The 64,317-nt window shown below is 40.8% G+C and overlaps 3 protein-coding genes across 3 annotated transcripts in view; 1 reads left to right on the top strand and 2 right to left on the bottom strand.

The window, feature by feature from the left end:
- Positions 1–9,612: 9,612 nt before the first annotated feature.
- On the top strand, positions 9,613–12,643 carry LOC134874607 (kelch-like protein 10). Its single transcript, XM_063898677.1, has 5 exons — positions 9,613–9,743; positions 10,091–10,574; positions 10,719–11,327; positions 11,945–12,094; positions 12,272–12,643. Exons 1-5 carry the CDS (start codon positions 9,613–9,615, stop codon positions 12,641–12,643), a joined length of 1,746 nt encoding a protein of 581 aa, XP_063754747.1.
- Positions 12,644–24,160: 11,517 nt separating this feature from the next.
- On the bottom strand, positions 24,161–35,261 carry LOC134874542 (transcriptional repressor scratch 1-like). The gene is made up of 2 exons (XM_063898582.1): positions 34,250–35,261; positions 24,161–28,043 (listed from the first exon to the last, which is right to left on the bottom strand). The coding sequence occupies exons 1-2, from the start codon at positions 34,368–34,370 to the stop codon at positions 27,268–27,270; spliced, it is 897 nt and encodes a 298-aa protein (XP_063754652.1). The 5' UTR covers positions 34,371–35,261; the 3' UTR covers positions 24,161–27,267.
- A 27,211-nt stretch (positions 35,262–62,472) lies between these two features.
- Positions 62,473–64,317, bottom strand: part of LOC134874520 (CD59 glycoprotein-like) — a 2,130-nt gene continuing 285 nt past the window's right edge. Inside the window, exons 2-3 of the mRNA XM_063898553.1 lie at positions 63,804–63,911; positions 62,473–62,765 (exon numbers count right to left, since the gene is read on the bottom strand). Of these exons, the coding sequence (XP_063754623.1) occupies positions 62,605–62,765; positions 63,804–63,911 (269 nt within the window). The 3' untranslated portion in view covers positions 62,473–62,604. The remainder of the gene's footprint in view (positions 62,766–63,803; positions 63,912–64,317) is intronic.

Genomic DNA, 64,317 nt, shown 5'->3' with positions numbered 1-64,317 from the left:
AACATAATGCTCTTTGGCTGCTTATCTGACCTGTTTGTTTAATTTTAAAAACTGAAACGGTTTTATTTGTAACATGACGATACAAGATGTGTTTTAGGATAAGGACTCACTGATGTGTTGAGCAAATGTAATGCTTAACAGTATAAGGAATCGTAGCTGGGATTGCTCAATTGCAAATTTGCTATCTTATAAAGAGCAGGACAAAGCCAGTGCTTTATCTAATAACTTTCAGGATCACACTGTGCATGTACTAGTTGTAGACAGGGCTTTTTTACAATATGTAAACCTGAATACTGAGATAACTTGTTTAGGATTTGTTTCTTGGCATATTAAGTAACTCTAGGTATCCTTTGTAAGAGCATATAAACACACAGTTTAGTTTCCGATCTGAGGCTCCTTTCCTGCTGAGTCATCATAAATCGAAACTCTGCCTCCGAAGAAAGCAGTGGCAGCAGTGGCCTCAGAGCCTTTTCTTCTGAGAAGATCAATATCATTGTAATGAACAGTACCCAAACTCACATAGGTGTTTTTCATTATTTCTGTGCCCGTGTTGCTTTTGGAAGTGTAACAGAGTCTACCAGAGAGCTAATTTAGCTGCTCTGATGGGATGAAAAACCCCTACAAAGAAACATCTGCAATGTTCTTTACTGATTTGAGTGTGGGATTGTGCAAGGTTAAAAGGAAGAGAGAGGCAGCAGTGTGTGTGAGATAGAGAGTGTGTGTTATGTGCAGAATCAGCAAAGTGTGTATGTGCAGGTGTGTTCTCACAGGTGTGTGTGTGTGTGTGTGGGGGGGGAGAGTTGGTGTAGCCTGTGTGTGTGTCAGAGGAGGCTCCAGGGGATGTGGCAGCAGTTTCCATGCTTCCCTCTGTCGCTTCCTAAAAAATCAATTCCAGCTGCTGCAGAGGTTCTTTCTCCTCCTCGTGTCCTTTCTCTTTCGGCCTCTCACACTCTCTTCTCTCTCCTTTAATCCACATCCATCATTTTCTTCTTGAAGACAGTCCGAGAACCAATAAAATATAAAGAGTGCCCGTTAGTGTTCTTGCCATTGATTGTGTTTACTGCGATCATGTGTATTGAACATGGCACTGACAAAAATCCTTGCCTAAGGAAAAATACCTGTGGACCACATGGTTTTTTATCCTAAAGCTAGCAAGTCTATGAAAGTACATTACTTCTACAGTTCAGACTTTTAAATGCTTTTGTAAACAGGAAAAGAAACTACTGAACTTCTGAAATGTTTGATCCACAATTAATCATTGCATTCCTTTAAAATTGTCAGAAGGATTGACGTCAATGTAACGGGACCAGAGATATCCTCTTTCTTACTCCAAACTTTCTTCTACTATGCCAAAACCTGGTATCTACATTACCCACAATGCAACTTTACAGATAAAGTTTGCAAACTCTTTTTTTTTTAACTTTCTGTTGCTGTGGTTTATAATTTTGCTGGGTAACAGTTACTAATAAAATATTTGATTTAAAATGGACAAAAACTACACCATAACAACCATACAAATATGTGACAACATGCTTGTTTCTATTTTAGTCTGACTTTGTTGCAGACAGACTAAGAGTCAAGTCCTACTGCAGGCTGTTTCTTGATCAAAGGTCAGAGGTCACACGCGCGTTCTTGTTATTCTGTGTCCAAGTGTTTGTGACAGGCAGAAGAGGTCGGACCGTGGAGGAAATATTGGCAGAGAGTTTGCAGCACGACACATACAAACAAGGAGTCTGTAGTAGTTTATTCATTTCATTTAAACACAGCAGTGCAGCAAGGTGATAAGAAAAAAAAGTCAGCGGGGGATCATTTATGAATCAGTAGGATGTAGTAACGGCGGTTAGACATGACATGGATGATAAACCAATAGATGTTTTACTATTCGAATAAATTGTAACTGACAAGTGTAATTTATTTTTTCTACATGCATTTATTAAGCTATTTTAGAGGCAATTTTGTTAGGATAACGATTCTGAACCCAAGAGCAGACAAGAGACGGTGTTGAATTGATGCAAGGGGGTTTATTGAGTGAGGTGGAGGAGCAGGTAGAGGACGCGGAAACCGGGGGGAGGGTGAGGCAGGCGAGCTGGAGTGCGTGATCCGGATAACACACTGTAGGCAGAGGGAAACAGAGTTAGGTTGTGGTCAAAGGCAACAAGAGACGAGAGTTCGGTAGCGAGGTAACAAGGTAACAAGGTAACAAGGTAACAAGGTAACAAGGAAAACTGGAGCCGGGTACGTATCATTACCACTGTAGAGCGAAGTACGATCTGGCACCGACAGCAGGGAATCCAAGGGTTTATGAAGGGGAGTTGATTGGAGATGACGACCAGGTGAGCATGATTGCAGATGACGGCCAGGTGTGAAGTGAGACCGACAGGGGGAGTGGCAAACCCAGGAGGAGGAAAAACACAGCAGACTGCTGTGACCACAACAGTACCCTCCCCTCAATGGACGCCTCCAGGCGGCCTAGGCCTCTCTGGGTGAGCCCGATGAAAATCCCGGATGAGGGAGGGGTCGAGGATGAGGCCCCGCGAAACCCAGCTCCTTTCCTCTGGCCCATAACCCTCCCAATCCACGAGGTACTGATACCCCCTGCCCCGACGACGAATGTCCAGCAACTGCCGGACGGTGTAATCTGGGTGGTTGTCAGTCAAACGGGGAGGTGGGGGGGGAACGTCCGGGGGGGAGAGGGGACTGGTGGAGACTGGCTTTAAACGAGAGACATGGAAGGTGGGGTGGACGTGCATGGCTGGAGGCAGCTTGAGTGTGACCGCTGAGGGATTGATGACGGAAATAATAGGGAAAGGGCCAACAAAACGAGGGGTTAATTTCTTGGAGCCAGTTCGTAAGGGGAGATCCCTAGAGGACAACCACACCTGTTGACCCACCCGATAGGCAGGAGCGGGAGCCCGGTGGCGATCAGCAATGCGCCGGTTCTGCTCTGCGGAGCGCAGCAGAGCGGTGCGTGCGTCCCTCCACGTCCTGCGACAACGGCGGAGATGGTGCTGGACCGAGGGGACGGAGATGTAATCCTCCTGAGCAGGAAACAAGGGTGGCTGGTATCCCAGGGAGCATTCGAACGGGGACATGCCGGTGGCAGCACAGGACATGGAATTGTGGGCATACTCGATCCAAGAGAGATGGTCACTCCAAGCCGAGGGGTTGCGCGCAGCCACACAACGCAGCGCGGTTCCGAGGTCCTGATTGGCTCTCTCAGCCTGCCCATTAGTCTGCGGCTGGTACCCTGATGACAGGCTGACAGAGGCCCCCAGCGCTCGGCAGAAGGCCTTCCACACTTGGGAAACGAACTGGGGACCACGGTCGGAGACGAGGTCAGCGGGAATCCCGTGGAGGCGAACGACATGCTGCACAAGCAGCTGGGCAGTCTCTGTGGCAGTGGGGAGCTTAGGAAGCGCAATGAAGTGAACCGCCTTCGAAAATCTGTCCACAACGGTGAGTATTACAGTGTGGCCCTTAGAGGGGGGAAGACCAGTCACAAAATCCAGGCCAATGTGGGACCAGGGCCGACCAGGAACAGGGAGAGGGCGTAACAGACCAGCAGGAGGTTGATGGGAGGACTTGGCCCGAGCACACACCGTGCAGGCAAGCACGAATGCCCGGGTGTCAGCGTCCATCGCTGGCCACCAAAAGTGCCTCTTCAGGAGGGACAGGGTGCGGCCCACGCCAGGGTGACAGGCAAAGCGCGATGTGTGGCCCCACACCAGAACTTGAGAGCGAACCGAACTGGGGACAAAGAAACGGTTAGGAGGGCCGTTGCCCGGATCTGGTTCGGTGACTTGGGCCTTCCGGATGAGGGACTCTATCTCCCAGGTGACAGCAGCAACCTTGAGGCAGGAAGGAGAGAGGATAGTGTCAGGGGAGGCCGGTGTGTTCATAGTGTTAAACTGACGGGAGAGGGCGTCAGGTTTGACGTTACGGGATCCGGGACGGTAGGTGAGGGAGAAATTAAACCGCCCAAAAAACAGGGACCACCGGGCTTGGCGGGAATTCAAGCGCTTAGCTGTCTGGATGTATGACAAATTCTTGTGGTCGGTCCAAACCACGAACGGCTGTTCTGCCCCCTCAAGCCAGTGCCGCCATTCCTCCAATGCCAGTTTCACAGCCAGCAGCTCGCGGTTACCAACATCATAGTTACGTTCAGCAGGTACCAGCCGGCGAGAGAAAAAGGCGCAGGGGTGAATCTTCTCATCAGAAGCTGAGCGCTGGGACAGGACCGCCCCCACCCCCGTGTCAGACGCATCGACCTCCACGATGAACTGCCTGGAGGGGTCAGGTTGGATAAGAATGGGGGCAGACGAGAAAAGTCTTTTAAGACCAGAGAAGGCAGTCTCCGCCTCAGGCGTCCAGGCAAATGGGCGGGCAGGAGAGGTGAGACGGGTGAGAGGTGCTGCAACCCTACTGTAATCACGGATGAACCTCCGGTAGAAATTGGCAAATCCCAGGAACTGCTGCAGTTTCTTGCGGGAATCGGGAATGGGCCAGTCTGTCACTGCACTGACCTTCTCGGGACAGGTCCTCACTTGCCCGCTCTCAATGATGAACCCAAGGAAGGATACAGAGGTGACACTGAACTCACACTTCTCGGCCTTCACATATAATTTGTTCTCCAACAGCCGCTGAAGAACTTGCCTGACATGCTGGAAGTGTTCCTCCTGGTTGCGAGAGAAAATAAGGATGTCGTCTAAATAGACAAAAACTGAGCGGTTGAGAAAATCCCGGAGGACATCGTTTACCAGGTTCTGGAACACGGCAGGGGCGTTAGTGAGGCCGAAGGGCATGACCAGGTACTCAAAGTGGCCGAGGGGGGTGTTAAAAGCAGTCTTCCACTCATCGCCCTCCCGGATACGCACCAGGTGGTAGGCATTGCGTAGATCCAACTTGGAGAAGACTGTAGCACCCTGCAGCGGCTCAAATGCGGAACTGATGAGGGGCAAGGCATACTTGTTTTTGACTGTAATGTTATTGAGTCCCCTGAAATCAATACATGGACGAAGAGACTTGTCCTTCTTGGCAACAAAAAAAAATCCTGCACCAACAGGAGAAGAGGAGGGTCTCATGAGGCCAGCCGAAAGAGAATCCTTAATATACTTCTCCATGGCCTCCCTCTCAGGACGGGACAAGTTATACAGGCGACTACTGGGCAAAGGGGCGCCGGGGAGGAGATCAATGGCACAGTCATAGGGGCGATGGGGAGGCAGGGTGAGTGCACGACACTTACTAAACACCTCTCCCAGGTCATGATAGATGGGGGGGACCAAGGAGAGGTCGGGGGTTTCCTGGGGCAAGGGGACACCTCCCTCTGTTGGAAACAGGGCAGACTGTAAGCAGGTGGAGTGACAAAAAGTGCTCCAACTCACCACCTTGCCAGAAGACCAATCAAATTGGGGATTGTGCCGCTTGAGCCAGGGGTGGCCCAGAACCAGGGGAATAAGGGGAGACCGGATGACGTGAAACTGAAGCATCTCGTGGTGATTACCAGAAACAATTAACTCCAGGGGCTTAGTACAGTGAGTAACAAGGGCCAGGTGGCGGCCATCTAAGGCATTAGCGTTTAATGGAGAGGGTAATTGTTCCAACTGAATGCCAACCTGAGACACGAAGCCGGCGTCGATGAAGTTCTCATCCGCTCCCGAATCCACAAGGGCCGATACCGGAAAGGGATGACCGAGGGACAGCAGAGTGGCATCCAGCGGTGAGCGTGCATAGTGAGGAACGGGGACGGAGGGGGCGTGGCTCAGCAGGGCCCCGAGTCTCACTGCCGAGCCCTGTCTTTTGGTCGTGACGGACAGGTGGAGATGAGATGCCCGGGCAGCGCACAGTACAGACACACTCCGGTCTTGATCCGATGAAGCCGCTCCGCTTGGGTAAGACGAGTGCGCCCCAGCTGCATGGGCTCCTCTTCAGTGACTGCATGTGTCACGGGGGCAGAGAGAGCAGCTCTCGGGAAGTGAGGAGAATAGGAAGCAGCGAGTGCCGGGGGTACGGAACTGCCTGTCCTCTCCCTACGCCGCTCGCGTAGACGATTATCCAGCCGGATGGAAAGGGAGATCAGTTCATCGAGAGTGTTAGACTCCTCCCTAGTAGCCAGCTCATCCTTAATTGACTCGCTGAGAGCGGAAAGAAAAAGCCCACATAGTGACCTGTCGTTCCAGCCCGACCTGGCTGCATGGGTCCGGAACTCGACGGAGAACTCAGCTACACTGCGGGAGCTCTGACGAAGGGAAATAAGCCGCTTGGCGGCGTCCCCTCCCTCAACTGGATGGTCAAAAACCTTCCTCATTTCGGCTACAAAAAGCTCAAAATTATCGTTGACTGGGGAATCACTGTCCCATAATGCTGAAGCCCACTCTAATGCGTTACCCTTAAGTGACCCCATAATGTAGGCGATCTTAGCCTTTTCAGTGGGATAGGTGAGGGGCTGCTGACTGAAAACTAGTGAACACTGGATCAAAAAGGCTCCGCACATACCCATGTCCCCAGCGTAGCGCTCAGGCGCAGGAATGAGAGGCTCACGAGCTCGTGGCAGGTGTGTCGGGAGAGTGGGGGCCGGCGGAGGTGAAGCTGACGGTGGAGGCGCTGTGGTAAGGGGGGCTAGTAAGTCCAATTGCGCACCCATCTGAGTGACTCGGGTAGCGAGATTCCTAAAGGCTTCCATAGCTTCCCGGAGGGCTTGGCTGTGCACAGCAACCTGAGTGCCTTGGGCGGCGAGAGCTCCGCGGATGCTGTCCATGTCCGCTGGGTCCATCTTGGCCAGATCGTTCTGTTAGGATAACGATTCTGAACCCAAGAGCAGACAAGAGACGGTGTTGAATTGATGCAAGGGGGTTTATTGAGTGAGGTGGAGGAGCAGGTAGAGGACGCGGAAACCGGGGGGAGGGTGAGGCAGGCGAGCTGGAGTGCGTGATCCGGATAACACACTGTAGGCAGAGGGAAACAGAGTTAGGTTGTGGTCAAAGGCAACAAGAGACGAGAGTTCGGTAGCGAGGTAACAAGGTAACAAGGTAACAAGGTAACAAGGTAACAAGGAAAACTGGAGCCGGGTACGTATCATTACCACTGTAGAGCGAAGTACGATCTGGCACCGACAGCAGGGAATCCAAGGGTTTATGAAGGGGAGTTGATTGGAGATGACGACCAGGTGAGCATGATTGCAGATGACGGCCAGGTGTGAAGTGAGACCGACAGGGGGAGTGGCAAACCCAGGAGGAGGAAAAACACAGCAGACTGCTGTGACCACAACAAATTTAGATCCCAATGAAGTCTATATTCTTTCAAAGGAGAGATACACACATTCACTCACGCTCACAGTGATGTCTATTGGCAACATACATCTTCATTAGTGTCCAGTCATATCTCTGTTCTTATCACACCATGTGACTCCAGTTTCTTTGTTTCTCCCTCATGCATGTTAAAATCTCTGAGTATTAACACTGTCATATTCTGGCATAATGACTGATACATGCTCAGAGGATTGTTTAATTATATTTCCAGTTAATCATTGTTATGCTTTCTTAACCTCACACAGGAAACATTTTCAGAGGAGAGAGAAATGGAGAGACCCGATTGACAAATAAGACTCAATTTCCATTTTATTGCAATAAGTGAAATTTATGGCAACAATTTTTCTTGACTGATGCTGAGTTTGAAGGCTTATAGCTCAGACACTAAATGAAAGATGATCTATGTGAATATTACCTTTCAAATGAACTGAAAAACAAACCAAAAAATCATTTTCATAAGTAAAAAATCATTTGTGTTAATATAATGTTTAAATTATTTTATTATTTTTTTTAATAAATTCAATTCATTTGTATTTGCCATAGTCTACTGCCAAACCCTGTTTTTCTCAGCCTAATACAATTCTTCTTATAGAATCCAATAATCAAATTCAAACACTGCAAACATTTAAACACAAACAATACCTCAGTGCCCACATAGCTTCAGGTCACATCTCTGTTGAGTGAGATAACTAGCCCAAATACATCAAATATTTGCTAAGAAATTTCAATTACAGTAAAACCACAAATACATGACGAAGAATAGTTCACAGGACATCCAAAGTAAATAGGATTTTAACCTAGGAACCATGGAGCTGTGTCCATAAAGGTTGTTGTAAATAAATCTCATAATGTGCCGGTCACACACACAGCTGTTTTTCTTGATCTTTCAGCCATTCAAATCACAAACAGGCTTCAGTACAGTTGTTGATTCCTTAATTGGTAGATGAGTTTAGAAGGTAATTGTTATTAATGAAGAACACAATCTGTCCAATTTGTTCATTTATGGTTCTAGTTTGTTGCTTTTGGGGCTTTGAAAACTTATTTCCCTACAAATATTCAGCTCACGCTGTTTTGACATCTCACTCCTGAGTTGTTTTGCCTTCAAGACAGATTACCCGTTCATTGATTTGAATACAAGCAGAAAGAAGCAGTTTGCTAAAATGTGTTTGATTACAGTCATTCTTATCCACTGCCTCTTTGTCTTTATGATCACCTCCTCTGATACTGTTTAATCAGAAGCCGCTGTATTTAGCAGCCATTTATCACTTCAATGCTCTCTCCTACTGTTCACTGCCGCACACAGTTCTTATTTATCACAGTATAAAGTTGTGAACTGAGCTCAGATTTCTCTTGGATGGGGTCTTTACTCAGTCAACCAGAGGCTAACTAGCTAATTAAATCTCAGGCTACCTGCTGTGTTTGCCCTTGAGGAAGCAACGCTATAGTACCAGGGAGTGAGAGAAGATTTTGGGCTATCAATGTGCATTTGACTCTGTATGTCAATGTGTTCAAAAAGCCTCCCTAAATGAACGAAGGTACAGCACTACAAGCTAAAAATCTCGATATCAACATATCAACACTTCTCGGAAAGTTTTAGAGAAACATAATCATGAATTTAAATCTAGAGTATGAAGCAGATCTGTTGTAGTAGATACAGCAGCCTTATATTGTACAGGTGTACCTAATAAAGAGGCCATGGTGAGTAAACAAGGATAATCGCTGAGACATTTCTTTAGTTGGTGGACCTGTGTAAGACAAACTCGGTGATGATTTACATAAAACCAAGTGAATTTTATTTATAAAGCTCAATATCACACATTTAAGGCTCTATCATCTGTACATCATAAGCGTTTTCCATAGTTATTTGATTCCTTCAAGATAAAAATGGTGATTGTTGTTTATATTTCTATGGCAAAATCAGACAACTGTAACAGTATTATTAAGCACAAATGTGAAACATATCCACACAATTTTATCTAGCACACTGTTGAATCTACTATATACTGTAAAACACACAAGCTTATAACAACAAATAATGAATATATTCATGCTTTTATGTACATCTAATGGTCTGCTGGTTAAGTTCATTGCTTTTGACATTGTATGAGTCAAAATGATGGAATGGAGGTATTGAGTTCCAGAATGGAAACCTTGTTCTAGAGATCTAGAACCCCAACACAGAGGGTGTGTTCTCATTCCCTCTCCTGACTGAACTGACTCATTCAATCTCAGGAGACAAGCACATTAACAACCAAAAGACTCTGCAGAACCTCTTGTAAAAAACAATATCGAAATCACTAACCAAGGCATGGCTATGTCAAGCTCAGTGTTTAATGACCTCCGCCAAGAGGGAGAATTTTGCGATGCAATCATCAGAGTCAAGGATGTTGAATTTCAAATTCACAAGGTCATCCTCTGTAAATGCAGCAAGTACTTCCTGTAAGTAAAAAATAATAGCAAATTGATGACAATTTATGATCTATGTGTAAGGGACACACTGATCCTATCATGTTATGTGTGACTCATGGATACAGGGAGCATTTCTGATTAACCAAATTTGACCCAGGAGAGATTTTAAATATCTGATTGACCAATACCAATCCTGAGTAATAGATCTGTTTTTCCCAAAAATATCTCCAGATTGTACCATACAGTGCCCTTGCTTAATAAGTGCTTCGGTTTAAGGCTATGTGTGCACTAAATCCTTTATCAGTTGAATTTACTGCTGCAATAAGTTTTAATGTTTTGTATTAACAAAAACTGTTTCAATCCCCTCCTCCCAACAGAGCTTTCTTCAGACGCTGGTCAACTCCAGGTCAACAAGTTTTCAATATATCTGGCCTGTCTGCGGACATGATGGCGCTTATCATTGAGTTTGCATATACTGGCTGTGTTTCTGTGACTGATGACAATGTGCAGGAGCTCCTACTCGCAGCGGATCAGCTTGATGTCGCAGGCATTGTGCAAAACTGCTGCAACTTCCTGGAGGAGCGACTCTCCATAAAGAACTGCATTGGCATCTATCAGTTAACCACATCCATTTGCTGCTCTGGACTGAAACACAACTCCTTCTGCTATATCCTTGATCACTTTGAGGAGGTTGTTTTCTCCCAAGAGTTCCAGCAGCTTTCTGTGGAAAATTTCACTGCGATCATTGGTAGAGACGAACTCAACGTGAGAAAAGAGTGCACTGTGTATGAGGCCATCCTTCTCTGGATTGCCCATTCCCCGGAAGAGCGCAAAGGACACATCGCTGCACTCCTGTCCAAGGTATGATACATTTCTTTCACTGCATGTTGCTTAAATTAACATCTTCAGCAACAGTGTTAGTCTTAGTTAATATTTATAGAATGGAAACTGAGGCCCGGTCTATTAAGTTCAAATAAAGATTCTGTCCTTTTTTCCCCTGAGCAGGTCCGGCTGGCTTTAATGAGTGAGGAATATTTAAAGAGCAATGTGAGGTCTAATCAGCTGGTGAAAAAAAACATTGAGTGCAAGCTCATGGCTAGAAAAGCCCTTAATATCATCACTCGCAGGCCAAACTATGGTTCTCTCCTCTGCAACCAACTCGCCCGTCCTCGCCTGCCTAATGCTGTCCTGCTGGCCATCGGAGGCTGGAGTGGTGGAGATCCAACTAACGGCATTGAGGCCTACGACATCCGCACAGACAGCTGGGTCAATGTGTCAAACGGTCACGAGCGTCCCCGGGCCTATCACGGCACTGCCTTTCTCAACGGGGATATCTACTGTGTTGGTGGGTTTGACAGGATAGAGCATTTCAACAGCGTTCGCAGGTATGACCCAAACATACGCATCTGGCGCGAGGTGGCATCAATGTACTACCGCCGCTGCTATGTGAGCGTCACCGTGCTGAACGGATGCATCTATGCCATGGGAGGTTATGATGGACATACACGACTCAACACTGCCGAGCGCTATATGCCCGAGAACAACCAGTGGAGTCTGATTGCACCCATGAGCGAGCAAAGGAGCGATGCAAGCTGCACAACACTCTATGACAAGGTTGGTGAAGTCGAAGAGCAGCTGGGATTAACATAACAGACATAAAGTTATATTGCCTGTTTGAAACAAGAGTGAGATGATTATTGTAAAGAAAACCTAACTCTAAGATATCAGCAAAGGTCCACACTTAGCCTACTGCTTGACCTTTTGCAGTTTTATTGAGGTAAGCTAAATAATTTGCTAGAGGAAATTGAGTAAAGGTCTTAAACAACCTGAAGAATATATGATTTAATGAGCATGGAAGTGTTAAAAGGTGTGCAGTAGTAAATATTGACGTTCATTGTATGAGATTGTTGAAAGCACATAGGTCAACAGGTTGAACATTTATGCATAAACAAGTTATTATGTGTATGGAGTTAGTTATATTGAAATATACATCTCCCTAAAATAGCATCTTAACAGCATACTGGTATGTTAATATAACGTATTAAACACTGATTTAAATTGGATTTCCCAAACACCTACAATATTATTGTTAATCTTTGGCACAAGGTCCCAATTAATTTACAACATATTTTTTCGAAAAGCATTTCAAACAACATACACACAAGCAAATAAATAACAGTTGCAGCCAACAAAAGTCAAAATGTACCTGAAACACCTTCTGTTTTCACCAGGTTTACATTTGTGGAGGTTTCAATGGAAACGAGTGCCTGCAAACAGCTGAATGTTACTGCCCAGAGACCAACCAGTGGACAGCGATCGCACTCATGAACAACCGCCGCAGTGGCGTTGGGATCATTGCACATTCCAACCATATCTTTGCAGTAAGTACATTGGACACTGATGATGCACACATGAAGTGTTTTGGTGATCATTCAGTATTTTTAGACTGTAAACTAAAACTTTGAGGGCAGGTGTTTTCCTCCCTTGAGTGTGTTGAGAGCCTGGCTACACATCCATTTAAAAACCTGACCGTGATTACTCTTCTTTTCCTCCCAAAGGTTGGTGGCTTTGATGGCACCGCTCGTCTGCGCAGTGCTGAGGCTTACGACCCCCAGAGAAACACCTGGCACGAATTGTCCTCCATGTTGTCCCCTAGAAGCAATTTTGGAATTGACGTGCTTGAAGGTCGTATCTTTGTTGTCGGGGGCTTCAACGGCTTCAACACCACCTATGATGTTGAAAACTACAACACGACAACGAATGAGTGGTCTAAAGCCTGTGACATGGAGATTTTCCGCAGCGCATTGAGCTGCTGTGTGGTGTCCGGGCTCCCCAACATGGCACAGTATGCTTTGCCTCGTGACGACCTGCTGCTCTTACATCTTGACGGCGAGTCTGTCGAGGTTTTAGAGTCGGAAGAGTCTGTCTGAGTTCCTTGCTTCACCATGAAATAAATTTGCTTGAGCATTATACTGCCACTATTCCATTTACTGTAATTCCTGTAAATGTTCTGCACTCTCCTTGTGCCTAAATGTCCCCCGATAGCATCAAGGACCGGATCAATGCCTTCAGAAGGCACATTTCTTAAAGTGTAATAGCATTCATTTCCTGAGGTAACCAAACTTAAACATGAAACAGTTGACTGTTATCTGGAAAATGTGCATGCAAGATTTTTTAACTTCTATGTAGCGCCACCAAAGAGGATTTTATAGTGCAATTTAACATGTATGTGCAATAATACAATTATGATATTATATCAGGTATTTGTTTTTCAAGGACAACAATGAAATGAATTTTGTACAGCTTTCAGAGGAATTGCCCCCATTAAAGGGAGCACTAATGGGTCATTTTGGCCTTCTTCACAGCCCCTCAAACATTGAGACAAATACATAGTATTGCATTACTGACTGACAGAGCGAGAAATCAAAGTGGACTTTAAAAGAAATAGGTAAGAAAAAAGAGCTGAGGTGGACAGTGAAAGAAAAACGTGAGCGATTCAGTCAGAAGAATATAAGTTGGTGCTGTTACATGACTTTCTGGCAGATGTCAAGGACTGGATGTTCCACAATCTCCTCCAACTAAATGTGGACAAAACTGGGATTATTCAGGGGGAAGAAAAGCTTGAATGACTTCAGTCTGTCCTTCTCTGTTTTGCCGCATACACCCCCCTGCCCTCTCTCTCCCTCCCCTAATCTCTCTCTTCCTCTCCTTCTCTCCCTTTCCTTCTCTCCTCTGTATTCTCTCTTTTTTGTCTTTCTCTCTCTATCTCACAGATAAAGCATTGCTTGCCAGTTTTTGGACAGAGTCACCTTGACTGTGTTGTCTTTGTGTTTTTTGGACATTCGCATAGGAAAAGAGATCTTCATGCTTTATGTGTTTTATATAATAGGAGGGGAACAACACTTTTTTCCCCCATTCATTCACTTAAAGAATGACTGGAGCTCACTACGCGGCAGATTTCGGGCCTTTAAACATATTTTTTAAAAGAGCAGGTGACACAGCGTAGTCACTCCTTTGTAGCTTATAAAAGAAACACAAATACATGTTTTTCTTTATGAAAGTGTCTTTGCTTTTCTGATCAGTATTGGATTTCATACTAAAATAACATTAACTCATGAAGGCAAATCAAGAGGGGAGGTGTAATCATCACAGTGTCATCATGACTTGAAAATATCAACCCTGTTGCAAAAAGTGAAGGAACGAGACACACTTTATAATGTTTATTAGGTGCAACTTTCTAATGTCTAGCAAAATCTATAAATGTGGATCCACCTTATGTCTCTTTTCAGTCGTATCCTCTTCTCTTTGTGGTGGTAGCGGGCCTGCCTTTTGCAATTTCAGAAATAAGAAGGATAATACTTCTCTGTCTCTCTGCTTATTGGCCTTAACTCCTTTCACCTGTTTTTATTCATGGACCGTTTTTGGCTTAACATCTGTAAAGAGACTTGTCTCAATGCATGTAGAAGACAGGCATACTGTAGATACAGAAAAGAAAAAAATGGTACACTGGGAGGTAAATAATTCTCAGGTATGAAAGCAATTTCTTAAGAGGTGACGTGAACGTTGTTATCTTCTGCATGCCCTGAGTGAAAAATAGCAATTGTTCATGTATGGGATCATTAAGTAGACAATATTTCCCAAATGAATCTTCATCTTTTCTTGGTTATGAGAATACCCTACATTGAGAGTGTTACTAGACTCTGAAGGTGGATTACAGAGCATTTTTTAGACAAAAAATATTCATATCAATTGGCAAACATGATGCTGCAAACATCAAATTCTTATGACCCATTTTCACGCTACAGTGCTTGTATAAGAGGGGTCATTTGTGTGTTCGTGTGCCCTGAGAATATGATGCAAAAGTATTATACAAATACAGGTCGACAATCCCAACTCTTCCACCGCCCACACACACTTTGAGGAGGAGCCCTGACATGCACAAAGCACTTGGGTTTTAAAAAAATTATTAGCTAAAGTTGCTTGGCTGATGGTCGATGTTCTAAAAGCCCTGTGCAATACAACTTTAATAGCACTGGCAACAGGGTATACACACACACACACACACACACACACACACACACACACACACACACACACACACACACACACACACACACACACACACACACACACACACACACACACACACACACGACGAGAGAGACACGACACTCACGCTCAGCCATTTCTCCTCCCTTATTTGCAATGTCTGGTTCCTCTGTCTCCTCCACTTTCTGTCTCTGTTTCTCCCTCCTCTGTCTGCCTGATCTGTAGCCAAGGGCTAAAAGTTAAATACAGTTTTTTGCTCATAAAACGAATGAAAAACACAGTCAGTTATTGTTTTGTGTGAGCAACTGTCAACGAACTGACAAACGACACAGAATTAGTGCTGCACCGGAACAGTGAGGTCATGCCAGCAACAGTGTGTATTTTATGCTTGCTTACGAGTAGATGTATGTTTGAGTGTGAGTCCTTCATACTGTGTGATCATTATTTATTAATCCAAACATACTGTAGCATGCTATGTTTTGTGTGTGAATATGTGTGTGGTACAAAGACGGTGTGTGTGTGTGTGTGTGTGTGTGTGTGTGTGTGTGTGTGTGTGTGTGTGTGTGTGTGTGTGTGTGTGTGTGTGTGTGTGTGTGTGTGTGTGTGTGTGTGTGTGTGTGTGTGCATGCACTGCCTTAGGGCTTTGTTCTGTACTGGTGCAATAAAAGACACATTAGAGAAAGAGAGAGATTACAGAAAGAAAAAAAACCATTATCACCCATAAATGGTGTTTTTTTTCTCTCACTAAAAAAAACAATAAATCCGTGTGGGTGTGAGAAGCAACAGAGCAGAGTTTCACATGATACATCTGCCTTGAAATACAACGATTTACTGTACAGCAACATTCATTTTGTAAGGAAACTGACAGCAACTTGGAACGTACTGGGGCAAAAAAACATTTAACAACCTCAAATGTAGTGTTCACTGTCCTGCAAGAGCTGTGACACACTGTCGCTCGCATCAGACATGAAAAGAAAATATTTTTAAAAAGTGTGTAAAGAAGGATCTGGAGGATTAAGAAAGAGGGAAGGCGAGGAGGATGGTGGCTTAGAGATAAGGGAGGGAGGAAATAGTGGAAGATAGAAAGAGAGGGTTTGTGGTGTGTGTATTGAATAGAGGGTGGAATCAATTTCATGCTTAACACCTGTCTCACCCTCGCAGTGTGTGTGTGTGTGTGTGTGTGTGTTTCAGTGTTTGAGCAGGGATGAACAGAGAATAGTTTCCCAATTGGAAAGGATTCAATTTATACCTGATCTATCCTCAGCCTCCCTCTCTTTCTTAGACACACACACACACACACACACACACACACACACACACACACACACACACACACACACACACACACACACACACACACACACACACACACACACACACACACACACACACACACACACACACACAATATAAGACAGCTCTACGCTCCCTCTTGACCTCTATATGACCTCTGTCTGTTTCCTTTTACCTGCGTGTCAGTCATACAACATCACACTGCACTGCTTTAGCTCACAGTAACCGCCTAAACCCTTCACTATCTCGTAGTTATACTGAAAGAAAAGCTCCCCCCTCCCAAGTGTATCGTGAAATATTACACTCCGAGCTAAGATGATTTACTGAGGAGTTTCCCAATAAAGCCAGACTGAGGATGAACATCACAGGCAGAAAGAGAGAAGGAGAATTCTAGTTGTGAACACTTTGCGGATTAATTCCATAATTTCTTAGGGCAAGCTCAGTATCCATCACTTTAAAGAAGTCATATAGGGCAAGTACCTTGAGCAGGCAGATTTTGAATAAACCCATAGTTTAGAAAAACAAAATGGTTCAGATGTAAACCGAAACTTATTTATCGATAAGTCACCTTGTATAGCTCAAACTAGATACTTCCTTCTCATGTGCATTAGTGTCTCTTATCACTACACTATCTTAAAAATGTTGGTTTTATACTGTAGGATTAACCAAGGGTTGTAAAAGAAATACAGCTCCATGGTTTATACTGTACATTCATTACACAAAGAGTTATGTTTGATCTTTGTGATGCACGCTGCAGGGGATTTTTACTTCCAATTGTTTGGTCAATGGTAAAATGAGAAGCAAGGTTGACTCGACACCATAAACCCAGAACTGTAATACATCCAGGCAGATTACAGGCTTTGATCTGCTGTAGTTGTAGTTTGTGTTTTTTCTGTGGAATGAGAAATCTTTGCTTACATTTTAGATTTAGATTTCTGTTTAACGTCAAAATATGGTCAATTTGGCTCGTTTAAAATCAGATTCGCTGACTGTTCATACCTTTCTCCATTTTCTTGATTTTTCTTTATTGAAATTGATTAACAGAGATTATCATGTGATGTACAAAGTTTATTATGTGATATGTCTGCCTATGTGTTGTACTGTTTTACTGAGCTTTAAAAAAAATGATGTACTGAAAACAAATTCTACCGATTCTTGTCATGTGGCCATTGAATCGTGGAGTGAACTCTAAAGCCCCCTGAGACTGTGGTTTTGGCCTGTCTAAATCAAACCGGCTTGAGGTCAGTTAACATATCTTGCTCCATCGGACTTTGTCACAGCAATGTCAGCACGTGCAAATCTCATAGTCGACACAACCGATGGCCCCCTCTATGAAAAAAGAGAACAAGTTGAAAACATCCTTTCACAATCAGTTAATATGCAACTTCAGAAAAGCATCTTGCACAGCTGAACTCACTGTGTATAATATGTACATTGTGTGTCTGGTAAGAGAGGTGGCTGCAGGATTTCCTCATCCTCCAACTCTCAGCAGACTTGCACCCAGGGAAAAGCTCCTCTATTCAGGCCGTCTGTGCAACAGCCTCCCCTGACAACCCCGGAGGTCAAACCACTGTCACTCACAGTGATGCAGCAGGAAAGACGTAGAGAAAGAGAAAAGGGGGAAGGAGCGAGAGAGAGTAAAGTGAATATACAGAGGGGAGATAAGTAGAGAAAGAGGGAGAGCAAAAAGAAAGGGCACACACAGAAAGGGAAGTGGTAGGGGAAGAGACGAGAATCCAAATGAATCTTCTTCACCCAATGGACAGACTGTCAAGCTGTGTGTGTGTGCATGTGTGTGTGTCTGCGTGTGTTCTGTCTTACCTACTAATTGAAATGCGATGAGGTGTGAAACACCCCTTTAAAAGACCTATCACCGTGTGTGAAGCTAAATTTGTGTTCGGGGGTTATACGTGCATGTGTGTGTGCAATGCATATCAACTCCTTTAGACTATAGATACAATAAAGTATGTGTGTGTTCGGGTGTGTGTGTCTTGGTGTGCTAAATGCAAAGGTGTGAGTGTAATACGTAAGTAGGGATGTACCTGTTTGCATGCAACCTGTTTGTAGCAATTAAATGTATGCATGATGAGGGCAATAAACAAACGTGTTAAATAAAACAAAGTCAATGTACATGTTTGTCCACTTGCACATGAAAAAAGAGGAATTAGACGGCTTGGTAGTCCTATGAATGTCAGTGTGTATGCTTGCGCACGTGTGTGTGTGTGTGTGTGTGTGTGTGTGGTGTGTGTGTGTGTGGTGTGTGTGTGTGTGTGTGTGTGTGTGTGTGTGTCTGTGTGTGTGTGTGTGTGTGTGTGTGTGTGTGTGTGTGTGTGTGTGTGTGTGTGTGTGTGTGTGTGTGTGTGTGTGTGTGTGTGTGTGGTGTGCATTTGTGTGTGTGTGTGTGTGTGTGTGTGTGCATTTCTGCATATAATTTCATTTTGCTGTCTCAGTGTCTTGTTAAGGAGCCATTTAGAGCTCAGGTTGAGTTTCGTCAGCGGCTACTGACACTTTTCTCCTCACTGCCTCTCTGACTTCCACCATCTTTTCTCCATCTCTGTCTCATTATCTCTGTCTCTTCTCCTCTCATCCTTTATTCTCTCTGTCTTTTCTCTCCTCTCTGCACTACACTATCTTACCTGCTTCATTGGCAATCTGTAAAAAGTGTCTTATCTTATAAAGCTAAATTACTCTGTTTATGATATTTAATACTGCAAAATAAAAATAGTAAGGACATTTTTTATTATTTTTATTATGCAGTCTGTATGGGATTTTACTTAACATACAGGGAATGTTTCTGCGATTTATCAAAACAGTTTTTGATGTTTTAATTGATGATGTTCATTTGCAGCACAGTCCTAAAGGAGCATGTGTATTGTGAGTGTGTTCTCACAAAAACACTACACTCAGACAATTAAATTAGTGTTTGAGTGCATGTACAGTGTGTGTGAATTAGACTGCATTGAATAACATTGAATTTCATCTGCATGGTGTTGAGTTTATGTCAATACTTGCTTGCCTTAGAGCTGAAGGTGTTTGCATATAGATATTCCATTGTGTGTGTGGTGTGTATGTGTGTGTGTGTGTGTGTGTGTGTGTGTGTGTGTGTGTGTGTGTGTGTGTGTGTGTGTGTGTGTGTGTGTGTGTGTGTGTGTGTGTGTGTGTGTGTGTGTGTGTGTGTGTGTGTGTGTGTGTGTGTGTGTGTGTGTGTGTGTGTGTTCCTTCTATATGTTCCCTATCAGATTGGTGAACCGTGATATTACACTTGAAGCTTATATACATATTCATTCATTTTTTTCAGACACTGAAAGTCACTTGCCCTCTATGGCCCTATTAAAACGACACTGTGATATTATCAGGCATAAATATCCATATTTTTAAAACGTCTACATAAAGATTGTTTTTCAGAGGTAAACATGCCAAAGGGCTAGAAGGTGTCACAGCAGCTGTGCCTGCACAAACAACAAGAAGTGTGTTTTTATTCTTCATTTTGTTCATTTCAACCTCCGCAGTTTCATCATTTCAGACTATAATCATCAAAGGTGCAAATAGATACCTGTAGTAATTAATTCATACAAATACATCTTGGCCCGCAAAGTCTTTCTAATGTAGGTCAATATTAAAACAAAACATATATATATATATATATAGTTTAAACCAACCTCAAAATTACCCAAGGTGACGTTTCAAGCATCTCCACTGAATCTCGTCAGTATAGGAAACAGGGGGCTCAATGTGTTCTCCTGTTTGGATGATCCCTTCATCCACCCTTATCTATTGTGGATTTTTAATTAAGTCATCCAACCTCCTGCTTTGCATATGTATACACAACACATATATATATATATATATATATATTTATATGTACATACTGTATGTATAACTATAACATATAAGGTGATCATTTGAGTTGTTGTTAAACACATGTTTTTTTTAAATCATGATGTTACAACAAACTACTTTGAGATTGGGAAAGGGTTTAAGAATCCACTAGGAAATCCTCATTTGTAATAGAACATACCAATTGTTTTAACCAATTTGTAAGACTCATTACAAACTGTACCCAATGCTTCCCAATCGCAGACCGGGTAAATCACCCAGGACAAACCCCTTTCTCACTCCTTTACACGTAAGCATGTAATATCAGATATGAATAAAAATGAGACAAATCACCTGAGAGCACCTAAAACTCATTTCACTGTGGGGTGAGCTTCTCGTTTTTAACCACAGGGGATCTAACTGATATGAAGTCTCATCTAGTCAGTTACAGTACATTCAAAGATTGCTTTGGGACGAGATACTTACTTGTAAAAATGAAGGGAAGTACATTTTCCAAACACAAAATAAAACAATGATTCATCTTGAACATGCCCCTTCATTTTGAGTTGTCCTATTTAAGAAATATATATATATATTCCTCGAGATAACGTGGGACCGACATAGTTGGATGTCTTTCACTAATGGTGCTCACTGTGTAGGTTGGAGTTTCACTGCCCTTCTGCTTTATACATTATTTAAGGTGAGAACTACATAGGGGCAATGTATGAACTATTTATTCTCGTCATCTGCTGAAGGCTAGAAGGTCAGACATCATGGGAAATAGGAATTAGCATATTAAAATGCTTTGAAGTAATTAATAATATATTCTCTATGTGGCTTTTCTTCTCATTATCTCCCATTTTCTTGTTCTGGTAAGGGTTATGGTTAGACTGTTAGGGTTATTTTATTTAGAAATTCAATCATTCTGTTTGCTTATTTTCTGTCGAGAAGGTATAATGCTTGCTCACTACAACAACTAAGTGAATCATGTTATCACTCACCAGAAAAAAGTAAGACCTTTACCAAAATGATTACGATTTATTTTGAGAAAGACACATTTATCTGTGCCTCATTTCACATTTTGAGATTTCAATCAAAACCACTAACCCACTGATCGCGTAAACTGAAGAAAAAGTGAAATTGTCACAAGCGTCAATATGGTTCATCCTATGTGGAACACAAATGTCTGTACAAAATGTCAAGGAAATCTATCAAAAGGTTGTGGAAATATTTAGACAAACAGCTTTTCATTCATGCTTTCATTTGAGCTACACCCCTAGCTAGTGATATACTGTATGTTTCAGACACATTCAAAGCTAATGCAATGTATTCATGATGTTACAGTACAAAGATGTAGTGAACTTGTCCACTGTAGATTTCTACAAGTACGGGTAGAGCATCTACACCTCTGTAATCGCAACATTTCTAATTTCTGGAATTTATTCCCCCTTTGGCTAAACCTCCTTCTATTGCAGGGGATTTATACAAGCTGCTGTAACGCAATGAAGAGTATTAGACCAAGTCAAATAATGCTAGTACCGATTTTATAGATGTTTGTATAAAACACACACTCACACCCACATACAGACACACACACCCACACATTCACACACACACACACACACATACACACACATTTTCTCTGACAGTAGCTATTATAGCTAGGAAGCCTTTTTTCAGGTCCAGTGAATATTAGAATTAGTATCATTAGTAGACCAGAGGCAATATAAGAAAATCAATATCTTTAGTAGGAGGAGAAAATCAATCACCTTTTAATAGAAGGTCATTCGTCTTTAGAGGTGAAGTCCTGTCAGATGGTAGCTAATCCTATGCAATGGGTTCCTATAAATGTGGCCAATAGTGCTCTAAGTTACTGTGTCATGGAAACCCTCTTAAATACTAATCATTGGTGAGAGCATGTGATGGTAGTCATGAAACATTTAGCAGCTACTAAAGTTGGTAACCTGTGTTTTATGGATTTAAGACTAAGAGATAAACATCTATTATTTAAATAATTTATGTATGTCGTCTTACATGCTAAAGTAACATCATTCCACCTTGTCTCCTATAATGTTCCCTTACAACTAACTACATTAATAGTAACATACTTTCTCCCAAAATTACAGTTGCAGGTTTTGGTTAACTTAGTTAATTGTAACAAAATGCAACAAAACTTCTTGGTTATATGTAGCATAAAATAGATTTAAGAATACATATAATTCCAACTTTTAGTTTCACACTGAAAACAAACACAGGTCTCCTCTGTGAAAGTGGAGACAGTCTTTGATTAGCTAAATATTTCAAATAATATGGTTATATATTCTTCAGGAGATCAGGCTGCATTGTAAACATTATACTTATTAATCATGTTAGCATGCTTAAGTTGGCATTAGCTCAAATAATCGCTCTTTAAAAGTAGAGCCTTACAGAGCAACTAGCATGACTGTAGACCACAGACCCAAACAGCATACAGTGAAAGAGCAATAATTATAACAACACTGATACAAGAATACAAGATACAAGAACCTGTAAATAAACAAACCTGTAAAAAGGCTAAAACTAAAATGCTGCTGACTAAAATGTTTTTCTATGGAATAATTGGAAACAGTTTTGTAAGCAAATGTCTAGATAAAATAAAATAAAGTACAATACATCAAGACACATCATACCTTAGAAAGGCTGCAGTCTCTGGTGTTCTTCTTTTACTTTTACAACATGATTGATTAAAACCACACTTTCACTTCAATAAAACAGCACACACTTAATTAAATCGAAAGTCCTCTTTAATCAATTTGTGCACACAGGGTGGCAGGAGCTTGGGACATTGTGTAGTGTATTCTAATTTTCCATGCTTTGACATTATTTTTGTTCACAAGCTGCACATTCAAGCACTCTTTTTATGGTTATATTCCTTATTATGGAAGGTTTTTATGTCACTCTAGATTTTTTGTCATTCACTTACTTGAGGTTTTGTATTACTACGTAAATTATAACACATCATTGTTTGGCCCATTCAGATAGAAGAGCAGCCGTTATTATCATCACTGGGAGTGTCATGTCATTACATTTATCACATTGTTAAAACAGAATACTGCATTTGGTTCTATTAATATTGTATCCAAAATGGTTCTTATTCATATATTTAGAACCTTAATACCTTTTTTAAGCAAATGAAAAAGAACAAATTCAAAGGTTTAAATGAAAAAAACAAATATTCACTTTCACTTACAGTACAGGGCGAACACATGCTCACAATGTCTCGCAAGGTTAAAGACAAGCCTTATCATCAGGTTCCCTGCAATTAAAATCATTCACACACACACACACACACACACACACACACACACACACACACACACACACACACACACACACACACACACACACACACACACACACACACACGCACACACACACACACAGACAGTCAATTGGTGATTTTGACCTCTGCACAGTCGCCACCGGGTAAAACGAAGGTGAGCTACCGTTGTAAATAATAACTTACAGTTTTGGTGCTTGAGGCAAATTATCTTAATGAATATTTAAAAATCATCAATTACCATTTACTGAGGAATAAAAGCAAATGTTAATTTGCCCATGCTATTTATTAGCATGGTGATTTATCAATATGCTAATGATTAATTAACACTTTAGAGCGTGCTGCATTGAAAGGCTCTTTTGTAAGCTTACCAGAAGCAGTAAAGATCATTTTTAAGGGCCTGTGTATAACAGCCACTAACACAAATAGTCAAATGCTTTTTTAAAGGGTCACTCTATTGATTGTTCACATAAAGGTCAGTTTACTCATCATTAACATCTCTACCGTGATAAGCCTGTGAAAACCGCTGTATGATGTCTTATGAGAGCCTGGAGGAGAGTCATCAAGTCAAGAGATAGTTGCATTTTCAGGATATTTTAAATTACATCTCTCGTCTAGCACAATACATGCTGCCAATGCTAGCTAGCGGAGTATTAGCTAGCCAGCTAGGTAACATAGCTTTGTTCCACACAACTTTAACGTTATCGTAACTGATGTGTTTTATCCAGTGACTCCTAATCTTTCGTTTTCCGATGGGAAGGGAAAGACCTAGTATGACTCTTAATGATAAGGTTATGACGTCCATTGCACATTTGGGAGGGACTTTGACTCTCTATTTTACAAGTTGATGTGTTTTACCTTTAATAATTGGGTACATTGTAATAGTGAAAACTTGAGAAATGTTCAATGAAGAAGAAGAAAATGTCAACAAAACTTTTTTAAACTAGTTTTTATTTAGGAAGTGAAACAAAATGCCCAGTGTTGTCTTTGTGCTTTACATTGTTTAAAACTGCCACTGGAGGTCCAAAAAAAACCTCAGAGGAAGAACTCAAAACAAAGAAGGAAGCTCCAGAGAATTTCAATATCCTCATCATCATCATCATCCTCATCACCATCATCATCCTCATCATCATCATCATCATCATCATCATCATCATCATCATCATCATCATCTGCATCACTGTCACTCTATACAGATCTGTAGAAATAATTTGACTCCAAAGTCACATCAGTGCTTATTTACAAGGCCTCTTGCCACAGTCGAGTTTTCATTCACTCTTAAAAAAGGTGTGGTGAAGACGCTCTCACACAAATATGTTAAAAAATGACACAATGTGTATTAAAGAAGTTCATTTACACCATGTGTCACTTTTAGGCATATTCTCATCTGTAACTTAAGGACAACACAGCGTGTGATATTTCAGCATCTTTGTTGTTGTTGATACCTTTGATTCATCGTTGTAGAAAAAGGAGAAAGAGGTTGTTATTTCTACATACAAGGCATTGTCTACCTGAATCTAAATTCTTTCATTGTGCTACTATCTTTGAACAAAAAAAGTTGTAAGATATAATTCGTAACAGGAAGTGCTTTTATATAAGAATAGGTAAACTAGCTTGTGGCTATAGTAGGCTACAGTAGTTCATAGTAGAATCTAAGTGTTTGCCGATGCACTCTGGTGCTGAAATATTGACAAAATGTCTTATTTTCTTCCTCAACAATCATTTTAATTTCATTGGGGATTGCCACGACAACCTCACAACAGCCAGAGATGATGGAAAGAGAAACAACCTGACACTTTGCAGGCAATTCAGTCTTATTTGCTCCTCATGTGTCCTCATGTAGAGTTTGTGAATTAATATCTTATGTAGAGGCAAGGAGCAAGACTGATCTTTTGATAGGATTCAATCTGAGAAGAGAGTTTAATGGACCAACTCATAGAAGGAAATTAATTATGTATTTGTGATTAAATTTGGCTTATAGACCACGGAGGACCAAATAGCCCCATGTTCAGCACCAAAGCTGCTGTAAAGTTGTTTTCCACCTATTCAAAACTCAAACCAAGAACATAGAAAGTACCACAACTCTCAGTCGTCCTTGTTCTGGGTTTGTGTTTTCATCCATGTTTCAGCACCAGAGGACTACGGTATTACTTTCTACTTTCTACAATATTTTAGAATAATAATACGAGGCAGGCAGTGCATAAACCATGTACAAAAAGACCCGTCCCGACCCAACCCAGAGCCCTCCAACCGAAGGAGTCGTACCATCTGTGTGAATCCCTGGAAGCACCAACAGCTCCTAATGCTTACACAGACATGTCAACAAGGTAATGATGCTGAGATAGAATTATTGTTTTAGATAATATTACATACTAATCAGTAGAGATTGGAAAACCTACTCTCTTGTTAATTTGATCTGTTCGAAACACTTCACCATTAGAGAAATCACTGGGGGAAGCCTCAAGGAATCACAACAGTGTCACAATCCCTCCAAATACAGAGCTTTCAACCCAACCCTCCATATTTAACACTAACTTGGTTTGCTAACTCCCTGAAATTTCATTTCTCATAACTACATAGAATAGTGGTACTTGAAAAAATCAAGATGTTACAAGCAGTTATGACTCACGTCTCTTCAAAAATATCATGCATTATTGCTCTATTGGATATGAATGAAATATTGCCCAAGACAGAAATATGCTCAATTTGCCTGTTATCTAAGAGGTTTGGCAAAATGTCCCAAAGATTCATAAAATTGGCATAGATTCCATTATTAGGCTATTGTTATTTTTTGCATGCAGTAGTTTTTATAATTAAAGTGGCGGACAAAAGTAAAAAGGTATTCGGTAATTAGAAAGTGTCAAATGCTTTGGCATATTTGTAACAAAGGAAAAATATAACAAAGGTGCAAAATCAATATATTTACAAAAACAAAAATAAATTAGGCAATAAATAGACACTTAAAAAAGACCCAAAGATGAACACTGTGTGGCCGACTGGCAACAAAAACACTTTTTCACAACACTTGAGAAAAGGTTGAACCTTTTTGAGGGAAAATTATGACATTTCAAATGTCTTGATCCTCATCTGACATTGACATGTAAAAATAAATAACATATTTAGGTTGTATGAAAACATTGTTTGTTACTATTCCCGTATACTTTCCACAGGTTACTGTCAAGTAAAGCACAAATGCCAGAAAGATAACTTAAAAATATGTTGTATATCTGTCCATCCACTTAAGACATTGGTTTAAAGAAAATCACCATAAAGATTGTTTTCCCACTCCAAAGGTGTACCTTTCCATGCCATGTTAGGGAAGATTTGTAAAAGATCAGAGTTCAGTGTAAATGTGTCAGTGGCCAACACAGTATACAGTAGGCAAAGCATGTCACTAGTGTAAATTAAAAGCTTCACAAGTATTTTGCTAACTTGCAGAAAACAAATGCAGTGTGCTTTCTTTGTTTTTAGATGCTTTATCTCTTTATAAGTTCAGTTCAAAGTCAGTTTTTCAAAAGCAGGATAACATCTTTATCCTTAGATTATGAGTGCTTTTGTTTTAATTGTCTTTAAAAAATAGTAAATTTGAAAGTTTTTGAATCTCTTTGCAAGAAAACTGAAGATGTGATTCATGCTATACGTGATAGTCCTGTCACAGAAAGACAGCGATGGGAGGGGAATTGTGCTTCAGTGTTGATTCGTAATGGGTTGAAAAAAAGAAGTGGTACGAGGATAGATATGGACATAAATAGATCTAGGTGTCTTCAAAAGTGATGAGCTTGATGTACTGTGCTTCATTTATCCAACAGATACTCAAAACAGCCTCAAAAGTGGACGTATCTCATCAAAGCATGTGGCGATCTGAATTAAGCATCGAAAAACTTGTTACCTCACTTCCAAAAAAGGAGACAGGAGGTATTGAAGGGTTTTGATAAAAATGGACATGTCCTCCATCTGTTCTTGTCTTTTGCCTCATGATCCTTGCAGAGAAGACTCTTTTTGGACAAGAACACAAAGTAGAGTGTGAGGCCAGCAAAATCTGATATAAATCAACAAAAGTCAACCTTTGTGAATCAATCATTCACTCAGTGAGCTCATAGGGGAGAAAGCCCCTTTGAAGCACGCAGACTCATAGTGCTTGTTCAGGTAACTCTTTAGTGCAAACGTCTTGTCACACCGTTTACACTTGTAGTGCTTGAAGGCCGAGTGCGTCTGCATGTGAGCGCGCAGGTTTGACCGGTCAGCGAACGCTTTGCCACAGTGTGCACACCCAAATGGCTTCTCACCCGTGTGTGAGCGCATGTGGCCCTGCAGCAGCCACGGCCGGCTGAACGCTTTGCTGCACACGTCGCACTTGTGCTTGAGGTCATGGGTCAGCAGGTGCATGGCCATGGCTGGCATGGACACGTAGACTTTCCCACATGTGGGGCACTTCTTGGCCATCTTGCTGTCTATGCTTCTGTGCGTCTGCTTGTGGCGGCTCAGGTTGGAGGATGTGGCGTAGGTTTTGCCACACTCGCTGCAGGAGTGCCTCTGAATGGCTCCTTTGGGGTTTCCTGTGGATTTCCTCCGTGATCGTCCGTCCATGATGAAAAACGCATCCACTGTGAACCCCTCGCTCTCCGCTGAGTCCCCGTTGATGTATCCACCTGCTGATGAGGAAACTTCTGATCGTGGGCTGTCCGGCTGGTCCGAGTCGCCGTGGACATCACCATGGATACCAGAATAGGTGTCCTCGATGTGGCTATAGATGATTGACGGATGGACAGGGGAGGCGACTTTGGTGATGACAGGTGAGTCACTTCCCGCCATAACATCATATGGGGAAGGACTAAGGTAATCGCTGACATAGCCTGAAGAGAGAGAGAAAGAGGTAAGTCATCTGACCGGGACAGGCATTGATTGGAAATTAGAAACTGAAAGCTACATGATCGCTGCGAGAGTAATACCTAAACCAATAAGGGAAGATGTTTGCAATTCACAAACAAAACTTTCCACAACAAATTTGTAGGCTGCTCTTTTTTTAAAACGTTGTTACTATTTCAGTTGAATATTGAACCCACAAGGTTTAGAAATCACTTGCACTTCACAAGATATTATTGTGTTTTGTAGCAGGATTTCTTTTGTGAGGTGCTTTTGAGGCCTGATAGCACTGAGCTGTCAAACACAACCTGTAATCAAATAGTTAACTAAACAGGAACAGCATGTTTAAATATCTTTACAGGGATCTTGCATACTTGTGCGTGGATGACTTTCATCCACATATCCCCAGCGTATCCACTGCTACTTATACTACCTATACCTGTACAAAAATAGTTCTTATATTGTTCAAATAAAAGCCACAAATCATTCAAAGGTCATTCATTATTCAGAGAGCTGCTTCACATGTTGTTTCCTGATATTATAAGTGATTAAAGCCTGCTGTCTCTGGTTTCTAAATATCAATTGAACCACCAAAGGATCACATTACCAACATGTGCATTATGCTTTAAGATTTGTATTTTCCCATTAACACTTGCATCCATACAAGACAAGGTCAACACAGGGGACACAACACAGTCCTTAAGATGCACCAACACTGTAAGAGAGTTTTGTCTCAAGCACAACCCTTTTCTATAAAGCAGAGAAGATGGGAGAAAGCAGGAGAAGTTGAGGTATTTATAGTGGTAGTAAAGTGCTTTTATATCTTTGCCAGCAAAGAGGACACTGTTCTTCTCAGTGGGATTTTTATTGTATTTCTCCTAAAGTGTTCAGTGAGCATACTCTCCTCAACAACTGCACCTTTCCTGTCAGGTCTAAGGTGGCACAGTCTCAACACTGAGCTGTCAAAATGTTGACTTTTCACAGAGACATTCGTCTTATCACGGGAGTCTAGTGATTTGCTCAAGGGCACCGTGACACTGATAACTGTGTATTGACCGTAACCTTACAGCCTCCTTGAGTATTGTATTCTTTAGCAACATGAATATTTATGACAAAGTTGATCAATTATTTGTTTCCATGTTATGATGTCAGCTGCGTCATTACTTCTATTATTGGTTTTCTACACTCAACAGGCAGAAGACCAACAGACACAAGGAGAGACTGGCAGCTTATACCCCCACAGCCATGACTCCTGTGGATCTATGTCGATCAATAGCTCTCCATTTCAATTAGCACTCTGTGAGCATTTAGACACAGGCAGCAGAGGAGATACTATTGCTGGTAATATAATTTCATGATGCAGTTCTGAGAAAAGCTCAGAAGTCGGTCGATAATATGATGAGAACAAAAGATGGATGGATAGAGGGGGAGAGAGGAAAATACAGTGAGATGAGGGATGGCAAAGAAAAAGAGAAAGAAATGGGGCAGGAAAAATGAGTTGTGGCAAAGTGAGAGTGAGAGAAGTGTTACGCCAGATATGGTGGTTAGGTGGTTTGGCAATCTGTTTACAGCTCTCATGATGATTTAACATTTTGAATTAAATTAAGACGGAGTAATACAGGAAAGAAATAGATAGATGGGGGCAAGATAGAGAGGGTTATTAAGAGTTAGAGAGAGAAAAGATCATGAATATTCAATCATTGCACTCTGGAACAAAGTACTGTGTGTTTGTGTGCATGGTTGTTGTTTTATAGAGCATGACTAACCTAGAAATATGACCAAGTGTTCATATTTAACCCATATTAGGTTAACAGCTGAAAGTCTTGGAGATTTTGCAGAACTTCAAATAAGTGGGAGCTTTCCCGAAGAGCAAAATACTTGTACAGTCTGTATTGTTTAAAAATAAAAAGCCCATATTCGTCAGGTTTAAATACCTACTTGAAAAATGTATTGGAGTCTGTCATTAATGTGTTGTCTCAATGTTATTGCTTTTTGGCTGACAGATTGAAATATCGCATACAAAAAACTATGTACTTAGTGTACAATAAAAAAGAGCGAACTTCTGGTAAAAATGTCCTATACACTGAGATAAAATAACTTATATCCAAAGTTATTCTCCTCCTGGATTCAGTGTGTGTCACCTTTTTTGTTACTGTTTGTTTACTTTTCTGTGAAGGTAATAGCACCAGACTGAGTTGAGTCTATGTGACTGACAGCTAGCAAATAAAAACAAACCCAGGTTTAGGATGCAATATTCTTGAAGATGCAAACTCAGAGTGTGGAGGTTGTTTCTCTCACAGTAGCTTTCTCTATGATCTCTGCCAATTAAACATGACCGTTCCCTGGTATCCTCTTTTTAGAAAGTGTTTTGCTAGCCGTAATTGCTGAACGTCTCAACGTCTGGGTACTGTCTCTGCTTGTTCATCTTTGTCTCTCTGATACTGTCTCCGTCTCCGTCTCGCTGTGTCAACTCTGTATTCATTTCAAAGCACTTTAGCAGCATTACAGCTGATAGCTGTTCTAAATGCTTATTAAAGATTAAAATACTCTGCCAGCCGAAGCCATCCTTCTTTTATGTGTCTTTGAAATGCAGAGAATTAGAAAGAGAGAAAAAAGATGGAGAGAGAGCAAAGATGAGAGTGACAGAGAGAGAGAGAGAGAGAGAGAGAGAGAGAGAGAGAGAGAGAGAGAGAGAGAGAGAGAGAGAGAGAGAGGCAAGCTGCAAGCTACAATTTAATTTTTGATCTAAACCAGCAGTAACTGACACACACTTGTGCACTTTGGACACTTGTAGGTCACTCTTTTGTGTGTGTGTGTGTGTGTGTGTGTGTGTGTGTGTGTGTGTGTGTGTGTGTGTGTGTGTGTGTGTGTGTGTGTGTGTGTGTGTGTGTGTGTGTGTAATGCTGTGCACTCAGCTGTGCAAGCTGCCTCGGAAATGTGCCAAGTTAACAGAAACACAGCAGCGTGTGTATGTTCATCTTCATGTGTGTTTGTGTGTGTGTGTGTGTGTGTGTGTGTGTGTGTGTGTGTGTGTGTGTGTGTGTGTGTGTGTGTGTGTGTGTGTGTGTGTGTGTGTGTGTGTGTGTGTGTGTGTGCAACAAGCTGCAGTTGCTTCAGTCAAACTCCTGTTATATTTATAACAAGGGCTAGCAGCCTCAGTCTTTACATGCTTGTCACACTGCTGCTGCTGCTGCTGCTGCTGCTGCTGCTGCTGCTGCTGCTGCTGCTGCTGCTGCTGCTGCATGTTTCTCTGTTCATTCTGTCTTTAGAGCACCTGGGATCTCTTCATCTCACAAGTGACCTTGGTACAATGTGAAAAGTGCCAGGTTGTACTAACAGTGGTGCACTCCTCTCCCTGTGCTGGGTGACAGCCACAATTTCTCCTCCACCACTTTATAGTGGCACTGAAATATTCTCACCACTAGGGGGCAGAAACAAGCTGACAGACACACAAAACAGGCAAATGATTTGCTCATTAAGGCTAAATGGCCAACCAGTGACATAGCAATTATTTATTTACGCATTGAGCAGACACAAGGCAACACAATTACTGCATTCTAGCCATGGTTTAATTAGCCACCAAATTATAAGTCCAATAATCAATAAACTTTTTGCTCTATTTTGGTCTCCACTATATCAATGTTTTCCCCCACCAGATAGCCTTATAGAGCTCCTGCGGTCACGTGACTTTTGGTTGGGAGCCACCATTTTGGCAGTCAACATGACCACCGGTGCCAGTGTTTTCTTACCGAGCGAGTATACTTCTCATTTTAATTCAAGTGAAATTCGGCTTTATAGTACAAAATTAGAGAGATTAAATATAAGCGACCCATATAATTCACCCGGTGTGCTTTTCAAGAGCATAACCTCCTGCTCTGAAGACGATGTACCCGACTTGCGCTACGCAGACATCCACAGCTATCTTGTAAGCTTTCCATCAGTGTACTCAGGAGACTCCCTCAGAGCGTACAAAAGCTTGGAGGCTTACAAATGGTGTCAGTCCGGCTTCGTAAACAACATTCAACTGTGGAGTTTGATCTACCCACCTTTGACGGATGGCTTCTGCAGATATCTTTGCCTGCTCTACTTTGTGCAGTTTAGCCTTCTGCCTTCTGTTAAAAACCTCCAGTCTCGTTTTATGTCTCCTCTTCTCTGGAGATGGAAGGTAATCGAAAATTGAGGGGATAAAATCCGGACTCAACGGATTATCACTCTTTCTCCCTACAAAATAAGAAGGAATATTTCAACACGGGTTTGTTTACCACTAGCTTGCTACAAGCTAACTTGCTAACTGGCTAGGCTGCGCCAGAGCCACACTTGTTGAGTTAAAAAGGGACATCACAGTGTCCGTTAGCTATAATAACTGGGTGCTACTTCTTAAATTAAACTAATTAAATTTAATTAAACTGACCAGAAACTTTTTGTAGCATTGTACTGTATTCCTTCACCCACCTGATATGAAGTGATCACTGCATAAGCGAAAGCCAACGGCCGGGGGGTCCCATCTTTCAGTCTTTTTCTGAAGGCTCCTGGCTCTTTTAATCGCTCCAATCCACTTCTCCCTCCTCTCCGCGTCTTTAGGAATGCGATAATACGATACACCTTTCTTTTTCCCACGCCTATTTGTGCAACCTGGTGCACAGCAGTTATCCACCATCCTTGACAGTCTGCCAGTGCCTGTCAATTTACTGCCGCGATGACTGCCAAAATGGCTGCCCCTGTCGTATCTCGTCACGTGACCAGCATATATGACATCATCTGCAGGAGCTCTATAACACGTTTTTATTTCTGATCTAACTTTTTGAAAACAGCTACCTGATGCAGTTGAACTAAAAAAGACTAAATGCTCCATATCTGTGCACAGTTTGGCCCTCTTTCTCTCTGGATTTATGACAACAAGCAACTCATTTTTACAGTCACTTTTAGTCACTATCTACTTTAGTAAATGTTATTGCAGTTCATCATGAAAAAGGCTGCTTTCCCAAAGCTCCTGTTGCATCACAATAAAACATATGTTTTGTATTCAGAACTATACAACACATGGGAATCAATGTAGCTTTGCAATGTTGTTGAAATCTTGGAAAGAGACTTACAGCAGCTGTAAACACCCTGATTTAAATAACACACTAGGCAACAGAACAACAGAAAATCCAACTGCACGGTGATATAATGTAAGAACATAATTATTTAATTTATTTACAAAAACAACTGCTTTTTTGCTGCCTATTGCATATTAGCGCTGAAATGCCTTTGCACTCGCAAAAATTGCTGAGTTGGATGTGTGTTCCCTGTAATGTGTGTAAACTAATGAGATGAAAACCCATGTGTAAATGTTGTGTGTTGCATCAAGATTTATTTTAGAATATAGTGTGAGAAAGCCCAAATGTAAAATTGTTACAGCTAAATTGAAAGACTAATGACGGTTCTTTTGTTGTTTTATAAGATGGAGCCCCTGCTGCTACAGCATTATTGATGGAGTTTACCCAGCAAAGCCAAAAATTCACCTTGGAAATCACTTAAATTCTAAAAATGGTTTATGCCCTATTTAAACATGTTTCCAATTTTCAAGAAAGCGTGTGCCATCTTTATATAATAGTTTGGAAATGTCGCTTTTGTAGAACCTTTGGTTTGTTTAACCACTGAGTCATCAATAATCCACCCTGAAGAGGAACATTTGAGAAACCCCTGATCTCTCCTTTGACCTCTGAGCTGAGCGTTTCAAAGACTCAATGTGCATTTAATACATTATATTATTTAAACTATGTTTGTCTCTTTCACATCTCTCAGCATGTGGTGGTTTAATCTCAGTAAGTGGACGATATTTATTTCTCTATTTCTGCCATCTCTCTGACTCTGCTTCTCCACATAATACTGTTTCATGGAAATAATGTTGGCAGGAAAATTCACATTTTCAATGCCTGTGATTGGTACATTCTTGGGTTGCGACCACCGTTTGACCCTGTAATTCCTTTTCGCTCATCCTTTAGAAACAGTCATGACTATGCTTTAAAATCTCATGATGAAGAAATGCTGTGGATAATGTAGCATCTACTGTGTGTGTGTGTGTGTGTGTGTGTGTGTGTGTGTGTGTGTGTGTGTGTGTGTGTGTGTGTGTGTGTGTGTGTGTGTGTGTGTGTGTGTGTGTGTGTGTGTGTGTGTGTGTGTGTGTGTGTGTGTGTGTGTGTGTGTGACTAACCTTTGTCATGATGATGGAATCGCAGACTGAGGGCTTCTCTTCTGTGACTATATGAGCTCTCCAGCTGTGCAGCTGAAAAATCGTCCAATTTGACTTTCTTCACCAGGAAAGAGCGAGGCATGATGGGACAGTAGTTGTTCCTTTACTTATGCAATAAAAACACACTTTCCTTCTGACTTCACTTCAAACTCGATTAAAACCTATATCTGAAACTCGTATCCCCTTGGTTTTAATAATAGTAAACTGGTTTCAGCTACTAAAGGTGCATTCAGTCCCTCCAATCAAGAAAGAAGACATGGCTTTTAAAGATCACACAAACCAATCGCTCCTCATGTTTTCCAGCATACCTAAAATCTCAGATTCGTCAAATTCAGAGAGCGGTTTGTTTAGTGCTCCTAGTCTGTTTTGCACTCCACTGGAAGACCTGTAGAGTTCTGAGAGGTTAAAAATATTTGTATCAGCTCCAGTTTTGGCTATGCTGTTTCTTTTTTAATTTGATTTATTCCGTTTCTTCAAAATATAAAGACTTGACAGCTTCTCAGAGCAGTTCTTCGCCTGCTCCTGGTCGGGCTCGTGGTTTCAGCACCGGACAGCTCTCCTTCGGCGCTGGACTCCTTTTTTCTTCCCGTGCCACAGCCACTGTCCGTTCAGCACCAGAGACAGAAAAGAGAGAATAAGAAGTTTCCGAATGTTTGAATCAGCTCAGCAAGAAGCGAAACACAATCCGCTGGAAATTCCAGAGCAGGTGAGTCAACTCAGTCTGGATGTGTCTCTCAACCCCTGCCCGTGTGTGAGTTTTAGATTTTAGGTAGGAGATAAACGAAGGTTAAAGGTTTTTTCAAAAAGACAAGCGTTGAGTCCACAAAATGTCTCGACTTCTCAGTGTACAAATTGAGCCAAAATGTCATTGCAGTTCCTCCAAATTATTGCTCAGAAATGTTGTTTTAATACTACAGTTGGAAGACAGAATCTCTCTTTCCCTCTCTCCTCCTCTCCACCTCTGTCTATCTTCTTTCTCCTTGGCGCGTGCGGAGCTGCGGCTCTTTCTGGTGCACGAGATCAGCTGTTGCAGTTTTATAGGCAGCGAGAGATGGGGGGGGGGGGGGGGGGGGGGAGAGAGAGAGAGAGAGAGAGAGAGGGAGAGAGAGAGAGAGAGTAAGCAAGAGAGATGGAAGTGCTTAATTTTATTCATCAGAAGAAGAAAAAAGGAAAAGAGCATCTTGTGGGACCAGCAGCGGCGCGCGGTGATGGCCTGGGAGGGATTTAATGATGCGGTTTCAAGTGCACGCTTCCTCGTTTTTTCATGGCAATGAAACGTTGCTTCTAACAAATCCCAGTAAAAAGTGTGTAGTGGTAAATAATGCACTAGATGTAAACAGGTAGGCGACTTCATACACGTTTAAGAAAAAAACAGCAAAATAGGTAATCCTCATTACTTATATGTTTTTAATATCCTTCTCCATATACATTTTTGCACTTATGTTGTGCTTAATCATGTTAGGTTGACTAATAATTAAATACAACTGTGAAATCAATTGGTCATGCAGTTCAACAGTCAGTCCACTAGCACACAGGTTTTGATGAACATACTTTAAACATTTTTTTAGTTTTTAGAGGAAGATATACATCATTTTTGTTTTTGTTTTTGACAAAAGCATCATTTTAGGTATAAACACAAAACAATCCAGTCTATATTTGCACTGTCACACATTTGAGCTGCATTAATATTTGATTAAATCATAACATGTTTCAGTGTAATTCAGTTCACATTTAACATGAAACTGTTGGTTTACAGAACAATAATCAACCTACTGCATAATGATTTTAGACATCCATGGCCTGAGAACCATCAACTCAACCTAAAAACCAACTTCTTGTGGTACTGAACACAGGTCAATACTTTTACACTGCAGTCAACCAATTGAGTTCCCTTTATGCAAATGAGCTCCCCCCTTGGGCCAATCAGATCTTCTGTGCTTTAATCCAGACTCAGCATTAGCCAATCAGTTTAGTTAATGTGACTGAGGTGTAGCTGTTTTACTGAATGGTCTTTCACAGAGAAGGAGAGAGAGGGAGACAATGTCAGAGTCTCATGTAGGACTTTGTGTTACACAATGTTCATTTGTGTGTCAGAGAAAACAGACATGCTGCAGAGCGATGATGCACTGTTTTGGTGTCACTTAAAAGAACTGACTTCTCCCTCTAGCCAGTAGACAGTGAGACACTCATACACACACACTCATGCAAAACCCTACCCCCATTCATACACATGCAGGCGGGCACGATGATGGTGTGTGATGTAATGTCGTGACGTGTATGTTTATGTAAGTTCTTTTCAGTGAGGTCCTTGGAGTTAACCTATTTTTGTACTTCATTGATAAATGTTTAAGCAAGCCGGTACAAGTATATGTGTGTGTGTGTGTGTGTGTGTGTGTGTGTGTGTGTGTGTGTGTGTGTGTGTGTGTGTGTGTGTGTGTGTGTGTGTGTGTGTGTGTGTGTGTGTGTGTGTGTGTGTGTGTGTGTGTGTGTGTGTGTGTGTGTGTGTGTGTGTGTGTGTGTGTGTGTGTGTGTGTGTGTGTGTGTGTTTGGTTAAGTGCATTGCTTCTGGACTTCCTGTCTCTTTGCTCGTCACTTATCATTGCTGCTTTATTTATGTGTTGATGCACTGTATTGAAGGGGTTTCTTGTCTTGTCTCAAAGGACAGTATAATATTAGATACAGACACTAACAGTATGTGTTTGATGATGAAGTCTGAGGCTCTAAAAAGGCTCCTGATGTCAAGGGAGTCTGCTAAATGGGAGCAATACACCACATTTCTGTTGATTTTAGATTTTTTATTGAACCAGCCCTATTTTGATACCATGTTTCCCCCTTTGAGAGTGATTGTTTGCAACACCAAGCCTGTTCTACCAAGTAAACTCAGTGATCATGCAAAGTACTTATTTTCACTGAAACCATGACTAGCTGGTTAATATATTGTATTTAGTAAAGTCATTTTGTAATGAAAACCACAAAAAAGTATTCCCTGAGTACTTGTTGAGTAAAATGACCCATAGAGTTAAATGTATAAAATGTATCTAATTTTTGACTGCACTGAAAGCGACAAATGCAGCAAAGAGCAACCAGGTGGAGATTGAAAGGTATCTGTCAGGTGGGTTTAGTGTGATTCTCTCACTGATTGTCTTTCTGACACACCAGGAAATACCAATTCTACCTGGTCTATTTCTATGATGGTGAAATTGTCCACTCGTTATTTTTCCTGCTAGCCTGCTATACTGCTGAGCTCAGCGTAATCTATGTGTGTGTGTGTGTGTGTGTGTGTGTGTGTGTGTGTGTGTGTGTGTGTGTGTGTGTGTGTGTGTGTGTGTGTGTGTGTGTGTGTGTGTGTGTGTGTGTGTGTGTGTGTTAGATTGAGTGGGGACATGTGGAGACTGGAGTCTCATTAACATAATAATAGACTTGGATGCATGTAGACAGGCAGGCGGTGTGTGAGCATGTGTGTGTGTGTGTGTGTGTGTGTGTGTGTGTGTGTGTGTGTGTGTGTGTGTGTGTGTGTGTGTGTGTGTGTGTGTGTGTGTGTGTGTGTGTGTGTGTGTGTGTGTGTGTGTGTGTGTGTGTGAGTCCTGTCAGGGAACACAATTCAAGGGTTCTTGTTGACTTTTCATTCCTCTGCCTTATAAAGAGCTTTTTAAATGACAGGGTTTTAAATAAAACCACATTCAAATAGAAGGGTTTTTACATATAAAGCCATATCCAGATGAAAGGGTTTGTAAACAAAGAACTGACAGAGCGGTACAGAGGAGGGAGGAGAGAAAACACAACGAAGGGGTAAATACACAAAGAAAAACAAAGAGAGGGAGCAAAACTGAGAAAATAAAGAGGTAAAACCACTTATGGAGGGCAAATGGAAGGTCAAACGGGGCTTTGAACGTACAGGGTGAGAAGCGGCTCATGATAGCATAGCTGTTGGATAAAGGTACTGTAGTAATGGATAATCGTGACTTGAGACCCATCGGGAAAAACAAACATTTTTGTTTTAATTTTACATGGGCATGCCACTTGCTTTAAACATTATAGACGCAGTAAATGTTGATATGATGTAAATGATGTTTTTTCATTTAGGAATAAATCACATCAATAATTGAATTAGTCTTTCAAACTTCACTTACTATGTCATTTGTTTTCACTTCCAAAACATACAGTGGTTTTATCTGATCCGACACTTCCATGACATCTCAATATTATTAACCTGTGCTTTCTTAAATCAAGAGTTTTTTAAAAACAGTAAATGATCAATACAAAGATTCATATCTCCTTTTCCTGATTTATAACTGCTGTGGTTAGGTTTAAGTGTGGTTCTGTTCAAGCACAAAAGCTACTTTTGAGTGGTGAGAGAAAGATCACAGTCCTTCATGTCAAAGTCAAACCACATTAGTTGACCCAAGCAACCTGACCTTCGTCTTTCAGCATTTTAAGGATTTAAAAATGTTATTTATTTCTCCTGAAAATCTAAGAGTTGTGATTTACAGAGCTTTGGGTGTCCTGTTGAATTAGACATTTAAGATGAACAAATATTTTATCAAGTCTTTGGGACAGCATTTACAAAAGATGTACGCTTCAATCCTTATTTTATAATTATAAAATATCCAGGTCCAGGAGGGAACAAGGAGTTGTTTTGGTTGGATGTTTCTTTTTACTTGTACAGATAGTCAGTTTAATGCATGCTTCCAAAGGAGCTTGTTCAACCTATCACTTTGTTCGACCCTCAGGTCCATGTAGCGCTTTGTTGAGATTTAAGAAGCACATTAACTCCTCCTTGACCTACAGATTTCCATAACACGCTTCAGAGGCATTTACTTACATCTTCAGAAAACTCCCCCCAGGGGTCCAAAGACAAATCTCACAAGGTGATTAAAAGGATTCTTTTCATTTTAAATTAAGCTTAGCCCGTTAAAAGTCCTTAGATTTTAACAATATCAGCAAGAAGAAACAGAATCAGAATAAACTTTATTGCCAAGTATGTTTTCACTTACAGGGATTTCTAAAAAAAAAAAAGAGCAATAAAAATAAATAATATGATACAGAGACAATAAAACAAATACTATAAAAATACTGACAACATGTATTTTATTGCAGTGTGTGCAAACATATTTAAGGGGATGTGCAAAATTCAAATCACTTCTCAGAACTTTTTTCCACATAAGTAGACACTGCTCTGTTTTGTGAGCTGCCTTTATTCAAAGTAATGTATTTCTTTATAACCATACAATATTCAACTACAAATAAAGCTTCATAAAAGATGGCTCAGTAAAACAGTGGCCATGGATACATCATGTCAGGCGCTTTAAAATGTGAACAGTGCAACATAATTCACCAAAAGCAACAAAAAAAAGAGCAGCTCACAGCTGGCCGTAATAAAACAAAACAGATGCAAAAAGAACAAAATGTCACCAGTAAAGGCATCACGTCCATGTCATTAAGATACATATGACCCTGCATGTGTGCTATGAATATGTATGTTGTATGTATAAGATGTGACCCTGGACATTAATATGTATTGGGCGGTAATGAGGCGAATGGGCAGATCAGATGGGTCCTTCTTAACTGGTCACATGTGGCTCATTAGGGTAGGACCACACAGAGCACCTGATACCCTCAAGATGAATGCTGCACCCCAAGAACTATTTCATATAATATCTGTTTTATAGGGTGGGGCGGAGAGACAGAAGACATGAGAGTCAGAGGACATATAAGAGACAAAAATCTACATTTGGAACTGAACTAATGTGACTTGAAGGAGGTAGAGTGAAGTTCAAAGATGAATGTCCGGAAGCAAGTCTTTAACCCTCTACCAATTGAAAGGGGGGCTCCCCCTTTAGCTGACCCTGACCTCTGACCTATTAGTCGACATTGGAAATGAAAAACATTAACTTGTCCTACAGAAATCATCCTCACACATCATTACCATAGCCTTGAACCTTGAGAGGACACAGCTAATATTATTCCCTTTATCCGTTCCGCAGAAAAAATAATAATCTTTTACTCTAAACTTACTGATAATATTTGCATAAAAAGCTGAAAATGTTGGGTATGGTTACAAAGTGTATACCAGGAGAGGTGGACGGAGAGCAGCAGGACAGATACTTGGTCATATTAACTAGGCCCATGTGTGTCATTATATTAGGTTGATATAAGGCAGCTGTTACCAATGTGGGGACTGCAGGGTTATGGAGTTAAATCACTGAAACACACCATCTCTCAGTACATTTTACTCCATGTTTTCTTCTGTTACTGCAGCACTGAAGAGTGTGTGGATGACCACACGGCAGTAAACTTAGAATATCTTTAGGTTGATGTAAGGGCTGTTAGATGGTGAGGCTTTTAGAGAAGGTGTAAATGTTATAAAAGTCAGGCGGATAATTAGGCCCATATAAATGCAGCCACCTGATATCCTCCAACCTGAAACAGGGGAGGATATGTGAACCAGTTGCAGTAAATGTTGACGGAGTTTAAGCAAGTACGATTATACTCCCTGAACATTTGTAATGATGCAAGTAATCTTATTTTCAACAGCTAATTCAATTATATGGCTAAAAAATGTGGTAGAATTGCAGTTCTTACAAAACCAATAATATTGCAATTTCGCCATCTATGACTCTGAAACACCGATCCAATCGAAATGCGGGGAATTCCTTGATTGTGCGAGGGCTGATATTAAACTCGGAACAGATTAGTTATGATGAATCCTGAGCTCTGCTTGAGAAGTTTCTAATGTCTGAGAGTTATAAAACTGGTTGGTGATCGCTCTGTAGTCTTCACTAAAACCACCAGAAAGCTGCGCTGTCTACTGATGTTTTAAAAAACAGTTCTTTAAATCTCAACCCACAATTCAAACACAACAATTTCAATATTCTTGCAAGATCTTCAGCGATTAACTGATAAAGGTGGGTATTTTTTATATTATGTTATATTATGTATAAGTGAAAAGACTGTCTGTGAAAGGCAATGCGTAGCTCTCTGTCAGAGTAAAAAATGAACAGCAGCAAATTAGATCACTCAGAACTGTGTGAAAGTTTTCCAACAGCAGAGGGATTCATTTTGATCTGTTCATATTTCAATGATTAAAGTCTTTGTACCGTCCTGGATGACTATGTTTCTTGGATTCTGTGTTTCTGTGTTTCTCAGCTTTCTGCAATTTCATTTTATCTCTTTGTATCCAGAATTGAATTTGCCATTACACAATGATCTGAAGACCAAATGACATCATTAATGTATCTCTCTCCCAATTCAATATACTGTAGGTGCAAGACATTGACAGTTTAAACGCACTTTAATGACACAAATGTGTTTTTTTGCAACCGTTAAAAGGACAAGCTTTAACATTTAGATCAAACGCCGTGCCAAAGTGTTGGACTGTTTGTATAACACACTAAGGGTTACATGAACAAAGCTTATCAACGATCATTTTAACATATGCTGATGTTTATTATTCACTCTGGGCGTGAAAACCACCTTCATGAACCTAAGTCTGGGGCAACACATGTTCCCTGACAGATAGACGGATAGATAGATAGACAGGTTTATGAGTCATTAATTCTAACAAAGGCAGCTTATTAACCAGTCTGTGTTCGCAGCTGCCTTACACCTGACACCTTCAATCGCCCCTAGACTCCATCACTGTGTGTGTGTGTGTGTCAGTGCATAGTCCTGTGGTGCCATAAAATGAGAAATGCTTGTACTGTTTCTTCTCTGGTGTGCCCTGCCCTCCAGCATACTCCCCAGGCTTTTTTACATTAAGGACTCACTGGAATTGGATACAGTACACTCCCCGGGTCGAATCCAACATAAAGATGTATTAAGAGAACAGGATTACATGTTTCAACGTGGTGCTTCATTCATTCCAATGGTAGCTGCTCAACCTTCAATTAGGTAAAGCTTGTTATAGTTTAACGTACAGAAAGCTATAGACTCAACACTTTATGGAATTTCTTTCATTATAATGGCTGTGTTCGTAATCACTACTAACATACTATTGATAAGGAGTATGGAATAGTATGGAATTGAATATGTTTTACGTCCAAATGTATATTATGTTGATTTTGTGCATTCAAGGAATGCCCAGCTGCGTACAACATTGGCAAGAGTTTTTTCTGGCGTTGGCTTATCTTTTGCCAGGATAAAAATAAATAAATAAAACATCTTCAGGCGAGTAAGTAACAACTTAGATTTCCAATCTGTTGTCAATTGATCCCAATAACATCTCTTTAGAAACAGTGTTTTTGGAGATATGACTGATCCACTGGCAGTATACCTGTCAGTCATGTGATATGTTTTACTTTATATACTTATATACCTTGGTGTGAAAAAACTGCTGGTAATCATATGAGAAAAAGGGGAGACCTCGGCATTTAGAGATGTTGAAAACATAATATGTAAAGTAAAAGATTCAAAATGACAGAGATGTAATTACATGTTAAACTATCCTCCCTGTTCTTGCTGCACTTATATTTAATCCACATTTTCTTTATTAATTTCAACAGGAGTTCTGCTGGTTGAATGCCTGCACATATTTCTTCCAATTCCTATTGAATATCTACTTTGTAATTGAAATGAAAGCAACTAGCAGGAGCACTAGTGTTAAATATACCCTTCCTACTGTTGTGTAAATTAAGACATCTTCAAAGACTGTATTTCACAAAATTAGTCAAGTGCAGTTGATGTCATCTCTCCAAATTTCAAAGGGAATAAGATGAAAATCAGCTAAAATTAGAGAGGTACCAAGCATAGCAAAGCCAGTTTTGATTGGCAGCAATGTTCTTATGATAAAAAGATATCAAACTGTGATATTTGTAAAGCAATCCGCCTCTGATTTAAAGCCACATGCAGATCTGTCTTAGCCCAGGTCTCAGCTGCGTCAACACGTTCACCTTAATATGAGGAAAAGAAAATTCACATGGCGTTCCTCCCCCTGACCTCAGACAATTAAACCTCCATTTGCAAACATGAAAACGTCACACCTAAAGCCAGTTATTTAAATTGTCTCTCGTTTCGTGCAACAACTCAGCAGAGAGAAGAGATTCAGGGGGTTAATTGGGTCTAGGGACACAGTACACACTCACACACACACCACACACACACATACACACACACACACTCACACCACCACGAAATCCTCTTAGCTTTATAATGAAGGAAGTAGAGATGGGTGGAGGAAAAGAGAGGCAGACACAGAAACATGGAGAAAGAGGGAAGAACAAGGAGGGCGAGGATGGAGAGATGAGAGAAATAGAGGGGAAGAGAGGGAGACAGAGATGCAGGTCAAGATAAAAGGATAAACACTGCGGGATAAAGAAGCAGGCGATGCTGAGGCGCAGGGAACAGAGAAACGGGAGACGCAGAAAAAAGTTGAAGGGGTGACAGTCAAGAGTGGATTGTAAAATAACAATGCTTTGTTGCCATAGAAACAAACATTTTTATCAGCCCGAGAGGCAGGGAAGTAACCTGCTTGTTAAACCTCCAGTGCTATCTTGTTAAGCTGTTGTTGTGTTTGTGCGAGCAACAGTATGTTCGCAGTTGTCGCGTTCCCTAATGAAACACTGTGGGCATGTCTTTGTTCTGTTCTGGGGTTTTATTCTCGCAAGATTTTGAGATTAATTACTGTTTTCTCCCTCAAATGAATCCGTGAAGTTTTGTTTATAATGTCAGAAAAAAATGAATACAATCCGTGTATTTGTATTTAGGCCACAGTGAATTGGTGAAGTTGAAAACTGTTAATGAAATATCAGACTCTTCAGCCCAATTTAAAGCTTTACTATTTTAGAGTTTTTAAAGGTTGAAAGGTTGCAGACTTTTTGAATCCCCAAAATTGAAAATCTGATAGTAGAAAGGTTTTTTTTACCTGACAGCAACACAATAAGCTGATCTCTGTTCCAACCAGAACAACAGCCAGGTGAAGTCAGGCTTGTGTGGTTATCAGTTTGGACACAATAGAGGCCATTTGCATTCAAGAAAAGTGAAGAAATGTGGAGCATGAGAAAAATAATGCTGCTACAGAGCTAACACAAATACCACCCATTTTACAAAGAAAAATATGTCTTTCTGTGAACCTCAGGGGAGCTCTGTGATCACAGACAAAATGCTCAAATCAGGTCAGTTCATATCAGCAGCTCACACACCTCCCTGCATGCTAATTTGGTACATCCCTTTTCAGCACCAAGCCCTGTCAACAGGAAGATAAGATCTAAGTCCTGCACCTGATGATTTGAAAAAAGACTGACAGCTGATTTCTATGTTGCCTCCGAACAGCCACAGGAGATTCAGCCATTTTCTGGTCATTTGTGAACTCACATACCACATGATCCCTCTGTTTTGGATGTGTGAGCTTTTGAGTTCTTGATCCCTTTTTTATGCAATAGCTTTAATTTAATAATATCTATATAAATTGAAGTTTTTATTGCTAAAGTCCACCAGTCCAGCACTGTATTCAAATAGTCAACTAAGTATTCCCAGCAAACTAGCCTACATGTAAATCACCTGTAGTTTTATTATCTAATTCATATCAGCACCCATGTATACAGTTTGCTATCCTACAGCTGTATCAGAGCTGTATTGAGTTAAAGCTTTCACAAACTACAGCTGACATTAACAGCATTTGACTGCTGAAACATAAAAGGTTTTGTCAAATATTATTAGGGTTAATTAATGCGGTTTCCCCAACGAACTAACTAATGTAAGTCATTGTCAGGAAAGTATACCATAGAATCATTTATATAAACTTCAAAAAGTGACTCATCCACTCAGTGATATGACGCAGATAATGGAGCTGTATTATATTCTGTCGTTGTCAATGTCAATTTATATATATTGAATTTTAATCCTATATTTTCTACAGTGGGCGGATTATTGCACAGGAACCTCTTGGTCAGCTAAGACAGTAAATGGATCAGAGGAAAATATCATATCAAAGTTTGGCACAAATACACGCACACATGCATCGGCCAATCCTTGTCCATCACTTTTTCCGCATCTCCAGTGAATCTCTCCTTCCCTTTCTGCGATACTGCTGAATCCGTGGTCATAGAGTTGCAGAGCCATGCAGTTATTGCATTGAGTTATACTAGATCTACTCTAGTGGAGGAAAACTGGATCATCATATCTTCGTTTCTAAGACAAAAATAAAAGGCAGAAGTTATTTCTGTAATCAGCAGATACAGACCAAACTGAAGGTCTGAAAATAAAAAAGACAAAATGAATGACAACGGGTAAAACGCTTTGATTTTATAAAGAAATATCTATCATTATGTTGCTTCATAAGGATATTGAAATGCATTCCTTTGCCGATTAAAAGGTGAGTTTTTCAAAATAACAGAACATAATTTTTTTTAATCTTTCAACAAAAATATTTCTGAATAATACTTTTTTAACCATAAAGACTCTAAGTAGATATTTGGGTTGTTGTTTTGTCAAGAGTTTTTCAGACAGCAGGAAAGGACCATCATTGTTTGTTAACACTGCTGAAACTGACTCACTCCATCTGTGTTCATGTGTGTGTGCATGTCTTTCAGGGCACAGGGGGAACAAAGGATTTCCCTGACACAAGGGGCCCAGGACAGGACTGAGGGGAGGGGGGGGGGGGGGGGGGATGAGGAAGGGATAAATTAGGGAAACGTACCCCAGCAGACTCTGGAGGAGTCGAGACAACAGACAAGGGGATCAGAGGATAAATGGAGAATAAATGACAGAAGTTTCAGAAAGACATGCTTTAATGGTGTTAGGCTTGAGCACTTCTGAGGACAGTTTCTCAGCTCAGAGTCATGTAACTTTGTCAGACAAAGCTCAGTGGAAGTCATGCTAAGTCCGCTCAGGTCTGCTCAGTTAATGAGAGGCTATGAACCAGTTATCAAAAGTTTGGCTTGAAAAGTCATCTTAAACAACCAAAGTCATGACCTTTTGTATTGTCCCCTTCTACAGTTTTCAGCCCTCTTCGACATTGTTTGAAGGGTGCCAACTACAGCAAAGCCTTAACCGCAAGAAAATAAATATAATATTTCAAATATGGCTAAGAAAACTAAGAAAATGAGTTCACTCTTAACAAGGGACAATTTATGTGACTCTCTTTTATGGGACCAAACAGAATAGAGGTCATTGTTCTTCTCACAGTTCATTTAGGGACAATATGATTTATTTTTATATCTGAGGAACATCATTTACATCCAAAATGTATTTTCTGATTAAAACTTAAACACACCCTATAAAATTAATTCAACCAAGATAATTGGTTTGAAGTTTAATACTTAACAGCAACAAAATATGAGGATATGTAAGTAAGAAAGTGATTACCTTTTATGTGGTTTAAGATGTATTTACTCTGCATTTTACTGTGTGATTAGATGTTTTCATTCAGTTGTTAGTTGTGTCCCAACATGAAGTACAAGTATAACGCTCTTCTGTGTTTTCATGCTTTTTTAGAATATGCTTTGTTAAATCTGGTTTGATGGTTGATTATCAGCGCTCACCCAGACGTCTGTTGTTCCCCCAACAATAGACTACCACCACCAGCCCCTCAGTGTGTGTGTGTGTGTGTGTGTGTGTGTGTGTGTGTGTGTGTGTGTGTGTGTGTGTGTGTGTGTGTGTGTTTTAATCATGCAGCTCTTATCAGCGACCGTCAGACCTGCAGAGTCTCCGATGTGCTCCCTGCTGATAACTGCACACGCAGAGGTCTCCTCCCCCATCGGGGCTTTAAATAGAGAACTAATAGACCTCGGCTTGGAAAATAAAAGCTGAGGATCATTACTAGGCAAGAATGACAACTGGGTACAACAGTAGAGTACCAAACAGCTGATGATACACTGGCCTCTTGATGTGTAATCACTCAGAGGGAAGGAGCTGAGCCATACACTGTTGTACAAGACGCGTCTATCTGACAGCAACCACATTTTACAGGATTTTCCCAGAAAGTGTCATGAAAACACGCTTCATGATCTCAGATTTGTATTCAACCCCACACCACACTATCTTTGCATGCATTTGGTAAATATAAAACGATGTCTCAAAGCAGCAAGGATGAAAATCATGACAAATTGAAATCTAAATGTATCTCTTTCTTACGTAAATTGTTTGAACAGGCATACAGAAAGTTACTGGAACATATCTGTTTGGCAACCTGAAGCATTAGAGGTCAGGTTGAGTCGACTGCGTGTGTTTGAATCATGTCGTGCAACGCGTGCCTCTGACTCTGATTTCAGCTTTGATGTGAGAAAAAGACGCACAGAGGGGGTGAAAGGATAAAATAAGTCATTAGAGGCTATTCACTCTGTCTCTATGGTGCCAATGGAAAGGCTCTTAACCTGCTGACACACACACACACACACACCCACACACACACACACACACACACACACACACACACACACACACACACACACACACACACAGAGGAAGAGAGAGCGCTGTAATGAACAGTCAAGGGAGTCCATTGCTCCTTCTGTTCACATTTAGACTCTTGATTGGTTGAGACCTCTGACCATTAGGTTCAAAAGGTCAAAATTGTGACCCTAAGGACAGCTGTGTGAGTGTGTGTGTGTGTGTGTGTGTGTGTGTGTGTGTGTGTGTGTGTGTGTGTGTGTGTGTGTGTGTGTGTGTGTGTGTGTGTGTGTGTGTGTGTGTGTGTGTGTGTGTGTGTGTGTGTGTGTGATAGTGAACTTCCATGAAAATCAGTGATGTTATAGTAGAGAACTTCACTGTTTAAACCTTGATGACAGTGTTTTTATGAACAAACACAGTAGCAGATCAGCAGCTCGTGAACCCCAGGTCTGTTTGGAGGTGTGGGAACTCCGGTCTGCAGATGACAGCTCGTTAACAGAAGGAGATTTGACCGTCAACCCCAATCACTCTCTTTCTCTTCCCCCATCCCCCCCTCAGGCTCTGCAGCAACAAGGTCAAACACAGAGGTGGAGTAGGGTGGGTGCAAGAAAAGCAGGAAGGTGTTTGTGTTGATTACCACACACACACATGCACACACATACCTTTCAAGTTACATATCAGTTAGGGTTCCCCGCACCTGGTATAAAAATTAGATCCAAAAGAATGACATATGAGGCTTTGAGCTTTTTATCTCTTTGTTTCTTCTTGTCTTTTTTTTTGTCCCGATCAGCAACATTGCAGGACCCAGCAGAGTGTTGTTAGGTACTGCTCTCATCAGGTCAGATGTAACCATATGGGATGGGATCTTAACACCATATTCGGAGTAACTATTTTAGGAATGTTTAATTGGTTTTGTCTTTGTTGGTCCCATCAGAGGCCCTTTGGTTGAGGTTATGTTATCGGATCAATTGATTGAGTCAACTGATTGGCACTGACTGAGTGAAATGTACTTATTGGGCAATTAAGGTTCTGAGCTTTTGCAGGTGAAGGTTAGCAAATATGTGCAGAAATCTGGACAAGGTGCCCTTGAGCAAGGCACCCTCTAGTTTTAGCAGCTATTCTGACTACTCTTTAGGGATAACTGGATGACTTGTTATAATGTATCAGTGCTAAATTGTCAATATGGCATGTAGAAGAGCAATGAGTTTTTTCATGTTTTCTTTGGAAATGAGTCTCACTTTGCAATTTCTGACTTCCATACTTTAAGTTCAAATGGGTGGGTGGGTTTTAGCCACAATTACTAACTGGAGACATATTCACCTAACAAATGTTACTGAAATAGGGGGAAATGACCAAATTCCAAGCTCAAAACATTTGTGTTGACCTGCACACGCTGTGAGGGTGACCATAATTGAGGCAACTAATTGTTGTTTATGTTCCTGCGCCGCTCCACAGTTTGCTTGTTTGCTTGCTGTGCTGTATTATAGGCATTAAGTGGAGCCACACAGCAGCCAAAAGTTTTCCTCAGGGCATTCAGGGGTTAAACTGTTGAATAGAAACTCTGCACTGCCTAAAAATAAGAAAATAAATTAAAAATAAAGACAGCTGGATGGGAATAAATACCTGAGACATTGTTAATGAATTCACATCACATCTTAATTGCCTATCATTTCATATTCTTCTTTTTAATCTGTAACCAAACGTGACAGTAATTGTGGGGTGCTGAGGCACATGTCTGCAGAGCGATCTCTACCTGCTGAGAAAAGGAAAAAGATGACAAAGAGAAGAGATAAAGTTCTCCTGCAAAAAAAGGAAAGCAGAATGGGGGTCATTACCTTATTTTTACTACAGAACTACAGTCTTTATTTTGCATTTAGAAGATTAACAATGATTCAGCATGTAGAAGTATATATGATAGAATGAAAAATAAACAAGCAGAGGCAAAAAGTACGGTGAGGTGTAGAGATAAAGAATTGGGCCATGCAGGGATCAGCGTCACACAGAGATCACAGACACGTCTTCTATCTCTTATTTTTTTCTGTCAGTCTGTCTGTGTTTACCTCCCTCGCCCCATCTTTACCTCGATCATTGTCAGATTTTTTTCTCCCAGCTCAGCTTGCCTCTGAGAGAAAGAAAGAGACAGAGTGGGGAAAAGATAAGCAGAGACAGAGAGATGGGGCTGCAGTAATAAAAAGGCAGTTAGAGGAGAAAGGAAGAAGATGAGAAGGAAATGCAAATAGTTGTTTTATGGTTGGGTCAATGAAAGCAACAATGGTGCTCTCTCTCAATTTCTCTTTTTCTCAAAAGGCTGTGGACAGAGCAATAAGGACAGAGAGCAACAGAGAGAAGGATCTCACCCAGATCAATATACATGACCTCCAAACAGCAGCACTTTCCTGCTTTTCAAAAATACTCTTGAGAAAAAACTATATCTTGTGAAAAATGTAGAGTATGAAGCAGAGTAAAGGTGGAAAACATGCAGTCCTCTAAGCCTGTTTAATATGAAGATAAATGAATTGTCACAATCAGTAATACAATCAGATATCTCCCTCTGTTAGATACTCAAATAAAAGGACTTCAGTGTTGGCAGAGTGGTCTCTACACATAATAATTCATGTGTGAATACTCGCTCTCTCGCATTACTGGAATTCATTTTGCATTGCAAAGCTGTTTTGGGTGCTGTGTATAAATCTTCAGACTGGAAAAGCCCCATTTTGAGTCTCTTTGGATAAACATAGATGACCCACAGATGAAAGACATGATGAATGTGTACAATAAAACAGCTTGGAAAATAAAAATGTAATTATTTCTACCAATAAACTAAAAGATTACAAGGATATTTGATGCTAAAAAGACTCTAAATCTCAAAATGGCAATTTAGATTGTCCTTTTACATTCGAAGTTAATTAGGAAAAAATCTGTCATTGTCAATACTATATGCACAATAAACGCTCTGTGTGTGTGTGTGTGTGTGTGTGTGTGTGTGTGTGTGTGTGTGTGTGTGTGTGTGTGTGTGTGTGTGTGTGTGTGTGTGTGTGTGTGTGTGTGTGTGTGTGTGTGTGTGTTTGGACGGATTGTGAAAAAGGAGCAGACAAGAGGAGATCATGCAAACACTCAGACATATACACAGGAAGAGAGGGACTGAGGAGTGTAATCATCTCCAATCAAGATGTTATTGATTTGCTGCTTGATTTTTCTCTCCATCTCTCTCCATGGCTCTCACTTTCTCCCTTCCCTCTCTCTCTCACATCAGCACCTGGCTCTTGTCACAGTAGGACTCCTGAGGCTCAATAGCAGCAGTGAGAGAGACAGTTATACATCATTATCTTTCACCCTTACAAGCATGTGTGTGTGTGTGTGTGTGTGTGTGTGTGTGTGTGTGTGTGTGTGTGTGTGTGTGTGTGTGTGTGTGTGTGTGTGTGTGTGTGTGTGTGTGTGTGTGTGTGGGTGGGTGTGTGTTTCCTGGTCACTTGCTCTGAGACAAAACACACACAGATTTTTTTTTGCTTTCTTCTGCTCTCAAATCACAATTGGCTAGTTGTCTGATCTGATGCCACAACAACAACAACAACAACAACAACAACAACAGAGATAAACACATCCTCAAGTTTCAGGAGACTTTAGTGTGTTTACCTGCAGTCTATGGTCATTACCTCTTATTGACTTCGCTGAAGTATTTCCATTTTTAGCTTCTTCTTATCCATTACACTTTGGAACAAACATTTGATTTGTAGTCCAATGTGAGACAGCTTTAGTTACAAGTTATTTCGCAGATTGAGATTGTTATTACAAAATACAAATCAACAATATATCATAGGTTAGAGGTCAGATATATACAAAACATGTCTCTGAATTGTTTGGCTTGAAATACCAAACAGATCATTCATTGTAGCATGCCATAAAGACCTCTGTTTCAGACCTGATTCAATAGGGCTGATTCTGTATCTGTAGCTTTAAATGCTAATGAGCTGCTGCTGGCCACGCCCCTCTGCTGCTGGCCACGCCCCTCTGCTGTTGGTCACGCCCCTCTGCAAGATGTTTTGTTTAAAAAACACCATGGTGCTCTAGGAGGAGAGTCAGGTGATAAGGCAGGCAGGTGTTACCTTGGTTGGTTATTGGCTAATGATTGTCGAACCCAAAACAACATTGTGACATCACAAAATCTGATGGATCAGGACAACACGAAAGAGAATCTTTTTTCCGGACACTGTCCACATTTCTCAACACAGAGGGGACACATATTTATGTACAAAAGACACGGAAAAGTGGATTTTGCATAATAGGTGACCTTAAAGTTGAAATATTTCAGTATTCCACCACAAAATCATGTTAAATCTCATATTTTATTATCATTTTAAACTTGAGGGGAGGAACCACAATTATTTTACGACAGTATTACTTTGTACCCAACTTCTATGTATACAAACACTAGGTATACATTGAGAACCAAAGTAATTCTATATGTACTATTAGAAAATGTAGTATTCAAGAAATCAATATAGTTAACACAAATGATGACAGACATCAGTGCAGCTGCTACATTAGAACATTACGTCAGAGGGAGCATATTTTGGGGTCAATTTAGTGGAAGTTCTGTTGCACAACTTTTGGGATAAATCATTGGTGCTTGGATTAGCCATGACTGTTTTTTGTTGCAGCTTCAATCAAAGTCAATGAACTATCATTTCTACCCAAGGTTGATCAGAACATTTGCTTAACAAGTGTGTTTATTTATGTGCAGGAGGTACTGTCTCTATCCTAACACACCGACCAATAAAGCTGGTTTCAGGCTGTCAGAAAAAGCAGCGAAAGGAATCAAGAGAGGGTTCCCCAAATGTGTGTGTGTGTGTGTGTGTGTGTGTGTGTGTGTGTGTGTGTGTGTGTGTGTGTGTGTGTGTGTGTGTGTGTGTGTGTGTGTGTGTGTGTGTGTGTGTGTGTCTGTGTGTGTGTGTGTCTGTGTGTGTGTGTGTGGCTGCAGCCGTATGTTAATCAATGGCGTTAATGTAGCAATGAATTAGTAGTTTAGATGTCACAGGACGCTTAACACAGCTGATCCTTACCAGACATCCACAGAAACACACACACACACACACACACACACACACACACACACACACACACACACACACACACACACACACACACACACACACACACACACACACACACACACACACACACACACACACACACACTAACACACTCACACTCACACACAGCCCACAGGACCCCTGGGGACCGCAGGCGGACATTGTATAGTAGGCTAATTATCCTAAATTGCTAAAGTAGTAGAGGCTGTGTGTGTGTGTGTGTGTGTGTGTGTGTGTGTGTGTGTGTGTGTGTGTGTGTGTGTGTGTGTGTGTGTGTGTGTGTGTGTGTGTGTGTGTGTGCGTGCAAGCTCTCACAGCTGCTCCTGGTGTCAGGAGTTTGATAGATGAGAGATAGAGAGAGTGTTCATTTACTGCTCTGGAACACACACACACACACACACACACACACACACACACACACACACACACACACACACACACACACACACACACACACACACGCGCACACACACACACACACACACACCACACACCACACACACCACACACTTACACACACACACCTGACTGCTCATTTATTGGTCTAACAGATTGGTCTTTTGTTGCGCGCTCGCGGGTTCACGCTGGAAGAGCTGCTGAAGTTCAGGCTACGATGCTTGGGGGGAAAGCACCCCGTCGTCAAGCGTAAATGCCTTAAATGCGGCAACCAGACCTCCTATGAAATTTGTGGTTATAATTAGGAAATAAGAGGCATCATAAACAGACAGTACTTTGACAATGAACAGACGCAGGGGAGAGTAAGTGTGCCGTGGATGAGTGAAGATGATTGCCTTCAGTGCTGACAAAAAAGCTAACAATTCACACTCATATGGGTTTTATTGTCGGGGAGGGCTTTTCACTTAACCTAACATTGTAACTATACATAAGCTAGTGAGGGAAAGAGCAACAAAAAAGTTTGTATTGTTGAAAAGTGTTGAGAGACGGATCAAAGCCAGGTTTACTCATGACAGCCAAAATGAATTCCCACTAGAAGAAGTTTATAATTAGAACCATTTCAACTTGTCTGTTCCTAAAAAGGCTATGGGTTTGATTTCACAGCTATCTTTTTTACATACTGTAAAATAACATCACATTGGCCTTGATGGCGCTACAACCACAAAATGTAAACTCATGATTGCTGCCTCAGCCTTTTCCCTCAGTAAGTCCTCATTACTAATCAAATATATCCTTAAAAAAGTACAGTGTTAAAGAGATTTGGCCCTCTTTTGTTTAGTAAAGGCAGCAACAAGCCATAAATAATCAATCAGAAGATGTGCGGACTCAATGTGGGTTATATATATATTTTTTTTTGCATTTGTACCAGATAAGTATATAGATTCCTTTATCTTTTGTCCTCTTCCCGTTGCCCTTTTTTGGGAGACAAAGCATTCCCCTTTTCTTCTCCTCTACCCATCCATCCATCTCCTCATTCCAGCGTCCCTCCATCTCTTGGATATTGATGAAGTGACAGGGCCACAGGCTGAAAGAGTCCACCTCATCTGGTTTAAATTACCTCCAAACCACACACACACCTGCACCTCCACCATCACGGCTGTGCGTGGGTGGGTAGGTGGGTGTAGAGGGGAGGTGGTTATGCCTCTGGGATAGGTGGTGGGGAAACGCCCATGACCCCGACCATACAGATAAACACACACACACACACACACACACACACACACACACACACACACACACACACACACACACACACACATGCATACACACACAACAGGGAGAGAGCAACAGAGCGGGTGGGGTGTGAAATAAGCTGTAAGGCAGAGGGGATATTAAGCTGCCACATGTGTTCTGTTTACTATTCTCTAATTAACCCCCAGGCTGTCTCCACATGCACATGCACATGCACACGCACACACACACGCACACACACACACACACACACACACACACACACACACACACACTGATCTTGTCTGCAGTAAATTGGCTTTGGTGTCATACAGTCTGAACATCATCAACAGTGAGATTGTGTTGCTCATTTTTCATATTTTATTGCACAAAACTTTACACCAAAGAATCTTCTCACTTAGTATGCTCGTGTCTGTGTAAATAAAACCTGCTTAACTCTAAGTTAACTTTACATAAAGGATAAGAGTGTGTGAAGATGCTGACCTCCAAGTTTTAATCGTTCTCTCGTCCCAGGGTGCACAGAGGGTGGCCGTCTTACTCATGTCGATGATGAATGGCTCACCATGAAACACAGACTGGAGATGTATGACTTTCCTCCACCTGCTCCATTTTGTACGTCCAAAAGAGGGATTATTGTTCTGCTGCAGGATGGGCTGAAGCTGACTACATGATAATATGGTAGTAGTAAAAGGTAACAACTGTACAGTATACAAAGGCTTTTTTGTTGTCTTTTCTTGATGTGTTACTGCCACAAACTATTGTTCAGTATTAGTTAAATGAAACATAATTTAATAAATACTTTTGACACTTTCCAAATATGATTATTTCTGGATATAGAGACAGAATAGACTATACAAAAATGGTTGATTCAAATTACATGGAACAGATGTTAGTATGAACCCATTACATGTCAACTGCTGTTAACACATTACAAAAAGTGAGTTCTTTTCAGTTTAGATCACCCTATAACCACAACATTTCAAAAGGGTACGAATGACGATATGAGTCCCATGTGCAAATGGGATGATATCACCTATAATGCAATCAGCTGTCACCACTAATGCTCTCATCTGTCTTGATAGAGTGACTCAGAGAAGAGAAAAGAAGAGGAGAGGACAGAAGAGAAGAGAAGAGAAGAGAAGAGAAGAGAAGAGAAGAGAAGAGAAGAGAAGAGAATAGAGAGAGGAGAGAGAGAGAGAGAGAAGAGAAGAGGAGAGAGAGAGAGAGAGAAGAGAAGAGGAGAGGAGAGGAGAGGAGAGAGGATGGACACTTGCTGCGTGTTGGAAAATGAGCAACTTCTTAATAGAATTCACCATGGTGCCTTTTCCTAAGGTGTCACACACACACACCGATAAATACATATAGAAACAAACACACACACACACACACACACAAAGAAACAACATGTCTAATTGAAAATAACTGAGCGAAGAAGAATCAGGAGTTCGGCCTGAGGGAGGTGTAGAAGGGGAGAGAGATGAAGGAGAAGCAGAGGGACAATAGCGTAAAAAGAGAGAGAAGAACAAAACTAATTTAAGCCATGACTTCATTTTGATCACAACTACTTTTTCCATTAGTTTTCCACCAAACATAAACCATGTTGAAGTTAGTTTAAGGTTGAATATGAGACAGAAATTCATTTCAATCTAGTGGCATCTTTTACTCAGGTTCACAGAAGTCAGAGGATGGTAAACTGACAGCCAAGTTTCTCCCTAAACAACAGATTTGACTTAATAAAGCCTCTGTTTGAATGAAAAAAAATCAATTATATTTTTAACACCTCCGTGCTGACTTGCCCACATGAGCTCACATGCACAACATGTTCTATCTTCTCCCCAATAAAACCTCTTCCCTTCTGATAGGTAATCAGAACCATAACCATTTTTTTTTTTCTTGTACACAACAAGAATCGCATCCGCAGGACCAACCCCATAATAACACAACGGCAAGGAAAAAGATTGAGAGTCCTGCATAATATCCCTTTGTCCCACACACACACACACACACACACACACACACACACACACACACACACACACACACACACACACACACACACACACACACACACACACACACACACACACACTCTGTTTGGACACCAACATGAACTAATGAGAGGTAAGAGTAATTTGTGTTACTATGATATAGTAACAGCAAAGGACACAACATGAATTATATTATAATCCAAACAAAGGCCAAGCACACACACACACACACACACACACACACACACACACACACACACACACACACACACACACACACACACACACACACACACACACACACACACACACACACACACACAGCAGCACGGTCTTTGTGTTGTTTCCACCGTCTTAACTCTCACATGTAATTAGCTTCACTCTCTCTGTCCGTCGCAGATACCGATAGCACACAGGAGGGGGTCAGTGTGTGAGTGTGTGGTTGGTTGGGTGGGTGGATGGTTATGGGGACAGGGGGGTCCGAGTGTCTCAAGGGACAGGTTATGACAAATAAGATTAATGTGTCCCCTATTTCCAGACTGGTGCATTGGCCTCTCTGCTGCTCACACACACAATCACGTCGTAAAAAACACACTTTCACGCCTCCCTGATAGCTTTTTCTCTCTGGAGAGGGTCCATATGGGGACTAGAGTCTGGTGGGAGTGTGTGTGTTTGTCACTTTAGGACGTCACCTCTCTGCCTTTTCTTTTGTTGTCATGTACAACTAAATAACAATTATATTTAAAGATGCAATCCAGAGTCTCCCAATTATTATGTCAAAACCTGATAGAAAAGGTGAAATTCAATACAGAAATAACAATATTAAACCTGATATACAAATTTAAAAAAGAACTGCATTAACTTGTCAAGAATTCGTTTTTTTATTTAAATTACTATGTAGAAAGTATATGTTTACAAGCTTTTTTGTCTTTTTTTGTTCATTTCTTGATGAAAATAGCACAAATTACATCTTTAAAATGTGTTTTTCTTGGTGAATTTGAGCCGGCTAATGCTTATCTTGATAAACTAACTCATAATAATCACAAAACATGTAGTCAAATTTGTTGAAAATGTGCAATACATTTGTATAAAACCTGTCTAATGGCACTAAGTTTCACTGCTTTTAAGATTTTTTATCACTATTTTTGTGCATACATAATTGTACTTTACAGGCTGAAAGGAATAAAACACAAGAAATTGTGTTTGTACATTTTAGTAAAACTCAACTGCAAAACATTATTTATTAGAACATGACTGTAATTAGTTTAGGGGTGTTTTTTAGTTCCAAGTTGCACAGAAATTACAGTGTCATACACGGCTATGTTAGTTTGTTCACTGCAATGCAAATCCTTATAGATGCACATCTGCACTAACATATTGTGTAAAAACTAAATCTACATCAACGTCTTTAGATTTTTTTGTAAGTCATCACTTTCTTATTTCCTGAACATATCTACAGAGAGTAGGATAATGTGCTGACAGCGTCTGGTTGCAGTTTCACCAACAAACACGACATGTCGTCTCACGGTTCAGTTCCTACAAATCTTGCATGAACTGAACATGAGAGCTGATCTGAGTTCAGTGCTGATAATGCTGTCAGGTGTTTCTGCAGTCACGCTGATGTCCTCTGTGGATCTGAAGTGTGTGTTCTCAGTGAGGGAAAGTAATCTAAACACTCACTCATGCTGCTGAAGCGGCACGCCCCTGCCCCTTTTTCACCCTTGACCTCGGCTCTATTGGCCCTCCATGCTTGAGTGGTCATTATATATTATCCCCAAGACAAAGAGGAAATCTGTCTGTGTCAGAGACAGACAGAGAGAGCAGGAGGGGCAATGTGGATTTATGTCAGTGATTTAAAATCAGTACATATTAATCCTTACATTTATATAAATGCATATGTACTGTAGAACAAATACATCTACAAGAAAGAGAGTTTCCCACATCATCAAATCAAACTCATAGACTGTTATACTGTGGGTTTGTATTGTGGCCATTTTATATAAAATTCAGCTTCGTCTTCTTGAAAATCTTAGAGGCAGTTCATGCTGTGTAGAACAAAAACACTACAGAACCCATAAGCCTCTGCAGCCATTTCCCATTCTCAAGAAACAATTTACAAAACCTTCATTGATTTTCCACATATGCACACAGCAAAACTCTGTGGATTCAACTACTCAGCATGACAACGTTTTATAACATCGGTTCGGTGTTCTATGCTCTCACTGTTAAAAATTCAGGGTTTATGTGTGTGTGTGTGTGTGTGTGTGTGTGTGTGTGTGTGTGTGTGTGTGTGTGTGTGTGTGTGTGTGTGTGTGTGTGTGTGTGTGTGTGTGTGTGTGTGTGTGTGTGTGTGTGTGTGTGTGTGTGTGTGTGTGTGTGTGTGTGTGTGTGTGTGTGTGTATGTGTGTGTGTGTGTGTGTGTGTGTGTGTGTGTGTGTGTGTGTGTCAGTCAGCCCCAGAGGTATAATCTTTTCCCCTTGTATCTTGTATTCCTGCTGTGCTTCTCTCTCCCCTAGATCTTAGCCTGTACCCCCTACTGGGACAATGAGTTTGTGTGTGTCTGTGTGTGTGTCCTCCCAGTGTGTGCATGTGTCAGATACCCAGGAGACAAACACCCCATGGGAACTCTGACACACACATGCCTGAAGGCCCCCAAGAGAGTGAAAAAACAGAAGACAAAGAGACAGATGAATCGAAGAGTTGATGTTGTTTTAAATAAACTCCACTTAATTTGTGTTGGTGATGACACAAACCATGCAGATCAAATGCTTAAAATGTTGTTTGTATTAAAGTTTTATGAATAGTAGAAGTACTGTAGAAGAGGGCTTTTCCGGAGAAACCAATAAAGGGTGACATGAAAAAAAAAGAGTGCCATGTTGAGAGAACAGATGAAGCGAAATCAACAATTTCTCAGAGCTAATTGGATTAATAAAAAAGCTAAATGAATGTGGGATGATCTGGTGTGTGAGTGTTCGGGTGTGCGTGTCTATGTGCAGCAGTTGTTGCGCCTTAAGCGGAAATATGGAGAAAGAAATAAAAGACAGATTTAGACGGACACAGAGAGGGAGAGACAGATTTTGAGAAGCGAGGAAGACAAAAAGCGGAGAAAAAGAAAGCGAGGGAGACGTTCCTCCTCTCTGTCCTGGTCTGAAACTAATTGGTCCAGGATTAAAGGAGATTATATATTAAAAAAATACAGAAAAATTATACAAAGCCCTCCACAGGTCTGGTTTCCATGGAGATATGCGCTGTGCAACAGTGCAACAGCAACAGGAACAAAAAAGCTAAACCGGTTGCTGCTTTGATTGCCAGAAAGAAACCGTTTTAAACCAGTTTTAAACAGGGAATCATGTTATCGCTGCATACAGGTAGTGAAACAGTAGCGGTTTCACAGCCTGTTGACATCAGGCAGACACATTTTGTATTCTGATGAAAAAATAAGAAAGGTGTGTCTGTCAAAGGTGTTTTTTTCTGCTTGTCTGTCATGATTCAAATAAAGTATATTTAACCATTTAAATAGTGACATCTACATGATATCAGTGTCAAGGTCAAGTCAGAGAAACATTTGCATTACATCTTACATTGACCTTATGATGTTTTCCATTGAGTTCAAAGAAAAGTTTTCAGGGTTAAGACATTGGATGTCACTTATTTGACTGCTGACTTAGATAGTATGTACAGTAAATAGAGGATAAGTTGAGTTTGTTGCGGGGAAGTGCTGCCATAAAATGGAGTTTAATTGGTTGCATTAATCATTAAAACAGTCAGAAGTGGTTTCTTTTTCTCAAGCCACTGCACATGGCAGCCGACAAAAAACCAACGATCCCTTATGATATTGAATATAAGAAGTCTTTAGCATTTAAAAAACAGTCTTTATAACTATGTTGAAGCTCAAAACAGTGAGAGAGTAAGAAGAGGGCAGGATGTGGAGAGAAAACAGAGAGCTCCTGAGGCGTCACACAGTCTGAACAAGAACACTTCTCCAAAATGTTAAACCTTCATTACTTGCTCCCTGTTTCAACATCCAACAAAACACCTGCTGTTAATTAAAAACAGGCTTCTACTTTTCAAAAAGCAGCTGATACTCTCTGATTATAGTTGTTGTGTATGGTATCAGCCAAAACAGTCACAAGTTCTGCTGTAGCCTTCAGTATATTTCAGTGCTCTAACAAAGGCTTTCCAAAGTGTCAGCTGTTGTTTTTTCTCTGTGTGTCACGCTGCTGGTTCGTCTGTGAAATGCACCCGACTCTGCAGCAGGAAGTTTTCCTCTCCATCAGTCTTACAGGCTGAGACGAGCTGACAGATCAGTCTTCCTGTTCCAACATCGCCTCTGAAATATATTCTCCCATCTTTAGGCTTTTGATCACAGACACGTGTACCTGTAGCAATCTGCGAACTAACTTATGAATTATGACATACTTTGTTTTTTTTCTATTTTTCCATTTGGTGGAAAGGATTTGGTTTGTTGGGGTCTTTGTTACAGTGGCCTCAAGAGCTCAATGCACCACATTTTTAGGTCAAGTAGTGGCAATATGTATTTATGAGTATGTTTTTTTATCCCTGTTTTGTTGTGGGTTTTACATTTGCAAGAGGACATGTGCAGCATATTTGTTAAGGCATTCCTTGTCTATTAATCTTATTTATATTATAATAACATTACCGAAAAATGACTGATTTCACCCAACACTCAAGCTCTTGTCAGTCCCCCTCTCCCAGTTATTCACACACACACAGACAGACATTCACACACACACCTGGTATTTTCCTTCCCACGCTCGGCCAGATGTTATCATTGAGATTTTGATGTAAAATCAAGTGTGAGAAATGTTTTTAATTATCGAGCCACCTGGACAGGGTTTTTGCACACACACACACACACACACACACACACACACACACACACACACACACACACACACACACACACACACACACACACACACACACACACACACACACACACACACACACATTTATACATTTTGCATAAAATAGCACCACCCGCTATGATGAATTTTGATTGTCTTGGAATAATTCCCTGTAACCCTTGACTTTGTAAATTTAAAAAACATATATATATTTCTTTGGCAAGAATAAATGTTCTCACCCATTCTTGTTTTGTGACACACACACACACACACACACACACACACACACACACACACACACACACACACACACACACACACACACACACACACACACACACACTGATTGTTTCAGGTAACAGATGTTGTCCTTCTTTTGATTAAAGTCAACAAATTAAGACATTGTACTCACTCACTGCTGCAGGAACACCACATTATTCTATAATGGGCTGTGTGGGAATACTGCAGCTTGTTTATAATCTCAATGCGATCTTAATTATTATTCAAGGGCGGCAGCAGACATTCATTCAGTCCTGGACTTTGATGATGTTCAGACAGATCTCCAATTGTTGATTGGTATCATTGCTCTTATGAGAGCTTATGAAAATCACAGGTTTGCATCCAGCCATCACACATGGAGTGGACACGCTGTGATTCAGGTCACTGAGCCACAAAGAGCATCATGTTTATGATCCCTCTCTCTGCTGGATGTGTTTCCACTTGTCCATCCATCTTTGTCAGTCTTCCTACACAGTGTGATGTCTAAGAAGAATTAAAACCACTAAATTAATAAATGCTGCATAATTTTTTTTCAGCCTTGAATTTTCCTGCTATAATTGGGTGTGCACCTGTTGATTGTCAAACACATTTTAAGAAAAAAACCAAACGTATTTTCTTTGTTTCAAGGTAATTACTTCAGGAAAATATGAGAGTCCTTGTCAAGGGTACATTGTAAAAGCTTTAACAATAGTCTTGAGTGGAATAACCAAATCTAAATGCGAACAACTTATAAACTCTTTATAAAGGGGGCCTTATTCAAAATGAAGACCTTCATAAATGCAAATATAGAGTTAAAATAACTTCAAAAGAATAAAAGAAGACAAAATAAAAAATATATTGCAGCACTAGAATCAAAATGAATGACAAAAAAAGGTGATATAGTATGACTTCACATTCACGGTCAAAAGTCAAAGTATAGTCAAACTATTCTTTATAAGATAAAGATATTTTTAGTGGATAAATGTAGAAAAAATTAAATCTCTATCAAAGTGTTTCCAAAACGTATTTTTATTAAGACTTTGAGTGCTTAATAATGTTCAGCAGTGGTAAGACAATTTCCCGCTATAAAATAATCCACATACTGAAATCACGTGACTGTTGTTGCTTTTCTTTCTTATTTCTTAACCGAAAAATTCCTTGAACCTCTGAAACGCACTTTTTTCCTTGCCATTGCAGAGTTTTGACTGACAGCAGTCGAATTCGAAGTCAGCGAGGGAATATCTGACGGCCAGAGTCATGAAGTCACAGTCTGCATACCTCATACACGAGGTGTAGGTATTTCCTGAGGGGACAGTGAGAGACACAGCTTTAGTCCTTTGTGCTTTACATTCATTATAACAGATAACAGTTTTAAGAAAGACGAACCAACAATGCTTGAAACCTAACAGAGCAAAGCAGTCTCATACTCAAAATTGTTTGTGTGTCAATAGTTTTTGGCGGATCAGATGTGTAAAATGTTGCTAATTTATGCCAAGAAATGGACTGCCAGATATTATATTTATAATGCGGGAAAACATCAAGTAGGTCCCAATACATAGTATGTTCAATTCAGCAGCATGCTCTTCTGCCTAGTCTGACACAATACTTGTGCAGGGGTTATTGTAGCAAAAGGGTCAAAGTTCAATGTGTAATGACAGAGTAGTATTTCCTAAAGTAATATGTCCCAATGGCATGTTTATTGCATGCACAAGCCTGACTTTGTTAGGGCAGTTGCAGTACTTGTTAATAGGAAAATAAGGAAAGTACACAGTTTTGGAACGCAGCCCATGTGTTGGAGATTTAACAAATAAACCTTGAACCTTTGCTCAACAGAAAAGAGATGTATTTCTTTATCTTTACCGACCAGCATCATGACAGAAATGTTATGCTCTTCTATCATTCAAATCATAAATGTAACTTTTTGCCACTGTTTCCTCAAAGTGATCGTTTTGAAGGTTTTCATTTAAACACAATGGTGAGCCTGCAAAACCCATAAAGGAATTGCAATATGCTTCTGTGGCAACATTTATAGAGCAAATGCTTTGTTAAGTTACTGATAATGCAAACAATTCCCATTTCCTACTGCTACATCTTAACATTAAAAGATGGAGAGAGAAACGCAACTTACTAATATTAATTAGCAGTCAAAAAAAATGCAAAACTACTTTCCATTTGATGGCAAAAGTTTAAATATTGCCTGATTTTTTATTTATTTAAATGACAAAAGATTGTTTTGCTGCCTTCAGTATTTTATGAACTGTAGTTTTAAACTGTATATCCTCTTGGTTTGCAGCAGTAAATAGTGTGTTGTCAAATCCAACATATCTTTAAGAACACTTACCACCACTGGTGAGTTTGAGGCAGCTGTCCTCTCCTTGGTTACACACCTGTTTGACTTCACAGTTGTTGGAAGAGCCATCAGGGCATGTGTAACACTGGATGGAGAAGCCTTGAGAACAGAGACAGATCATGGGATTTAAGTGTTTTGGTAAATTCTTAAGTGGAACAGTCAGTGTTTGTGAATGTGAACTCATCTCCCATGCAAAGTCATTTTCCAGATGTTTAATACCTCTTAATATCAGATATTTGAGGTGTCAAAATATCTGTAGATTTTACTAAACAGAAATAAATCCAGGACATTTATCCCTGAAAAAAATGCTTCTGACATTGCAGAAAGCCAACTGCTAACCTGTGACGTCACAGAACTATTATTAATAAATATGTTTCACTGACTCTGCGTAGTGTGAAGCATATTATGCAAGATGAGAACATGCAAACTGAACAGTGATCTGCCAAAACATCTCCTCAGGCTGATGGTTTTCTATCTCTGTGACTTAGCCCCACTTGGCTGCGCT

Source organism: Eleginops maclovinus, chromosome 13, assembly GCF_036324505.1.
Source record: "Eleginops maclovinus isolate JMC-PN-2008 ecotype Puerto Natales chromosome 13, JC_Emac_rtc_rv5, whole genome shotgun sequence".
NCBI lineage: Eukaryota > Metazoa > Chordata > Actinopteri > Perciformes > Eleginopidae > Eleginops > Eleginops maclovinus.
This window is presented reverse-complemented; position numbering and strand designations above follow the sequence as displayed.

Bases quoted from the DNA above. Each gene is read 5' to 3' on its own strand.
- LOC134874607 (XM_063898677.1), top strand. From the start codon at position 9,613: ATGGCTATGTCAAGCTCAGTGTTTAATGACCTCCGCCAAGAGGGAGAA. The intron at 9,744-10,090 runs GTAAGTAAAAAA...TCCTCCCAACAG, and splicing joins AAATGCAGCAAGTACTTCCT to AGCTTTCTTCAGACGCTGGT. The intron at 12,095-12,271 runs GTAAGTACATTG...TTCCTCCCAAAG, and splicing joins ATTCCAACCATATCTTTGCA to GTTGGTGGCTTTGATGGCAC.
- LOC134874542 (XM_063898582.1), bottom strand. From the start codon at position 34,370: ATGCCTCGCTCTTTCCTGGTGAAGAAAGTCAAATTGGACGATTTTTCA. The intron at 28,044-34,249 runs GTTAGTCACACA...CTCTCTCTTCAG, and splicing joins ATTCCATCATCATGACAAAG to GCTATGTCAGCGATTACCTT.